The sequence below is a fragment of the Magnolia sinica genome, chromosome 3, assembly GCF_029962835.1.
Source record: "Magnolia sinica isolate HGM2019 chromosome 3, MsV1, whole genome shotgun sequence".
In the NCBI taxonomy this organism is placed as follows: domain Eukaryota; kingdom Viridiplantae; phylum Streptophyta; class Magnoliopsida; order Magnoliales; family Magnoliaceae; genus Magnolia; species Magnolia sinica.
In genome coordinates, this window is record NC_080575.1 from 108,432,960 (window position 1) to 108,505,048 (window position 72,089).

The 72,089-nt window shown below is 40.4% G+C and overlaps 5 protein-coding genes across 8 annotated transcripts; 1 reads left to right on the top strand and 4 right to left on the bottom strand.

Moving 5' to 3' along the window:
- Positions 1-505: 505 nt before the first annotated feature.
- LOC131238690 (transcription factor WER-like) lies at positions 506-1,670 on the bottom strand. The gene is made up of 3 exons (XM_058236305.1): positions 1,494-1,670; positions 1,224-1,353; positions 506-1,025 (listed from the first exon to the last, which is right to left on the bottom strand). Exons 1-3 carry the CDS (start codon positions 1,630-1,632, stop codon positions 527-529), a joined length of 768 nt encoding a protein of 255 aa, XP_058092288.1. The 5' UTR covers positions 1,633-1,670; the 3' UTR covers positions 506-526.
- Positions 1,671-14,858: 13,188 nt separating this feature from the next.
- Positions 14,859-17,681, top strand: LOC131238691 (membrane protein PM19L). The gene is made up of 3 exons (XM_058236307.1): positions 14,859-15,108; positions 16,991-17,168; positions 17,275-17,681. Exons 1-3 carry the CDS (start codon positions 14,979-14,981, stop codon positions 17,510-17,512), a joined length of 546 nt encoding a protein of 181 aa, XP_058092290.1. The 5' UTR covers positions 14,859-14,978; the 3' UTR covers positions 17,513-17,681.
- A 4,816-nt stretch (positions 17,682-22,497) lies between these two features.
- On the bottom strand, positions 22,498-26,118 carry LOC131240629 (probable folate-biopterin transporter 8, chloroplastic). 2 transcript variants are annotated; one of them, XM_058238973.1, is made up of 2 exons: positions 25,511-26,118; positions 22,498-23,958 (listed from the first exon to the last, which is right to left on the bottom strand). In XM_058238973.1, the coding sequence occupies exons 1-2, from the start codon at positions 25,998-26,000 to the stop codon at positions 22,853-22,855; spliced, it is 1,596 nt and encodes a 531-aa protein (XP_058094956.1). In that variant the 5' UTR covers positions 26,001-26,118; the 3' UTR covers positions 22,498-22,852. The 2 variants fall into 2 exon arrangements, with proteins under 2 accessions (XP_058094956.1, XP_058094957.1); XM_058238974.1 differs by having other exon boundaries at positions 22,498-23,947; positions 25,511-25,705.
- A 15,144-nt stretch (positions 26,119-41,262) lies between these two features.
- LOC131240630 (haloacid dehalogenase-like hydrolase domain-containing protein At2g33255) lies at positions 41,263-56,607 on the bottom strand. Of its 3 annotated transcripts, XM_058238977.1 has the most exons (6): positions 56,239-56,607; positions 54,812-54,854; positions 52,552-52,612; positions 51,703-51,837; positions 45,934-45,983; positions 41,813-41,878 (listed from the first exon to the last, which is right to left on the bottom strand). In XM_058238977.1, exons 1-6 carry the CDS (start codon positions 56,576-56,578, stop codon positions 41,875-41,877), a joined length of 633 nt encoding a protein of 210 aa, XP_058094960.1. In that variant the 5' UTR covers positions 56,579-56,607; the 3' UTR covers positions 41,813-41,874. The 3 variants fall into 3 exon arrangements, with proteins under 3 accessions (XP_058094958.1, XP_058094960.1, XP_058094959.1); XM_058238975.1 differs by lacking the exon at positions 45,934-45,983 and having other exon boundaries at positions 41,263-41,874; positions 51,699-51,837; positions 56,239-56,606; XM_058238976.1 differs by lacking the exons at positions 41,813-41,878; positions 45,934-45,983 and adding an exon at positions 46,020-46,708.
- A 4,711-nt stretch (positions 56,608-61,318) lies between these two features.
- On the bottom strand, positions 61,319-68,176 carry LOC131240631 (hypothetical protein At1g04090-like). Its single transcript, XM_058238978.1, has 2 exons — positions 67,795-68,176; positions 61,319-63,366 (listed from the first exon to the last, which is right to left on the bottom strand). The coding sequence occupies exons 1-2, from the start codon at positions 67,895-67,897 to the stop codon at positions 61,790-61,792; spliced, it is 1,680 nt and encodes a 559-aa protein (XP_058094961.1). The 5' UTR covers positions 67,898-68,176; the 3' UTR covers positions 61,319-61,789.
- Positions 68,177-72,089: the final 3,913 nt, after the last annotated feature.

The following is a 72,089-nucleotide window of genomic DNA, read 5'->3' on the forward strand; positions in this document are numbered from 1 at the left end:
TTAGACCATCGAAGTTATTTGTCCCATTTGGATGGTCCTGTAATCACATAATCACATTGGTATGATGATTCTAGTAGCCACTTAATGGGCAGCTAGGGTCAAAATTCCATGTGTAAATCAGACAGGTGAATCATACAATGCTCAGCTGAAAAGTTGTATTGATACTGCGTAAGGCTTGCAATCGATGTCTGTTTACTCAATTATCCATTTCTGGCATGAGAAAATCAGATTGAAGACGCGGATTATTTACCCCATTTAGGTCCTTATTCTGCGCATGTTGATCCCATGGTTTGATTATCTAGGCGCAGTTGATCTGATTGCCCACTTTGGATGGTTGATTCCCTAAACCTTTCCCAGTTTGGTAGATCCTAACTTTTAATCTGCAGCCTATTTGTCCATAGTGTCAAAACATTTGAATCTCAGAGAGAGAGAGAGAGAGAGAGAGAGAGAGAGAGCTTTTCTCCTCCTTTTCTTTTTTATAACAATATCAAGTAGGCATAGAGTGGTAACCTTCTATATTCCCTTCTTACATAGGAATATGTGGCCCCAAATATCCTGGATACAAGCACGTCCATTGATTCGGCTCTTGCGTGTTTCTTGCCACACACGTTTGGTCATAGGCCACCCCATCCACGTCATCCAAATTCCATAGACCATCCCAAAGACCATCATCTGGCAAAGAGCCCTCCCCATTGAAAATTGAGGATAAGCATTGGTCCTCAGATGCCGTCTGCGGCCAGAAGAAAACCATCTCTGGCCCACTTTGCACTGAGGACACTCCATAGTCATTCTCTTCGAATTGGGACATTATCTTTCTCATGTCAACTTGTTGAGGTTGTTCTTGATGCTCCTCCTCCTCCTCCCTTTTATTCTTCTGTGGTCGTTGTCGTTGTCGTTTTATTACATAATTTTTTCGCTTCTCGAGCCTCCGAGATGATTTTTCACTTTTCTTGAAATGAGTTCGCCAGTAGTTCTTAATCTCGTTGTCAGTCCTCCCAGGAAGGCTCCGTGCAATCGTCGACCACCTGCGCGTTATTAGTAATTCACAATCAATGTTTGAAATGGGTGTTATAAATAAGGTATCGTTCACCACAAATACCAGGCGTTAATGGTAAGTATCCGGCATTGAATCTTGTTCACAGTAATAAAATAAAATACAAAAAATCTATAATAAAAATCATATATCTAGTATCATGCATGTGACCCAATGTTAGACAACTCACCTGTTACCCCACCTTGCATGTAACTCTATGATAATGCTTTCTTCATGGGGAGTGATTTGGCCCCTCTTCAGATCTGGCCTTAGGTAATTGACCCACCTCAACCTACAGCTCTTGCCATTCCTCCTCAACCCTAACCACCCAAAAATTTAAAAATAAATAAATAAATCACTAATTAAGTAATAATAAATGTTAAAACTTTTTGACTAGACTTTTAACTCAGTCAGCTGAGTCATGAACTGAGTCAAGCGAACCATGGGCAGTGAGTTTTACCTGAAAGCCTAGGGACAGAGTTCCACCTTCCTTCCCCATGCATGCTAACATAGGCCATGAGCAGTTTGTCTTCTTCAGCAGTCCATGGTCCCTTTCTCCATCCATCTTTCACACCTCCCCACCCAAAGGACTCAGCCATTTTCTCACCCAAGGTTGGTGTTTCAGCTCTTCAGCTCTCTCCCAACTTGGATGACATGAGTGATATGATATAAATACATACATCCATACATATATATACCTTACCTCAGTTTATCAATTCCATGTCAACATCAAAACACCTATATCCCATCTTGTTGTCGATCATGGGTTGTGTCCAAAATGCCCTTCTACCTTTCTCCCTGTATTCCTTTCTTTTCTTTTCTTTTCTTTTTTTAAATTAATGGAGATTTTTTACCTTTGCGGGCCTGTTTGGGAGCGTGGATTTGGAACCCCCTAAATTCGCAACCCCCAGGATTGGAAACCCCCTGGATTGGCAATCCTCTCGGTGTGTTTGGTACCCTTGAGTGTGAATCAACTTTAATTCAAAAATACCTATACATGGTATATTCACGGGGGTTTGAATTTAATTACTAAATCAACTTTAATATCCCCAATTAGTGAGATATATAATTTTTGACACTATGGTTGTGATAAGCCCGCTAAAATATATGTTTTGTCTAAAAGTGATGAAATTCCAAGTCTTAGATGGACCGCAATCACAAGATCATGTCTGAGTGACTAACCAACGATTTTTAATCGTTGATTGATATGGACAATGTTTGGACGGTGCCGGACAATATTTGGACGGTGCTGATCTACATGAACAATATTTGGACGGTGCTGATCATCGTTAGTGGGCCATGTGCCCAGTAGAATGATAGTGTATAGTGACATACATTTATACATGCAACTATTCAAATGATTTTAGGTGTAATCCAAGCTCTCACCTTGGATTACAAACCCCCTCAAAGAGGGGATTGGAAACCCCCTAGATTGGCAATCCCCAGTTGCTTTATGCTGCCAAACAACCATGGGGATTTGAAACCCCCTCTAATCGGCTCCAATCCCCTCCAATCCAAGGTGCCAAACGATTAGCGTCTCATGTAGACCCATACGTACATACACGTGTGTATATTCATACGGACGCGGTTTTAATAGTGACGCTGACAGTAGCCAGTGGCTGCTGGTCAGTACTTTATGGCCTGACGATGATGTACCTGTTTTATCCACTCCGTCCATCCATTCTTTCAGATCATTTTATGGCTTAACTCCAACAAAGAGGCAGATCCAAATCTCAGGTGTACCACACCACAGGAAAATATTAGTCACTATTTGTCCACCGTGAAAAACCTTCTACGGTCCACTGTAACGTTTATTTGACATCCAACCTGTTGATTAGGTCATACATAACTGGATAAAGGGAAAAAACAAATATCAGCTTGATGAAAAACTTTCGTGGCCTCCAAGATGTTTTTAATGGTGGCCGTTCAATAAACACTGTTTCCCGTGATGTGGTCCACTTCAGATTTGAATCTACTCTTTATTTTTTGTCTCGTAACATAAAATGATCTGGGAAAATGGATGGACGGCGTGTATGAAACACATACATCATGGTGGGGCTCACAGAGCACCGTCCATTAGCTACCCAATCCGCCTCCTATTCATACGTACCTATTATGTATATTTTACACGGACCCGGATTGCGTCCTACCCCCGCCCGGACCGTAATCCATCGTGGGGTCCATCGTGATGTAAGTGTTTTATCCACGCCGTTCAACGATTTTTTCAGATAATTTTAATATGTGAACCATAATCCGTCCGCACGTTCGAGGATTATGGGTCACCACCATTTTATCTATGATACAAACTAACACAGGAGGTTAGCCCTATGCATATAGCAATATCGTCGTTAGCAAACGAATCCTCCGTACGAGGAATAATACATACACGAATAAAGCAGAGGTAGATGCTTGGAATAACATCTCACAAATCACATATACAGATTGGATTCTGGATTTTACACCAAAAGGATCAGATGGCGGATCCCTATCAGCAGGGAGATGTGGGACCCACAAAACGAGTAAGGACCTGATAGGTGAGCTGTGAGTGTCATTCATCCGCTAGATCTTAAAATCCATCCTGACCCACAACACCGGTGGGCCACACAACAAAGGGAACAATGGGAACAACAGGGAGGGGGAACACTCACCATAGAATCAACCTTTCAGATGGTATGCAGGGTCCCCCGTGTTATCTATTTGTCATCCAAGCCACTCATCTGGTTCCACCTAGCAGAATTAAAGAACCCACTAAGCTAAATCCATTTCCAATTTTAAGTTGGCCTACAACAAATGTATATATAGCTTTTAGTCATAATCGTCCATTTCTCCCTGCAGTGTGTTCCAACTGAATTTTATTCACTAATGATTCTTAATATTTATTATTCTCATGAGGAGCTCCACTAGATGCAAGCTTTGGATTGAATTATTACATTTTTATTGGGCCCCACTAAGTTCTGAACCTATAGTCATTCCTCTACACCTGATTCCACAGAACATCTACAGGCGAAATATCTCGCAGAGGGCATTTTGGGAATGTAAGTAATGCCCAGGAATTGTGTGACATGTCCTGTAAAACTAATCAAGTGTCCAAACGTACGACGATTGTGCGATTGACAGGATTGAGATTTTTCTCAATTAAAAAATGGGCCGGACCCTCGAGCTATGGCCACGTAAGGGTAGGGATGATGTATAGCCATCGGGACTTGGTGGCCCTTTTCAGGACACCTTGATAACCATCCGATTAAATAATTACATTTCACTTAATATAGGGAATCGAATTTAGTGGATGGTTGACGTTTTCCTGATAGGGGCAGCACACCCAATGCCTCTTCACCATCTGTTCCTATACACAGCTGTCCACCTTATACTTAGAGATTGACGCACACGATACATTGGCAAGCCGAGATACTTCATACTCTTAATATACTCTGGCAGAGTAAGAGGATATATAGATTCGGTACTCTGCATGCTGCTTCTGTACACGTGGCATATATGTATATGAATCTAGACCGTTAAAATCATGGGTCTCACTTTAGATGGGCCATAGTCCAAAACTCTTGTGGAGCTGTTGAGTAGATACCCTAACTGTCTGATTTGTTAATATGCATAGCAATAAGATACGCTGGGAATCTAGTGGTTGGATTTGGATTTTTGTCAACATTCCTAATTTGTTTATGTGATGGGGCAACCCTTGGATGTGGGTGCCCGAATTAACTATCAGATTGCATATGTCAACCGTCTGATTATAAAGGGCTATGATAATAACCGTTCATTTTCAAGGCAGAAGAACCAGGTGTGTAACACACGTGCATTGGCTATAGGCATGTGTACGGTCTTTGGTGCACGGCCAGAGTATATGAATTAATTCTCATAATCTTAAACTAAGGAAAAACGATTACAGGTTGCCATTTTCGGTTCTGGGGTATTATAATATTGCAGGTGCAACCCCTTTTGCAATGTCATGCGTGGGACACGTGGTCCTTGGACTGTTATTACGTCGGAGATTTGGAATTTTTGGACGGTGATAGCCTTGGTACGGCTAATCATGATGTTTGGTAATCCCACGTACGTGTGGAACACGTGTGCAAGATCTGAGAGTTGCATCTGGTTGGAAATAGTCATCTCTAGAAAATCCGATTTTGTATAGATTCCTACGATTTCGTTTAAATTCACGTAACTTTTGTGCATTTCACGGGCAATATCATTTCACAGTCTTTTTTAGCGATTCGATTGAGATTCAGCGTCATTTCCATGCATTTCACAGTCAATTTACTTTACTTCACGGTCATTTTCATACATTTCGCAGTCATTTTCAACAATTTCGTTTAAATTGATGGTCATTTTCATACACTTCATGGCAATTCCCTTCACTTTACCGCCATTTCCACGTATTTCACTTCATGGTCATTTCCATTCATTTCACAATCATTTTCGGCGATTCTGTTTAAATTCACGGTCATGTCCATGCACTTCATGGCCAATTCCCTTCACTTCACGGCCATGTCCATGCATTTCACGGTCAATTTACTTCACTTGATGGTCATTTCCATGCATTTTATGGTCATTTTCGACAATTTTGTTTAGATTTACGGCCATTTTCATATACTTCACATTCAATTTCCCTTCACTTCATAGTTATTTCCATGCATTTCACAGTCATTTGACCATGAAATGCAAGGGAATGACCATGAATCTGCATATAAATGACCGCGAAGTGAAGCGAATTGGCCGTGAACTATATGGAAATGAGCATGAAATGAAGGGAATTAACCGTGAAGTGCATGGAAATGGCTGTGAATCTAAACGGAATCGCTGAATTAACCGTGAAATGAATGGAAATAACCCTAAAGTTAAGCGAATTAACCATGAAATGCATGGAAATGACTATGAAGTGAAGGGAATTGACCATGAAGTGCGTGGAAATGACCGTTAATCTAAACGGAATCGCTGGAAATGACCGTAAAATGCATGGAAATGACCGTGAAGTGAAGCGAATTGACCGTGAAATGCATGGAAATGACCGTGAAGTGAAGGGAATTAACCGTGAAGTGCATGGAAATGACCGTGAATCTAAACGGATTCACCGGAAATTACCGTGAAATGCAAGGAAATGACCATGAAGTGAAGCGAATTGATCATGAAATGCGTGGAAATGACCGTGAAGTGAAGGGAATTGACCGTGAAGTGCATGAAAATGACCGTGAATCTAAACGGAATCGCCAGAAATGACCGTGAAATGCATGAAAATGATCATGAAGTGAAGCGAATTGACCGTGAATCTAAACGAAATCACCGAAAATGACCCCATGAAATGAATGGAAATGACCCTGAAGTGAAGCGAATTGACCGTGAAGTGCATGGAAATGACCATGAAGTGAACGGAATTGACCGTGAAGTGCATGGAAATGATCGTGAATCTAAACGGAATCACCGGAAATGACCATGAAATGAATGGAAATGACCCTGAAGTGAAGCGAATTGATCGTGAAATACATGAAAATGACCGTGAAGTGAAGGGAATTGATCGTGAAGTGCATGGAAATGACCATGAATCTAAACGGAATCGCCGAAAATGACCGTGAAGTGAAGCGAATTGACCGCGAAATGCATGGAAATGACCGTGAAGTGAAGGGAATTAATCGTGAAGTGCATGGAAATGACCGTGAATCCAAACGGAATTGCCGAAAATGACCGTGAAATGCATGGAAATTACCGTGAAGTCAAGCGAATTGACCATGAAATGCGTGGAAATGACGGTGAGGTGAAGCGAATTGACTGTGAAATGCGTGGAAATGACCGTAAAGTGAAGGGAATTGACCGTGAAGTGCATGAAAATGACCATGAATCTAAACAAAATCGCCGGAAATGACTGTGAAATGAATGGAAATGACCCTGAAGTGAAGCGAATTGAACGTGAAGACCGTGAAGTGAAGGTAATTGACCGTGAAATGCATGGAAATGACCTTGAATCTAAATGGAATCGCTGAAAATAATCGTGAAATGCATGGAAATGACCGTGAAGTCAAGCGAATTGACCGTGAAATGCATGGAAATGACCGTAAAGTGAAGGGAATTGACCGTGAAGTGCATGAAAATGACCGTGAATCTAAACGGAATCGCCGGAAATGACAGTGAAATGCATGGAAATGACCGTGAAGTCAAGCGAATTGACTGTGAAATGCATCGAAATGACCATGAAGTGAAGGGAATTGACCGTGAAGTACGTGGAAATGACCATAAATCTAAACGGAATCGCCGAAAATGACCATGAAATGCAAGGAAATGACTGTGAAGTGAAGCGAATTGACCGTGAAATGCGTGGAAATGACCGTGAAGTGAAGGGAATTGACCGTGAAGTGCATGGAAATGACCGTGAATCTAAAAGGAATCGCCGAAAATGACCGTGAAATGAATGGAAATGACCCTGAAGTGAAGCGAATTGAACGTAAAATGTATGGAAATGACCATGAAGTGAAGGGAATTGACCGTGAAATGCATGGAAATGACCGTGAATCTAAACAGAATCACCGAAAATGACCGTGAAATGCATGGAAATGACCCTGAAGTGAAGCGAATTGACCGTGAAATGCATGGAAATGACCGTGAAGTGAAGGGAATTGACCGTGAAGTGCATGGAAATGACCGTGAATCTAAACAGAATCGCCGGAAATGACCGTGAAATGAATGGAAATGACCCTGAAGTGAAGCGAATTGACCGTGAAATGCATAGAAATGAACATGAAGTGAAGGGAATTGACTGTGAAGTGCATGAAAATGACCGTGAATCTAAAGAAAATCGCTGCAAATGACCGTGAAATGCATGGAAATGACCATGAATGCATGGAAATGACCGTGAAGTGAAGTGAATTGACCGTAATATGCATGGAAATGACTGTGAAGTGAAGGGAATTGACCGTGATGTGCATGGAAATGACCGTGAATCTAAACGGAATCGCCGAAAATGACTGTGAAATGCATGAAAATGACTGTGAAGTGAAGTGAATTGACCTTGAAATGAGTGGAAATGACTATGAAGTGATAGGAATTGACCGTAAAGTGCATGGAAATGACCGTGAATTTAAACGAAATCGTCAAAAATGACTGTGAAATGCATGGAATTGATTGCGAAGTAAATGAAATTGACCGCAAACTGATTGAAATTGTCCGAGAAGCAAATGAAATGAATTTTCAACCATAGACTTAATGGAATCTTGGAAAATAACAAAGTTAGTTGGCTAAAGTAGCTTCACATACCCCAAAATCATATATGGTACGTCAAGTAAATAATTTTGGTTTAGAAGATATTCTTGTTAAATGAATAAAGAAAGAAATGAAAAAAAGAGAGAAAAAAATTTTATATGCTTATATATACATATTTATATAAATATGTATTAGAGAAAATTGTAGGTAGAATAAAGTTCTCCATGTAAAAATAAATAAATAAATTTACATAGACTTTTATTGACTACAATTATGGCTACGGATATAATCCGTAGCCATAGCTTGGATACATATTGAATACACTTTGATATGTATCGAAAATTGCAGAATTTTTTAGGCAAACTTGCTTAGACTGTTCTGAACATTTTTCGGTCGTATCGACCTTCAATACATACCGAAGTACATATCGAAAGACCTTTGATACATAGCCACCGGTTGCATTATGACTATGGTTATAATCCGTAGCCATAGGTTCCCGGCTTCTTCTTTTTCTTTTTCTTTTTTTCATGTTGTAATTCTTACCGCTTTTTGTGGGTCTTTTTATGAGGTATGTGTTATATCCAAACCGTCCATCTACTTGGAGAACTCGTATTATGTCTTGCGACAAAAAATAAGATAAATTTAACTATCAAGTGAACCATACTTTAAAAGACAGTGGAGGATTGGACGTCTACCATTGAAACCCTTTTAGGGTCGCAGAAGTTTTGAATCATTATGAAATTTGTTTTTCCTCTTCATCCATCTAGGTCGTCGTGACCTTATGGATAGATTGGATGGAAAATAAATGTTATGGGGGGCCTTACAAAATTTTTAAAATTTGTTTTTCCTTTTCATCCAGGTCTTTGTGACCTTATGAATAGATTGGATGGAAAATAAATGTTATGGTGGGCCCTACAAAATTTTTAACGGTGAAAATCAATTTTCCCGCTGCTCTTTGTGGTGTGGTCCAGTTGATCTTTGGGTATGATTTTTTTTTTTTTTTTGATAATGCTCCCAAATCATCTCGAAATATGGATGAACGTTGTGGATATAATAAATACATAACTGTGGGCCCATGTAACTTTGATATCTTTTGAATCGTTCGTTCAACTCGGAGTTCGAGGAGCGTCAGCGGCCGATACTACTGCGGAAGGAAAAGCAGGGGCATTTTCGACCTTTGGGAAGCCGTCCGCACGTATGGGGCTTATTCTTGCAAGGTAAAAAAGAAGTGGGCTTACTAATGTAAATTGGCCATAAATGGGTGCTACAGTCGCAAATTTCTCAATAGTCATCTCTAGAAAATCGGGTGTTTCTTCCATCATGTGGACCAGGAAGTACGAAGTAAACTGGCACGTGTGGCTGCGTGCGAAGCTAGCAAACCACGATACATGATTAGAGAACAAAAGATTGTTTTTAAGAAGTGGCGTGATCTTTTGATTTAAGGGAGATGTATTTGCTTCTGAGTCAAAAGAAAGACTCGGTTTTCGCCACTTTTATTCTACTTTCCACGTAAGATTTGGATCACTCATATATTGTTATATATTAATGAAATCAGTACGCTTTTTATCTTACTGAGAAAACTTTGTAGGGCCCACCTTGAATGTATGTAGTTTATCCATGCCGTCCATCCATTTTTCCATATCATTTTAGTGGTTGATCATAAAATTGACGCTTATCCAAATCTCAAGTGGACCACACCAGAGGAAACAGTGGAAATAATGATTTCTACCATTGAAACCTTTCTAGTGCTTACAGTGATGTTTATTTCTCATCCAACCTGTTTATAAGATCACACAGAAATGGATGAAGGGAAAACATAAATATCAGCTTGATCCATAACTTATGTGGTCCCTAAGTATTTTTCAATGGTAACCGTTCAATTCACACTAGTTCATATAGTGTGGTCCAATTGAGCTTGAATATACTTCATTTTTAGGCTCAAGCCCTAAAATTATCTGATAAAATGGATGAACGGAGTGGATAAAATACATAAATCATGGTGGGTCCCACTGAGTTTGCTTAACGTGCTGAGTTACTCAGTATTCAATCCGCTTCGTATATGTAATAATGCAGAAACATCTTCCAGTGCAAATGGTTGGTGTATGCCCCACCGTAATATGTTGATGACATCCACTCCGATCATCATAAATTCCTTCACTATTTTGTCTATGGACCCAAAAGATCAAGGCGGCCCATGACTCAGATGGGCCACACAAGAAAGAAAAGTTGGGAGGGAGACACCATCATTGATTGTGTTGGGCTCCACCCAAGTTTCAAAATGGCCTGACCTACTACATGTACGCTCATCTGGGCCAGATGTTTCATACGAATGGATATGATGGAATATATACATAATGGTGGGCCCTCTATGCGAATCATGTGTGGGCGTATCCTATAAACCGTCAATGCTAGTGCGGCTGCTAGAGTTAAGGATCGGCCTGTTTTTTGATTCATGGTTAAAGGAGGGAGTGCATGTGGATCCCGTTTGGATGGACAAGCAAATTGAATTGCGATCCTGAGTTTATAGAGCATCCAAACAGATCTTTCGTCAATGCAATCTTCATTCACCACAAGCCTATCACAACGATTGGACGATCGTAAGCGTACAATTGATGCCACGTGAAGGTTACTAGTTCTGTGGATGCCCTTGGATTGCTTTGATTCTCAAGATTGACTTAGATTGGACCATCCTAACCGTCCAACCATCGATAAGCAAAGGTAACGGTTGTACCAAAAAAGAGGCGACCGAGTAGATGGTCATGATCATTGAGTTTGTGTTATTCTTGCAAAGTAGCCCCAGAGAATGGGTTGGGCCAGATGGAGGACCGTGATTGATGATCAAAACGTCCAGTGATTGAAAACACACATTCTGCTGCTGATGTGCGGAAATCCAAACCGTTAAATAGCTGACAGCCTGTTGATTGCGGACCTATGCGGCATTTCTCTTTAACCGACGGTTTATTTATTGGGTACTGACGAAAGGTTTATGATCATTCAATCTCTAAGATTTTTAGGGGTTCCCCTATCCACGATGTGGTCCATCAAATTAACGGATTGGATCATCGAACATGTCCCTCCATGTTCAGAATCCTACAGCATTTGCGGATGAGTAGGACACTGTAAAAGCCAACGAGTTTCTAGAAGCTTTTAGCCCTACAATCTAGATTCAATGGAGAGTTGTGCTGTTCTCGCAGCCAGAGACCAACCAGAGGGCAACACGTTGATTTGTTAAGTGTAGGTTTGACTAAAGCTGTCTTCATTTTCTTCGCAGGAATGATCTTGTCCGTTGAATCATTGATCAGGCGGATATATGTCACGAGTTAGAACTGCCACCTTTTGACTTAGGTGGGCCCCACGTCTGATTAAGTTGCAAATAGTGGCCTCAGCATGCGTGGTAGGGATTTTAATATTTAGATTGCATTGGAAATGCCATGTAAGCCAATGCTACCGACTGATCGAACCCTACACATGGTATCAACTTATCTGCCGTTCATTAAGAAAAAAAAAAAAAACATTTATCTGCCGTTCACTTGGCATGCATTCTTTCCAATCCAGTCATTCAAATCATGGTTCGAAAAGAGGAGAGAAAATAGTGTCACGCTAATCAGATGACTGAGGTCCATCCAATCAGCATGGTTTTCAAGCCATGCTCTATCCATGTTGGACCCACAAGATGGTCGGGTTTAGGGATGGAAGGGGGTAATGGGCCGGGTCCGGCTGGGGTCAGCCCAGGCCAAAGTCATTTGTTAAATAAATGGGACATGCGTTCCGACCTAAATCCAACATGCGAAAGAATCATTAATACGGTAGAGCCATATATATCTTCACAGGAAACGTGGTTGATGACTATTAATCGGTCCATCCGTACACTGGCATTAGGTTGATGGCTTACCTTTTAAAAATGAATGCCAAGATAATCTTATCTGTTTTGTTGTTTCCTCGCCCCACCGAATATTTGTCTGTTAATTGTTTAATAGCTAAACTATCAGATGATAAAATTTTCTAATAAGAGTGATTTTTGAGAAAAAAATAGAATTATTAATGAGTTAAGTGTGTAAGATAATATATTTAATGTAGCAATAAAATAGCGTAATTTGAATATTTTCAATTTAAATCATTTAGTGATCATTGAAGTCCAAATGAGAGGTCGTTTGGCATCATGGATTTAGGGGGATTTGAGAGAATTTCAAATCCCCAGTGGCATTTAGGACCATAAAATAAATGGGGGTTTCAAATCTAAGGGTCTGTTTGGGCGGTGAGATTAGAAGGGATTAGGAGGGATGGGATTCATCTGGTCCTGTGCCAATTCCACTCCTTGTTTGGGAAGAATGGAAAAGCTTGGAATTACATTAAATGGAATTGCATTGGGTCCGTGCCAATTTCACTCAATGTTTAGCAAGTTGTGTAGGTCCCACCATGATGTGTGGGCTATATCCACACCATCCACCCATTTATCGAGATTATTTTAAAGCATGGGCCAAAAATTCAGGAAAATCTAAAGCTCAAGTGGACCCCACCATAGAAAGCAACAGAGATTGAATACTTACCGTTGAAAACTTCTTTGGGGCCACATAAGTTTTAGATCTACCTCATTTTTAGGCCCATGCCATAAAATGAGGTTACAAAACAAATGAACGGTTTAGATATAACACATATGTGTTATTCTCAGTAATTTTAAATGATGGTGGGTATATTCATTCAATATACCACCGTATTATCAACAAAGCATGGCATTAATTTTATCCCATGATATTAGGGGATAATCCCTGCCATGTATAATAATTATGTTATTTGAATCCCATCTCACCTAATCCCTTCTAATCCCATTGCCCAAACAGACCCTAAGGGATTTCAAATCCCTTGAGGGGGTTTGAAATCAAGGTGAGACCTTGGATTATATCTAAAATCATTCTCATAATTGCATGTGTAATATATGTATCACTAGACTATTAATCTATCGGACACATGACCCATAATGATATGCTAAAATAATTAGATTATCAATTGCATCACTATAATTACTTTAATACGATGATTAGTGTCATCCAAACATTGTCCATGTAAAACAACGGTTAAAAATCGTTGGTTAGTCACTCAGATGTGATCTTGTACTTGTGGCCTATTCAAGATTTGAAATTTTATTATATTTTTGGCAAAGTATATATTTCAGTAGGCTTATTATAACTATTGAATTAAAAATTACATAAGTTCTCTAACTATAGATATTATAATTGATTTAGTAATTAAATTCAAACTCCTGCAAATATATCATCATGAATAGCTACTTTTGGATTAAAGTTGATTCTCAATTAGGGTGCCAAATAGAATAAAAGGATTTTAAATCCAGGGGTTCCAAATCCACACTCTCAAACACGCCTTAATAGAAGTCAAACAACCATATAAAATTCACTACAGTGGAAGTTGAAACGGTTGAAAGCTTGAAGTATGTAATGGTTGAGATTCAATTAGATTTCGCTATTAAATCTGAATTTAGCCTAAATATAATTTAAATTTATTTTTGTAAATTCTAATCAATTTAATTAATTTAACCTATTTTAAGATCTAACTCTGCATTTAGGTATTTGAAGTGAAACAACTCTCGGATCTAACATGCTCCATTGAGAGCCTTAGACTTCACCTATGGCAGTTTTCTAGCTGCACGGTACTAGCTCGTTAAATTCTCACCGTTGCTTCTTTTACCGTCTTCTATCATATGAGAGTTAAGGTAACTAGCCAGGTCTGCATTAGGTCCGATGATTGGACGATGGGAAAAAACAAATATCAATATGATTGAAAACTTCTGTGGCTCCGGAGAATATTTCAATGGTTGTGTTCAATACCCACAGTTTCCTACGATGTGGCCCACTTGAATTTTGATTTGCCTTATCTTTAGATGGACGGATTAGATGACCTACATCACTTATTTTTAGATGGACGGAGTTGATGACATACATCACGCGGCCGACAGGGTTACAGGGAAGTCATGTAATCCCATGTTAGTCGTAACATGCCACGTGGTACCATATTCATGAGCCACGTGTAAGTTGATTTTCCACGCGTTGAGCTATGTTCTCCCCAGCCTTCTGAAAATACACTCACGCGAGTGCCCTATTTTGTACTCGCAGACCACACGCGCTAATGTGGCATAATTTGGAATAATCAAAGCCGTTCATCCAGCTTGCCATACTATATTGATATCGCGACCTCAAATGGTAAGTATTTATCCAAAATAAACTCCCTATAAAAGAAAGATTTTCTAACGGTCTACATTCGACATATATTTTACAGCCTCTCATATAATAAAAATACAATGAATTTTACAAACGGGCACAATAACATGGACCCACCTGATTGGAGGATTCGATATTTCCCACGTGTTCTAAATCAGCACATGCAATCCGCGAGTACAGAGAAAATGTGCTCGTGCGAGTGCATTCGCCACACATATCCATCCTTGGGTTTGCGGGAGGCAGCGGCATGGGAAACGTAAAAGGGAGCCGGACGCGTGCACTACCGCGTGTAAGCGTATGCTTCGGAGCTCCTAACAAGGCCTACCCGAAGTGACGCGTGTCATCTTCCAGGACCTTCTGTTTCCTACATGAGGCATGCATTCTGGTTGGGAAATAAAAGAGGCGAAGGTAGGCGAAGGTAGAAAATAGAGAGAAAAAGGTCCAGTCAATTAACTACGGATATACTAGCATTTTAAAACTCTGTTTGTAGAAGCTCTCGCGTGAGAAGAGAAGGAATGGCACAGACGGTTGGTAGGAATATAGCAGGCCCACTGCTGTTTTTGAACTTGATCATGTATGTAATGGTGGTGGGCCTTGCTAGTTGGAATCTCAACAAGTTCATCAACGGCCAAACTCACTACCCTGGTATACCATTCTAACCACTTTCTTCATTGCCCTGCTTTGTTGGGTCCCACCACTTGCTTAAGCTAAGTATCTGTTTATGCGTCATATGCACCTGTGCACCGGCTGTTGCACTTGAGTCTTTGGTGAAAGGAAGAAAATAGCCATATTTTTTGTTCTCGTGTGTGTGTGTAGACACGCACGTGAACTGGTTCTTTTAGATTACCCTAAAGCCCAAAAGTTAGCCTGTTTTAAGATGCTTGTAGGCCATAGCAAAGCGAGAGGTAATTTCCTTCTTTGATAGGCCACTAAACTTTTAGATTACCCTAGGTTTTTGAGTCATAGAGGTTACTTATCTAGTGGATTGTTTCGATTGCATATACACGTCGAGAAAAGAGTTTTCACATTAGTGCTCACAAGTTCTATGCGGTCGAGCTCATGGGAGCTTCCCATGAGGTCGAGCTTTGTGGGCCCCACCGTGATGCGTGTCAAACATCAACACCGTCAGTCAGATGCACCATTCCATGGTGAGCCTCGGTATTAAAAATCAAGTGACTTTTGTGAGCCACGTCACGTACAAAAGTTGAGAGGGGTTACCCTCCCATTAAAACATTCATGATCATTTGTTGGGCCCACCAAGGGCTGGTTCACAAATCCAGCCCATCCATTATGTGTGTCCCACTTGGATGAGGGGTCGGACCAAGTTTCGCATGCATCCAAATTTTAGATGAGCCCCACCAAATGCTTTTATATGTTTTAGGCATGTCTTCACATGATTTTAGATGGTATGGCCCACCTAAGTTCTGTATACGGCTGATATTTGGGATATCCCATCGAAGGGGACCCATCAAATGCACGGTGTTGATGTTCGACAGGCATCACGGTGGGGCCCACACAGCTCGACCTCATGGGAAGTTCCCATGAGCTCGACCCATAGAATAGATAGATAGATAGATAGATAGATAGAGAGAGAGAGAGGACTGCTCACCTGGGCACATCCGTATATGAGTACCCGTGTGCATCTTTGCAGGTGTCCACGGCAAATAATCTGAACGGTCCATGTAATGTGGCATCCCTTGAAACCCTACCAGCCTAATTTTTAACCTGATCTAAAACTCTTCTAGCAAAGAGATGCAGATCAAGGGAGGAAACTCTCCTTTGGCCATGGCCCACGGCCCACCAGGGTTGTATTGGGCTGAAAGTTGGGCTAGTGAGGTTTCAAGGGGTACTGCATCACGTGGACTGTTCCGATTCTATGCTCATGACGTGTGTGCACGCCACGTAAGGTGGTGCGCAGGTGAGCAGACTGTTCAGATTCTATGCCCATGACGTGTGTGCACCCCACGTAAGGTGGTGCGCAGGTGAGCAAGCCCGCACGCGGTGAGCCTCATGGTACCATTTCCGTGTGTGTGTGTTGTATGTATATTTCAAAGGCTTAGTCCAATAGTCACGCTGATCATCTGAAAGGATTGAAAGGATTATCGTAGCCATTGATTTGGATTGCATACACACAGATTTATCAAAAAAGTGCTCACGAGTTCCCCTAACAATCCAGGTGATATATATATATATATATATATATATAGTCCAATAGTCATGCTGAAAGGATGATCGTGGCCATTGATTTGGCGAGTTAAATACGCGAGCGTAGAAAATTTTCTTCTTAATGGGCCACACTCCACTTAGACATGGTGTAGATCAGAATATGTTGGATGCAAGTTTATACCATGGACCATATGAGGTAGCACCTGAGAACGAACTGAAAGGTCCCAATCGATCGTCTGACCATGGCTACATGTTGGTTCCACACGTAAGTGTTCCTAAGACGTAACACATGTAAAACGAAATACAAGGGCCATATGAGGGCCATATGACTTCTTTTCTTATATGTATTGTATTTCTTCAGGTGTTGCAGGCAATGGTGCGACCACTTATTTCCTGATATTTGCAATCTTGGCGGGCGTTATCGGCATCGCATCGAAATTCGCGGGTGCTAACCACATCCGGGCATGGAGGAACGATAGCCTCGCTGCCGCGGCCTCATCAGCCCTTGTTGCATGGGCTGTAACAGCCTTGGCATTTGGGTACGTATGACAATCTTATATCTTTGCAAAACGAACAGTGTTTAATTCACTGGTCATTACATTTCAACGGCTGTTAATGTTTGTTGGTATGCTTGTGGTGGAGCAGATTGGCGTGCAAGGAGATAGGCATAGGTGGGTACAGAGGGTGGAGGCTGAGAGTGTTAGAAGCCTTCGTAATCATACTAAACTTCACCCAGCTGCTTTACGTACTGCTGCTTCATGCAGGGATTTTCAGCAGCAAGTACGGGCCAGGTTACCGTGACACGGACTATGGGGTTGGAAGCGCAGCTGGTGTGGACCCAGCCCAAAAGGGTGGTGCTGGTTTAGGTGGTACTAGGGTTTGAACCGTTAGTAGCACCTTTGACGAACTCATGATATTTGTTTTGTTTTGTATTTGTAGGTTGGTTTTGTGATGTAGAGGTTCAGTACATAATCTAGCACTTGTGTTGAACTCGTTGTAACAGTTGTTTTCTTCTTCTTCTTTTATTTGATTTGCTAGTGTTTATTTTGTAATCTGTAAAATGGGGGTTCTTGATACTCGTCCTAGCATTAGTACTACATGTGGTGAATTCCTCTTTGGAGCCCAGTGGAAATGGGCCTGGTTAGGGCATGGGAAGATGTGTTGGCCTTGGATTTCACCTTCAGGGCCGGGTGACTCGGGGCTGGATCGACCCACATAGCGTTTTGGACGATCAAAACGATTTTAATGGTGGGACTTTTAACATCTGGTTTGTTTTTTCATGGTATGTTGAATCGGCCTGATTCTTTGGGGCCACCGTGTTTGGCAGACCTGATGAACGAGTGGATCTCGTCGACGTTAGCCGGTTGTTTCCACAAAAGGAATGCAGACGTCTCGGTTGAGCTATGCTTCTTGAGCGGAGCCCATCCCAGCCTGGTTCTTGTTTGTGGGGATGCTTCTCAATGTTGCACTTGGGAATTTACAACATGTTACACCACATGTTGCACATGAATGGCACATGAAAACTATTGGGAAATTTCCAAAATCATGTGAAGCGCGCTATGCGCATCTACAACTTCACTGTCCACAGCCATGTCACTCCCAAGCTCTCTTTTAATTTTTTCTAATCTAATCTCAAAAAAGTTTATAAACCACAATAAAATAAAAAATAAAAATAAAAGGATCTCATTTTTATAAAACCTTAAAAATATTTCATTCTTCCAAGATACAGTAAGACTGTTTGATCTTTCTTGTAGCAATATTTACGAATGAACCACCTTAAGAACTCAACTAACAAAGTCATTGTCTGTGAGTACTCGGTGTGTTATGAACTTGGCTTATGGTTAAAAAGAAAAGAGCCTTTGTTTTATTATAGAGGAGATCGATTGATTTTCTGATGATCTGAACCCTGGATTTAGAAAGGTCCAATCCGATTTATGTAAATGGAGGGAATAAATCATTGCACCTGAAGTCATCAAAAATTAAAATGTCATAAAAATATTTATGACAATTGCCTCATTAATCCATACGTCTCAGATAGTCAGATAAAATATCTCACTGTTTGAAGTAGTGAATGATTATCTATTATTGGACCATTGGCATTAATCAGTATCATTTTCTTGCAACGGACGAATCTGACGATGTTTGGAAAACTTATATAAGTGTGTCTTCTCACCTCTCGTACCAATGATGCCACTAATGATGCACGTGCAAAAACACACCATCCCAAGCTCTCTTTTCCTATTTTTCAAGATCTTAAGAATATATATAAACTACATAAAGATTCCATCTTTAAACGATATGAGATAAAAGTAAAATTCAATTTTCAAAATTAATTTTTGGTGAAATTTTCATTTTCAAAATTTAAGCCTATTTATTTGAGTTAATTACGATGAGAGATATTCTCAACAAAAATACACGTGTAGCGCACAAGTAGTATTGATAATGTAGGGTAGTGAAAGTGGGCCAGTTACGCCACAGATCCATGATATCTGCAAACATAATACGCGTGGGGTGCATGGGCGACGCGAGGCATGTGCTACTCATTACATGTGAGTTCAGCGGCACATGCGTCAGCACAAATGGCTGACTGAGGCACACGTGGCGAATGTTACATGCAATTAAAAAGTACGTAAAATGAGGTATCAAAATGGATGGATGGTGTGGATGTAAGGCACATACATCACAGTGAGCCCACGGTTAGGGATCCCACCCAAACCGCGTCTGGATTTCGGACGTGAATTGCCAACCCCCCGCAGGTAAGCTACCGTGGTCTGAAGCTATGTGGCCCACAGAGATTTGCGTGATAAATTCACTCCGTCTATAAAATATTAAACGTCACAGTAGGGTAGGAATCCAAGAAGCTGGTATATCCATAACTCAAGTGGGCAACACCACAAAAAACAGAGAGCGGAAACGTCCGCCGTTGAAAATTTCATGGAGCCGACCCTGATTTTTACGTGGACGATGGATGAGCTGTACAACCAGCTTCGTGCATCGAACCTGCACTGACTGCTGATGCGTGGCAGCGTTTCATAATTTTGTATCCAAGTAGGCCATCAGATCAGGTTGGCAAGTGGAATAGACGCAATACATGTGAGATTTATCAGATCAGGTATCCACTAGTGGAAGGCCCACCTGATGAACGGATTGGGGGTGATTCGTCCAACCACATCAGCTTTGGACTAGAATTCTTGGCCCATCTAATAGATGAGCTTGGCCCACCAAAGTAGAATGAACAAGGCTAGTTGAGTCCTCTCTATTATGAATAGATGTGCTTAGAAAGGTGTAATTCAAGATTACAAATCCAGAATGGCCCACTTATAAACCCCAACGGTTGGACAGTTCCAAGGACCTTATCACATTCACGGACTGTTAATCAAACCTGTTAATCAAGTCTCACTACCGAAGATGAAGTGAAGATTTAAAAATAGCTGGGTCCAATGCTCAGGTGGGCCACGCCCACATGAACTTAGAGGTTTTCAGGGGCATTTATACATTGTTCCCATTTGTCTAGCCCACTGGAGTTTCTTAACATGCTGATCTTTCATGTTCAGTTGAAATAAGGGTTCTCATCTGATGGACGGGGTCAATTTACATAGAAAACATTGTGGGCCCCACCTAATTTAAACAGCCAGTCCTGGAAGTATAATTAAGGGGATATTCGGACGTTATCCCTTATTAATATCTAATTAGGACCTGTTCCTACATTTAGAATTTGCATGCATGGAATGTGATTGAAGATCAGTCGTTTAATTTTCTTGGATCTCCCATGCCCAGATATTCAACGGTGTTAAACCTAGGGCATACTAAATATCTGTGCGCAGGATCCTTCTATAGAATATTGAGGCATGTGTACAGTGATCAAAGCCTTGGGATGATTTAGGCCACTCCCCAAAGTTTGTAGAATTCAAATGATCATAGCCATTCATTATATGGGCCGATCCACTCATTAAGTGGGCCATAACCTGACACTAACATCCGACCCATGAAAAGTCAGTCACATGGAATGGACAGTCCAGATGGATGATGTGACCATCTCCTCCAAGTCCAAAAGCTCCGATTACATTAACAGCAATGTGGCACCCCCTTGTACATGTACGATCCGTCATCAAGAGATCCAGCCCGTTGATCCTAACCCCACAATGGACAAATGATGTTTGGAATTTAAAAAAAAAAAATACAAAAACAAAAAGATCCGAAATCAAACAATTGCAACCGGTCTTACGAGTAGAACACGAACGGTCCTAAATAAATGCACGGGATCACGCCATCTGTGCTGTAAATAGGACTGATGATCTGGGCCATGCTAGGCCTGACATGGATTCAGGCATTTGCTTGGCTAGACATGAACATGGGTGGATGGTTTTCTGACGTGGCAACTTGGACCGACTAGCCCAGTCCTGGGTTGGTGAGTGACTCGTCCGAGTCAAGGATATTAGGGAGGGTGACTCCGTGATACTGAACCGGATCAGACTCGACCGAGTCTGAGTTGACTTAGCCGGACCCATTTGTAGCTAGGTTTATCCCCATAAAAATAAAGTATACCTATCTTTACCATTCTTTGTGGGAGATAAACACAAGAGCGTGCATAAGGCCGTTTGCCAGGAAAACGGAAGTGGCGGTATTTATGATTTATTAGCCATTCATCAAGTGGGTTGATCACACCATGGACTAATAATCGTGCGATTCCAATCCATCAGTAATTTGCAATTTGAAACAGATGTTTGATAGTGCCATTTGTGAGGAGACGGTCCACTCAGGTTCCTGACTCAACTCAATTACTAGTCTTTGTCAGCCAAACGTTTGTAGAGTTACAAAAGATTCCCTTTTAATGAATGCGGAAAAGACCCATATCAATAATTATAATTTCACATATGGACAAATCTTCAATATCTTCTTCATTCGCAATGAAATATTTTCTTGGCTTACTCCAAAAAAGTCTTGTTTTTTTTGGAAGATCTTTCTCATTGTCTATTTACTGCATAGTTCTACTCTGCAAGTAGTCGGAATCACGAATCATTCTTTAATATGCGTTGTTCCAATACTTCTATGTCAGCATTAGTTATTTGTTCTAATTTGATATAAATTCATATTTTTTGGGAACTGGTTAGAATGTGATCGAATCTATTAATATAAGTTTTGGTTTAGTTTTAGGTCTCTTTGATAGAAAGCTACAGTGGATTGGCTTCACCTTGTAAAATACCTAAATGCCCTTTATTTTATTTTAAAACCCTTCCAATGTCTTTTAATTATTCATAGTTTAGCTATCAAAAATTTATTTGTCATACAAAACTTTGCCCCTGCCTTCTAGTTCTAAATGAAGTTTCCATGCAACTGGCGAGGTGTGTCGTGTAGGAACGCTGTCCAGAAAAGGGCTGAGCCTGCCCAAACACAGGTCGTTTGTGACCTGGGTTTTAAAATCCAGACCAAAACTGGCCAGAAACCCAGTTAAACCAAGGTGGACAACCATTTTCTTAACAAAAATGCAGTGCCATACATGAGGGTTGGACCCAAAAACCCCAACCTGGAAAACAAACAAACAAACACAAGTGCCAAAACCATTTTGTTTTTTAAATCCTTGTTTGTTTGAGTTTAACTAGACTCTCAGGTTAATATTCCAAATTCATATCAACTATTAAGAACCTCACTAATACACCAAAAGCCCTAGGACTGATGGAACGCATTAATTTAGGCTATTAAACCCTTGGGATCGTAATATCGACATTGAAAGAGATTCTACTTGGGCTATTAAACCCTAGAGATTCTACTTAGGCTATTAAACCCTTAGGATCGTAATATCAACATTGAAAGAGATTCTACTAACCAAAGATAATGATGCAAATTGAAAATGAAATCCAAAGACGGGGAGAATCAAACTATCTTTTGAATCGTTGAGATGGCCGATATGAATATATACATACTCAAAACCATTGGTGGAAGTGTTCTGATACAACAAATTGAATTACATCTTCCCATCAATCATGGGAATCTTTACAGGAATTCATCAATAGCAGGCAGATGAATAGTCGAGAGAATCACATTCCGAAGCCCGATCTGCATTGAAACCAAGAGAGTGAGTTCCTGTTTGGAGTAGTTCAAATGCCCATCGGGAACAGACAGGACTTGAATAGCCTTCGGCACACCACCGCTTCCAGCTTCCATGCATCCATTTCATTCTCCATGCAGGGCTTATACTGAAATGAACAAGAGCAGCGTTTTCAATTCACTTCTCTTCATTGCCAGCAGGCAAAAGCACCATTCTTCTCCTCCTTTGACTTTTCTTCCTTCCTTTCCTTACTGTTTGTGAAATGGGTATCTGAGAAATCCATCCCAAAGGTACCAAAGCTGCTACAAACTGCAATAGAATCCCGACAGACAAGTTCGAATAGTCCTCAGATGATATGCCGATCAGATATGCCACCCCAACACCTAAAAACCCACTGAATATTGAAGATAAACACAGAGCTGAAGCTAAGAATGCAATGAGTGATCCTTCGCACCCCCGTGGGCATACATTCGCAAACAGCACCAAGAAGGGCAAGATCTTAAATTGAGCGACCGCTTCTGCTAAAGCCGACACGCATAGGACATAAGCCTCGTTAGAAATTCCAAGTCTGAGATTGATCTGTTTTACCAAGAAGAGATCTGCCAGAATAGAGATAGCATACGTGATCTGGACACCACAAATCAGTTTCCGCATGGGAATCCTTTTCAAGGTTCGATTGTAAAAGACGGTTGCAGATAAAACCATCAATTGTCCAATCACTTTAGATAGCCCAATGATCGAAGGCTTGAGCTTTAGGCACTGCATTTGGTAACAGTATGTGGTTCCTGATAGCATTGGAACAACCGCAATGGAGGCTATAACCCAAGAAAGAGGACGGAAAATGTGGTCTTCATTGACGGCTGTGATCAGGTTGGAGAACTGTTTGCTTAGGTTTTCCGATATGGATTTCTGCACGAGATGATGAGATGGGCGTCGGGGTGCATCAATCATGTTCTCTCTTGTAGTTAAGGAAGCCGCAAGTTGGAATGAAAGTAGGAGAGAAAACACAAGAAACAATATTTTGGGTTGTTGGGTTTTCTGTAAGAAGAGTCCTCCAGACAAGTTGCCTAAGATCCCACCTGCTGCTAGTGCCATGAATGCATAGGATTGGAGCTCGCCCACTTTGTGTTTTTTACCAAATTCAGCTATGAGAGCGTCACTTGCAACTTCTGTGAAGGATGCGCCGAGGTTGCTCAGCAAAATGCATGCCATTTGAGTCGGAAGAGTTACACCCGTGATTGGAATCAAAGCCAGTGTCCCCCATGACAGAACCTGCAAAAGTACTGCAGATATCGATCAAAATTAGCTCAACAAGCCTCTTTGGACTTCAACCATCTTGAAGTTTTAAGCCCTTCAAAGACCCAGAATCATAGATTTCATTCGCATAATTCAGCATTAGTTTTACTAGTAGCCCATTGAGAAGTTGCAAGATACGGACACTTCATGGATGCCATTCAATCAGCCCAACAGAGCACTTTTAGAGGATGATTAGAAACAATCGGAGATTGTTCAAAATTCTCCCATAGAAGATGATTCATCAGCTCATCATAAAAGGGAATTATTTGATAATGTGGCAGCATAAGACACTTGATACACATGCACATAGAAATCGCACACGTTCTGTGGATGAGCTCAAACTAAACAAACTAAATTTTGGAACCCATTGTCAATAATTCAGTCCCAAAATCAAAGGAGTTGAACAACCCTAACATCTGATTGATGGACACTTGTTTCTTGAAATAGGATCTATGCTAATAATCCAATAAATGTCTGCCAATCTAATAGTCAGATAAATAATCTTGATTTTTCATTCATAATACATCTAATTTGGATAGTTCAATTTGATTAATTCTTTGCCATGTGTGTAATTTCCAAGAATTTTCAGCATGCCTGCATATCATTTGTCACACTACCAGAGTAAAGTTCTCTCAAACAAAATAAGAAAGAAATGTTTTTTTTTTTCTCAAACTAATCAAGAAAGAAATGCTAATTGAAAAGGGAAAAAAAAAAACATGATTGGATTAGAAAGAAGTGTTTTTTTCTCAAACTAATCAAGAAAGAAATGTTAATTAAAAAGGGGGGGAAAACATGATTGGATTAGTAAGATTCCTTTTCCAATAATAGCTGATCTTCTTAATATACATTAAGAATAGAAACCTGTTAACAAACATCCACAAATTCAGTAATTGACGATAAAAACCCAAAAAAGGCAACGATTGTCCAAATGGAACTACAGATTAAAACCCATCAATAAAAACCTTTTTTTTAAAATGTGGAGACAGGAATTAAAATTATAAAAAAAAAAAAAAAATCACCACGAATTTTATAAATATTACAAATAAGAAGACCACCATTATTATTCAAGATGGTAAGAAACCTAAACATATCAAAAACAACAAACAGAAGTCCAAGTGACAATTCAACACTAACACAAACCAGAGAGGTATATTTCAGTAAATTCACACACAACCCAATCAATAAAACACACATACAAACAAATCCAAATTCAATGAGATAGTGACCTAACTCATTGGGAAATAACATTGACCCAGATATGATTTCCATTCAAACACAACCCTTTCACATTCTATACAGATAAAGAAACATCAGAAGCAAACAAAGAACATAAAATCAACGCCATCATGGCCTTGTCCCAGCTATCTGGGTCAGATATCATATAAGAAATAAGGATTTTCATGATTGCTCGGCAAAAGTTCAATGACTGGCTGGCAACCGACATCCCTATCCTACCTGAGCTTGGATGTCATGTAGCTGGAGGAATTTCCAAAAATAATTCCCAAAATAAAAAAAATAATAATGAAAAAGACAACCAACCTCCAAAGGATATGTAAGGGAGTCTATGAGCAGCTCCAATGTAAATGGCATCAGACAGGACACCAAACAGAGGCTTAGCTACCATGGGCAGATTAGCAGTGTACTGCACCAGCTGCAGTGTGGAAGGGTGGAGGTTAAGACCTTGGGCCATGTGGAAGTTGAGAGCCAGCCAAGGGAAGCATCTGAACCCTTGGATCCAATACCCAAAACCACACAAGACCAACACCTTTGAATTACCCAGATGGAGAAAATGGCTGTTGTTGGTGGAGGGAATAGGAGGAGAGGTTTTGGAGGTGGGAATTGGGTCTAAGAGAGGTTTTATGAGATGGGTGTTTGATTTTATGGAATTGTAGGTGTTGGGGGATGAGATTTTTGGGTTTTGGTGGGAATTGGAGATGGAAGAGAGGAAAAGAGATGGCGGTGGTCTTGGTGTGATTGGAAAGATGGGGCGCTTCGGTTTTAGAGCGGGCTTTGTTATGGAGATAATCATGGTTAGTGTTTGATTAAGGGTTGAGATTATATTGGATTAGGGAGGAAGAGGAGGGTGAGAGACTAGCTTGGAATGTCAAATGCAGAGAAAGAGAGAGAGAGAGTGTGTGGAGCTTTTTAAACTATAAATTCCGATGTACCAACGTGTGTGAGAAGGAGAGAGGGCATTCCCATTCCAGGGAGGACGCGGAGTTCCTGCCAAAGCAATTCGCAGGGAATTCTGGCGCAGGGATGCTGGGCGGGGTCCACCATGATGTTTTTGAGAAATCCACCCCGTCCATACGTTTTTCGAGATCATTTTAGGAATTCCTACCAAAATATACGTGTATCAAAAACTCAAGTGGACCACAAGAGAGGAAACAGTGGGGATTCAATGAGAACCGTTGAAACATTCGTATGGCCATGAAAAGTTTTGTATAAGTCTTAACTTTTTTGTTTTTTCAGTTCATCCCAGCGTTAATGACCTTATTAACGGTTTGGATGGCGTATAAACATCAACGTGGAGTCCAGGAAGGTTTCAACGTTGGGCATTTCTTTCCCCAAATTTCCCTCTTGTGTGGCCCATTTGAGTTTTGGATACACCTCATTTTTGGTTGAATCACCTAAAATGAGCTCGCAAAACCGATGGTCGGACGGGGTAGATTTCTCACAAATATCACGGTTGGCACCACCTAGCATCCCTTTGCAGGAACTTCCTTCCAAAGGCTGATTTGGCGTCCAGGGTTTCAGTGATCTAGATCGTTGATCTGTTGGCCTGATTTGGTGGTTAAGATCTTAGGGGAGATATTGAAGGTACAGCTGGGCCCCATGGAATCCACTGAAAAGCAAGTGGTGTTTATGATTCATTGATCCAGACCATTGGCCTGTTGGATGGCACGTAGGTGGACCATGCCTCAAAGGTCTTCCAGATTGGAAGATGTTAGCCGGCCATGTTGGGCTTTTTTCAGTTCAGCTGGCCATTGCTGTATTTTTTTGACCGTTTATTTTCAGGCCACAAAATGAAAGCTTAGGATCGTCCCATTGAAATTATTTTTAGCACACCCTCCATCCATGATGGGGCCCAACAGACCAATGGTCTGGATCACTGAACTATGCTCTCCACTTGCATAAAATGAAACTTGCCTGTATATATAAATATGAGAACGGAAATGAGAGTGTTTGCCTGTTTGGTATTCCCAAGAGAGGAGAGAGCACTCCACAGGACACTCTTTGGCTGGATACGGTGACTTGGAAATGTTAAAAATATCTGTTTCTCTCTCTTGTTTGCTAATGAGTTTACTTTGTGGAGCCCACCAGAGTACCGATCAACCTAATTTTTAGGCACGATTGAGAACAGGGGGGTTTTATATGATGGACGGAGTGGATTGGCCCAACATTATGGTAGGTCCCCAAACAAGTACAAACATCACAGATTAACCGTCCTCCGAGAAATCATGGATGATCATCTTTTGGAAATCGGACTGCGTACTTACTCCGTATGCTTTTATCGTACTGAGTAAACTCAGTAGGGCCCACTTTGAATGTATGTGATTTATCCACGCCGTCTATCCGTTTTTCCAGATGATTTTATCGGTTGATCCGAAAATTAAAGCATATCAAAAGCTCAAGTGGACCAATGCAGAGGAAATAGTGGGAATAATGATTTCGACCGTTCAAACCTTTCTAGGGCTCACTGTAACGTTTATTTGTCGTCCAACCTGTTCATAGAGTAAAAAAGACATGGATGAAGGGGAAAAAAAAAAAGGAAAAAAGTTAAGCTTATCAAAAACTTATGTTGCCCCCAAAAGAATTTTTCAACGGTAGATGTTCAATTCACACTATTTCCTTTGGTGTGGTCCACTTAACCTTTGGATATGCTTCATTTTTGTAGTAAATAACTAAAATTATCTGATAAAGCGGATAGACAGAATGGATAAAACAAATAAATCATATTGTATCCTATAGAGCTCACTTAGTATGCTTAGTGTACTGAGTTACTGGTACGCAATCCGCTTCCCATCTTTTGTGAGGGAGACTTTTCCTTTTCTTTTGGACGCGGATTGGGTGGATCTCGGGAACCATAGTCTCGGTGGATCCATAACTGTGGGGCCTACTGTGATGTATGTGTTTTATATCAAAGCTGTTCATCCGTTTTTACAGTTCATTTTAGGACTTGAAGCTAAAAATAAAGAAGGTCGAACTATGAGGTGGCCCACACTACAGGAAACATGTGGTGATTAAACGTTCACGATTAAAAACTTCATAATGCCTTCTATATTGTTTATTTGACATCCAACCCGTTGGTAAGATCACACAGACATGGATGAAAGGAAAGAAAAAATATCAGAGTTTGATCCAAAAAATTTATGGCACAAAGAAGTTTTTAATTGTAGGCGTTCAATCAAAACTGTTTCTTGTGGTGTGGTTCACCTGAGATGCAGATTTGTTTCAATTTTGGGATCATGCTCTCAAATGAGTTGGAAAAACGGATGGACGGCGTGGATGTAAAACACAAGTATCACGTTGGGCATCACAGTCACGGACCCACGGAACGTGGGTCATTTGATTTTGTAGAGTACCATGTACGTCCTCTAACCGATACACGCAAGGGAGCGGATTGCCTGAGGCCCCGGCACGGTGCCCGGGGCTTTGTGGGGTCCACAGATATGTATGTGACAAATCCACTCCGTCCATCTGTTTTTAAAGGCCACAATAGTGCGAGATTCTTAATAAAAAGGAAGATATAAAACTCAAGTGGGCCACACCAACAAAACATTGGTAATAGAAACGTTCACAGTCGAAACCTTCCAGTAGGTACCATGATATTTATCTGCCATCTAAACCCTTCGTAGAATTATTACCAATAAGATAAACAATAGGAAATTGTTGTATTAGATATCTTAAATCTAATCCGATACAGAGTCTATCAATGTCATCGACTGATTGTTCAATGTCACCTTCGATGACATCGAATGGTGATAGATTCATTGAATGTTTTCGGGATTTCTTTTGTTGGTCGCTAGATATATTGGTGTCAATTTTCAATGACATCGAAGGTGGGTCGAGTAATTAAAAATTTCCGCAAAATCCATGTTTAGTCGCTGGACTCTTTTAGTGTTTCTTCAATGACATGGAAGGTTTACGCAAATTCTGCAAATTTTGTTTCCTATTCCAGTTCCACTTGTTTCTAAGTCTATAAATAAGGGTGGATACAGGACTAGGAAGTATTCTAAGGGAATTTCTAAGGCATTCTAGGGTTTCTAAAAGGGTTTTAGGGTTTAAGGGGTGGAGAAAAGAAGAGGTTTGAGGATTGCTCAAGTCGGGTAAGTCCTCTATCTTTGTAATTTGTGCTTTCATAGTGGAATAATTTTCTGTCATTTTGTATCGTGGTTTTTTCCAGCAAGGGTTTTTCACGTTAAATATCTATATTTCTTATGATTGCTTGGTGCTCTTGGATTGCTATTTTAGATTTATATCCGTGTGATTCCACAGACCAAATCCCAATAAGTGGTATCAAAGCAATCGTTAGGGCACAGATCTGAATCTGTAGGATTAGCATCAATGAGAAACGCTAAGTTTGATATTAAGAAGTACTCAGGCAAAAATAATTTTGAACTATGGAAGATTAAAATTATTAGTTTATTAACTAAGCAAGGCGAAGCTAAGGCTCTTAAGGAGTAGAAAACAACTATGAAAGATAAAGAATGAGTGACTCTTGATAGTAATACTTTAGCCTCCATCCATTTGTGTCTCACAGTTGAGGTTTTCTACAATATCATAAGGCAAAAAACTGCGGCTAAGTTATGGGCGACGTTAGAGGATGTTAATGCGAACAAATTATCTGAAAATCACCTACACTTGAAGCTACAGTGGTATAATTTCAGGATAGTAGATGGTGGAGATCTGGAGGTCCACATCAGCAACTTTAATAAATTGGTGTGCAAATTACTGGATATACAGAAAGTAATCAAAGATAAGGAACAAGCATGTATGTTGTTGAATTCTCTTATAGCATCGTATGGGTCATTCAAGGACACGATATGCGCCACAAATAAAATCCTAAGTGTTAACACCGTTATCTCAGCCTTTCAAGGAAAGACTATGAGAAAGCTTAAAGGCAACATGGATGCATCTTCCGATGCACTAATTACGAGGGGCAGGAATTTTGAACAAAGTATAGGATCTTTAAGCTCTAAATCCAAATCTAAAGGCAAGGGCAAATGTAAGTTAAAGTGCTAGAACTGTAGGATGGAAGGACACATAAAGAATAATTGTGTATATCATAAATCTAAGAGAGAAGAATCTAACGCTTCATACAGGGAGACCAATGCTGCCATATCAGATGGAACGAGTGGATGTGATGGTGATGTCTTGACTGTGTCTACAATCAGTCGCCTATACAATGATTGTGGGGGGGAGTGGATTCTAAACACAGGGGCATCCTTTCACATGACTCCTCATCGGAGTTGGTTCACCAGCTACAGGGACTGCAATGGTAGATAGGTGTTTATGGACAATGACAGTGCATGCAATGTTGTAGCCGTTGGTACAGTGCACATCAAGATGTTTGATGGGGTGGAGCGTACCTTGACTGATGTCAGGTACGTTCCTGATTTGAATAAGAATTTGATTTCTCTTAGTGTACTTGAGGCAAAAGGATGCAAGCTCACGAGTATTGATGGTGCCTTTAAATTATCTATGGGGGTATATGTTATCATAAAAGCGCAATGACTCGGTAATCTTTACAGGTTGATAGGGAGCACTTCAACAAGTGGAGCTGCAGTGGCTGTAGTAGATTAAACCTCTGCACGTGTGTGGCATGCTGGGCATAGCCACATGACCTGGCGGGGTATGAAGGCTGAGACGCACGGACGGAGATACAGAACAAGTGGAGCAGCCACCTGTGAAAAAAATCACACAGTATAATTGCAGGATATCGGCGAGGTACATGAACGACTCTTATATCGCATATACTCTCGTTATAGACGAGGAGGATCCGTCTACTTTTCAGATGGCTCAAGGTGAGTCTAATGCTGAGAAGTGGAAAGTGACTATGAACAATGTGATGGACTCGTTGTATCAAATCGACACATGGGAGCTGGTGGAGCTTCCAGTGGGCCGGAAAGTGGTTGGATGCAGGTGGATCTTCAATGGGATACAACATAAATACAGAGCGGGGCTGGTAGCATAGGGTTCTGCTCAAAGAGAATGGATCGACTTCTCAGATATATTCGCGCCGACGGTATGACAGGTGTCTATAAGATTCGTATCGACACTGGTTGGCCAATGCGATCTCGAGCTGAAAAGGATGGATGTGGAGTCTGCATTTCTGTACAGGAAATTGAAAGAGCAAATCTACATAAAGCAACCAGAGCGGTTCGATGTTTAAAGGGGCTGAAAAAAAAGTTTACAGGAAGTCATGATACGACCTGTCGCTTAGGCAGTGAAATAAAATTTGATTCCTTCATTATGAGTAAGGAATTATATGTTGATGACATATAGATCGCCCATGATGTCATGTCTGAAATCAACGTACTAAGGACACGATTAAGTGGGACATTCGAGATGAAGGATTGAGGGGCTGCAAAGATAGTTCTCGACAGTGATATTCATAGAGACTGGAAAGAGGAGTAGGCTTTGGTTATCTCAGACAAAATACCTTGAGTAGGTATTGATCAAGTATACGATGGATTAGGCAAAGCCGGTGAGCGTTCCTTACGCGGCTCACTTCAAGTTTTCTTCAAAACATGTTCCAAAATAGATGAGGAAAAGCAGAATATGTCTCATAGGCCTTATTTGAATACGATTGACAGTGCATGTCATGGTCTATATTAGATCGATTATTTCATAGGCTATAGGTATTGTGAGCAAATATCACGGCTAGCAACATGGGATGACGATATGGTTACTTCGATACATACGAGGTAAAGAAAACTACGTCTTATTTTTGGAAAAGACAGGAGTAAAGATATTAGGGCATATGGGTTCAAATTCGGCAGACATGCTCACCAAGATCGTTCCTTCAGATAAGTTCAAGTTCTGTACAAATTCTCTGGATTTGGCCATGGCGTAAAAGAAGGATGGAGTGTGCACGAGAAACATTAACCGAAAGCTATGATGAGATGCAGAGATAAGAGGGGAGGTCAAGAAGCCACACGGGTGAAGATTGATGACATGATGGAGATTGTTGTATTAGATGTCTTAAATCTAGTATAATACAGAGTCTATAGATGCCATTGACTGACTATTCGATGTCACCTTCGATGACATCGAATAACGACCGATTCATCAAATGTTTTGGGAATTTCTTCTGTTGGTCGCTAACATATTGGTGTCAATTTTCGATGACATCGAAGTCGAGTCGAGTAATCGAGAATTTTCACAAAATCCATGTTTACTCGCTGAACTCTTTTAGCGTCTCTTCGACGACATCGAAGGTGTTTCGATGACATCAAAGATTCACACAAATTCGTTTGCGGAAAAGTAGATTCTGCGAATTTTGTTTCTTATTCCGGTTACACTTGTTTTTAAGTCTATAAATAGGGGTGTATATGAGACTAGGAAGTATTCTAAGGAAATTTCTAAGGCATTCTAGGGTTTTTAAAAGGATTTTAGGGTTTCAAAAGGTGGAGAAAATGAGAGGTTTAAGGATTGCTTAAGCCAAGTAAGTCCTCTATCTTTGTAATCTATGCTTTCATGATGAAATTTTTTGTCACTTTGTGCTGTAATTTTTTCCCGCAAAGATTTTTCACTTTTAATCTCTATATTTCTTGTGATTGCTTGGTACTCTTGGATTAGATTACTATTCTAGATCCATGTCGGTGTGTGATTCTACATACCAAATCCTAACTAAATATCATCCCAATATAAAAAATCTTTCACTACCAGGCGTTCAATCCCAACTATTTCGTATGGCATGGCTAACATGAGTTTTATGTGTCTGATTTTTAAGAATCCGGTACTACTGTAGTCTCTTAAAACAGATGGGCGAAGTTGAACGGACATCTCTATGGGCTCCACACAGCTCTGCACGGTATATTTCTGTACTCGGGCTCACACGCAATCCGCTGCTTAGACCCAGGTAGATGTAATTGGGTGTTGCCTTGATTATGGGGGCCACGTTGATGTATGTGCTGTATATCAAAACCGTCCATCAGTTTTCTAGCTCATTTGAGGGCATGATCCCGAAAACAAAGCATATCCAAATTTGACCAGTGGACCTGCACGAAAGCTAAAATATAAATATCAGCTTGATCTAAAACTTCCGTGGGCTACAAGATTTTTTTAATGTTGCCCATTCAATTCCAACTGTGTGGGCCACTTGATATTTGGATCTGCTCCATTAGTGGGATCATGCCCTAAAACGTCCTTGAAAACTGACGCACCGCATGGATTCAAAAAACTGATGGACGGCGTGGATATACAATACTACATACATCAGTGTTTATCTTGTTACGGTGGGGAACGGATTGGCGAACTCCCCCTTACACCAGCCAATGGCTGGTGGTCGGTGCTCTGCGGGCCCACCATGATGTATGTGTTTCATCCAAGCCGTCCATCTATTTTTAACCCAATCTGAAATAGACCACATTACAGGAAACCTTGTTGAATGAGCGTCAACCATTAAAAACATTTTGGGGGCCACAAAAGTTTTGGATCGAGATGATTTTTGTTTTTCCCCTTCATCTAAGCCTGTATGACCTAATAGACAGATTGGATGTCAAATAAACAGTACAGTAGGCCTTAGGAGGATTTTAATGATGAATATTCAATCACTATTGTTTTCATGTGGTGTGGTCCAACTGAAATATATACGCCTCTCATTTTTGGAATAACTCCCTAAAATGATCATTAAAAATGGATGAACATAATAGATGAAATACATACATCATGGTGGGCCCACAGAGCCCCGACCACCAGCTACGGGGCTGATGTCAGGGAGAGTAGCCAATCCGTTTCCGTTACGGTGTATGTGTAATCACCTCCCGCATGTATAGGAGCGGTGTTGCAGGCGCATTGCTCCGACACCCTGCTGTCGAAAGCTAAGCGGGGCGTGTCGAGATGTTTGTGAGAAATCCACTCCGTCCATCCGTTTTTCCAGCTCATCTGAAAACAAAATTCTAAAAAGAAGTTGGATCCAAAACTCAAGTGGGTCACACCACGGGAAAAAAAAGAGGGGAGGGAAATGCATCGTTATAACCTTCCTGTGGCCTACCTTAATGTTTATGTGCCATCAAAACCGTTCATAAGGTCATTCCCACTTTGATGAACTAAAAACATAAAAAATTTGTCCTGATACAAAACTTCTGTGCCCCGGAAGCGGATTGGCTGGTGTACCACACAGGAGCTATATACCTGATGTAGGTACGTGTCGTGCGAAGACGAGCCCGGACGCTCCTCGAGCTCCGAGTTGAACTAACGGTTCAAAGGAGATCAAAGTTACATGGGCCCACAGTGATGTATTTATTATATCTACACCGTTCATCTATTTTTAGAGATCATTCTAAAGCATTATCCAAAAAATGAATCATATCCAAAAATCATTTGGACCACACCACAAATAGTAGCAGAGATAATGATTTTCACCGTTAAACAATTCATAGGGGCCACCATAACGTTTATTTTCCATCCAATCTATTCATAAGGCCAAAAAGACCTAAATTAAGAGGGAAAAAACAAATTTCATATTGATATAAAATTTCTGCGACCCTAAAAAGGTTTCAATGGTAGACGTTCAATCCCCCGCTGCTTTTACACTAGCCAATCCGCTTCCCTGTGCCCTTATGAATGTTTCAACAGCAGTCATGGATCTTCTTCATTTTTGGTATCGCGTCCAAACATGAGCTCAAAAAATAGATGAACCGGGTGAATTTCTCACAAATATCACCGTTGGCCCCACCTAGTTTCGGACCTCGGGAACTTCCTGCTGTCTATCCGCGCCCAATCCGGACGGTCCAAATCATGGGCCCGATGAGATTGACCATGCCCAGGAATCATCAATCTCACCACGGAATCGTTGGTGATCAAATGGATGATTAGAAGGAGAATGGCTAGCGTGAGAAATCAGATGGCAAGGAAAGTCCGGTCAGTCTTTAACTTTCGTCCAACGCTCCATCTATAGGGCCCCATGATTTCCATAATATGCACATGAACGCGCGTAGGATTAGCCACCACAATTTGAAATCGGATTGCATACTGAGTTACTCAGTACGCTCTTATTGTACCGAGTAAACTCTGTTGGGCCCACCATGAATGCATGTGGTTTATCCACGCCGTCCATTTGTTTTTCCAGATCATTTTAAGGGTTGTACCCAAAATTGATGCATATGCAAAGCTCAAGCGGACCATACCACACAAAAAAGTAAAAGGATTGATTTCCACTGTTGAAAACTTTCTAAGGGCCCCGGTGATGTTTATTTTTCATCCAACCTGTTCATAAGATCAGACGGACATCGATGAAGGGAAAACACAAATATCAACTTGATATAAGACTTCATTGTCCTTAATAATTTTTCAACGGCAGATGTTCAATTCACACTGTTTCCGGTGGTGTGCTCCACTTGAGGATTGGATACACTCCAACTTTTTTTTATAAAGCCCTAAAATTATCTGTTAAAAGAGATGGAAAGAGCGGATAAAATGCATTAACGACAGTTGGGCCCACCGAGTAAAGCGCACTGAGTTACTCAGTACGCAATCCGCTTCCCCACTATTTAGTAATTCGCAAGAAACGCACAGTTTGTCAGCCCCATTGCAAACACGGGAAGTCAGCGATCGTACCGCCCCCAGTTTCTCGTAAAATGCACGCGAGATGCACGTGATATTATCACCCATCACGCATGGGCAGAAGCTTCTAGAGAAAACCCGACTCGATTTTGTTATTCGTGGAAAACATCTATAAGATCTGGACCGATCATCAGGAAGTCCCTACATTTGGTAGGCCATATGCCAACATTCACATTGATTAGACTATCCCAACCTTTGAATTGGAAGACTCTTTCCAATTGAATTCTCTTAGAGCAATTTTTTTTTCCCTCTTGCTCCGGTGGTAGACTCTCTATGGAGTATTAACATAGGTATCCATAGGTGTGAAATTCCACTACGGCGTGGGTGTGTAGGGGTGTGTGTGCGTGTGTAAAAAAAAAAAAAAAAATTTAAAAAATCTATTTTTTCTTTCCCCGTAACGCCTCTGACTGATGGTTTTCAAGTCGATTCAAATTTTGTTTTGTGGCCCACCCCAGATATGCTTAATTGCTTAGATTATGATTGGTTCTGATGGGAGCGGATTGGATACTGAACGCTTCAGTAGCCAAAACGCTACTGAAGTGATGTGGCAAAACGGCATTGGTTAGATACCAACGGCATGTTCCCTTGGTATAAATGCTACTCCGTTAGATCCGTTAACGGATTTTTCTCCCTTTCCGCCGTGCTCCACTCGGCCATGAAATCGGATGGTCATTCTGAGAAAATTCAGTTGGGCCCACTGTGAATTTATGTGATTTATCCACACTTTCCATCTGTCTTTCCATCTAATTTTAGGCGTTGAGCCCAAAATTGAAGCTTGTAAAAATCTCAAGTGGATCATACCACAGGAAACAGTGGAAATACCGTTGAAACCTTTCCAGCCCCACAGCGATGTTTATTTTTCATCCAAACTGTTCAAAGGATCCAAAAACATGGATGAAGGTAAAAAAAGAGTTTACTTATGCAATCCGCTTCCCTTGGCCACTCACCGTTAGACTCCACATTGCATTTTTTTCTGAACGCGGATTTCTTCCTGCGCTGGGAATCCAGGCCCACTGTGATGTTTGTAAGAAATTCTCCCCTTTCATCAGTTTTTTTTAGTTAATTTAAAGATATGATGCGAAAAATGAACCGTATCCAAAGCTCAAGTGGGCCGTACTAAAGGAAAATGTGGTTATGGAAATTCCTACTGTTAAAAGCTACCTGGGCTCGACAGTGATGTTTACAATCCATCTATACCGTTAATAACTTCATTCCTACTGGGATGAACTGAATAAAAAATATTAGCATTATTCAAAACTTCTGTGGCCCACGGATATTTCAACCATGAACGTTCAATTATCACTTTTTTGGCCCACTTAAGCTCTAGAAACCGTTCATTTTTGGTTTCAAGTCTGACTTGAACTCAAAAAACAGATGGACGGATATGATTTCTCACAAACATCATGGTGGGCCCCACCTGGTTCCTAGCGCAAGAACTTCTTGGAATGTCTTTTGGCAGGAAATCCACGTCCGTGCGTGGCCGAGTGCGTTCACGGCCTAAACGGAAAAACATCCGCTAACGGATCTCCGTTGACAGAGTATTTATTGAAAGGAAACAGCCGCTTGGCATCCAGCAATGGCGTTTTGCCACATCACTTCAGTAGCGTTTTGGCTACTGAAGCGTTCAGTATCCAATCCGCTCCCGGTTCTGATCTTATGCTTGTTTGCCACGTGGACCACAAGCAAGTCACAGGGATTGGAAGAGGTGTATACCTTGAGACTTTGGTTTGTAATTGTTAAAGTGAACCTGTTAACCAATGATCCAGATTGTTGACCTTATGGGGTCCACCTTCGATGGGGGGATTTAATGGAATTCGTTCTCATTAAATGATCCTAACCCTTTGATGAATTTACTTTCAACGAATGGTATGAAGAAAACCAATCATAAAGATTTTTGAGAACCCCCTAATAAGTATCGCCTTTTAGGACCATCAGATGAATGTTCTGGATCACTAATATGTGGGCCTCACCATTATAAAGGATCGAGGAACATGTTAGTCATCCACGCACCATGTCATTTTGGGACGCGGTTTCGGTGAATCCCACCTTGATGTATACATATTATATCCACGTCGTCCATCCGTTTTGTCAGATTATTCTAGGCACGAAACCAAAAATGAAGCAGATCTAAATCTCAGGTGGACCACACCACAGGAAACAATGGTCAAAGACCATTAAAAACTTCTTGTGGGCCAAAAAAAGTTTTGAATCAAGCTGGTATTTGTGTTTTCCCTTCATCCATGTCTTTGTGATCTTATTAACAGGTTGGATGCAAAATAAACGTTAACTTAGGCCCTAGGAAGTTTCTAATGGTGGGCGTTCAATCACCACTGCTCCTGTGGTGTAGTCCACCTGAGATTTGGATCTAATGCGTTTTTGGTACCATGAACTAAGAAGATCAGGAAAAACGGATGGACGGCGTGGATATAAGACATATACATCATGGTGGCCCCACAGTAAGGGATCCACCGAAGCCGCGACCATGCGCATTTTAGATTCTGAACGGGAAACGGCCCGCACATCGCGAGATGAAATAAAACGTGTCACCGACGAACTCTCTCAAATCTAGAAAATACTGTGAGAGGGTCACATGTGAATTGAGTCCACCACCTCTAGAAATGACACGTGTACAAGATTCTGACCGTTCATACTCACAGAGCAGCTGTGGATAGGCCATAGTCCAAAAGTCCTTACCATCCAACCAGAGGCCCACAAATGGGTGGTCATTCAAATAATTTTAAAAAAAAAAAAGAAGAAGAAGAAGAAGAAGAAGAAGAAGCAATGACTAACGGTCCACATTCAAATAAAAAAGTCTCCATGTAGACAATGACGCAGCTTTTTTTCTTTTTTTTTTTCTTGTAATGGAAGGTATTTTGGTCATTCAAAATTCACGGGTCTCTTTGCTCGCATCTATAGCATTATGGTAGCACGAATGCATACACGTTTTGAACGTGTCTCTCTACCCACTTGTATTCACATTCCTTTATGAAAATATAATTTTCTTACAACTCAAGAAAACAATACTTTGCATGCATTAAAATTTTATGCAACTCCATCGGCACGGGAATGTTCATCTGGTGGACCGTCTTAGGCTGGCAGCCATCCATTTAGTGGGCTAGCAAAAGGTACGGTCGGATCAATGGTCTCCATTCAATCGGCAAAACTCAAAGCAAGTGATCAATCACTTCAATTTCCAGCCCATGTTCCAACAGTTGAACCGTCCCTATCAGAGCACATGTTTTCCATGCCGTTAATCACACATAACCTACTACCTTTTTTATAACGCGAAGAAAGGCATTGGATTCATCTTTGGATGCGGGAAGGTAGGCTAGCTGCTTTGGCTTTTATAGTTTGGGAAAAAAAGAAAAGGTGATGATGATGGGGCCCATTACTGGGGACATTTTCAGAAGTGTGCGTCTGTAGCCTTCCCATGTGTTAGAATGTTGAGTTGTCGACACAAAAACCTGTATTTAATCACAGTTTAGCTGTGGTTTAATCGCAATGATGATGATGAATGTCATTCATCTTCTCTTTGACTCTTTAAGCTTTTCTTGGACAAAAGCTGGCAGAGTATTAACTGAGATGACGTGGACACCGACACCGACACCGACACCGACAATACAGACTAGTCCAGATGGTGAACCGCTCCATCGATGGGTCATACAGTTACAAAACCAGATTGAAACAAGCCGAGTAGCATGGGCTTATTTACTTAAAAAGACTTGCTGACGTTAAACCATAAAATTAAAAATTAAAAAAACTCACCTCAACCATATGTTTTGTCAGCTTTGCAGTGCCCACATTTAGTAGGCCCAATGACTAAACAGCTTGGATTAACCAGAAACGCCACATCCGCCCTGATTTTCTGCCTGTGGATGGTCATACTCTGGTAAATAATCAAAGCTTTTCTCATTTCTCCTTTTGTTGGTAGGCAGGTTTTGTCGCCAGCCCAAGTTTCTTCTACATATTCCATTGTTTGCATTTCAGGTTTAGGAGTTAGGACAGTCCGCCCCTCAGCTGTAGGTACTGAAAATGGCATTTATTTTCCCACCACCTATTTTGTTAACGAGATCATCAAAAAGCAATGCAACCTTCGACAGCAGAAAACCAATCAGTGGGTAGACGGAAAGCTAAAAACTAGGTTATGGTTGGATGCAACAAGGAGTCTAGTAAAGTGGAAATAACTGATTTGTAATTACCTAACTCAGAATCAATATAGAGAGAGAGAGAGGGTTCAGGCACCAAATTGCATTTTGTATTACTTTCAAGTAGGACTCTTCAACACAGGGATGTGGCTAGATTTTATTCCAGTTCATTCATTTCCTCTACTTGGTTAAACTAGCCGTTTGCAGTTCAATTTGCTCCTGCATCCAAATGCAGCTTAAACATGAAAAGGATGAACTATGTATTAAACAGTGCACACGCATTTTGATGTTCCCATATTTTTCTCACAAAGAGAAGGATTGAGACTGGGGTTATGAAAGTAATCTAGTATTTTTGGAAACAATTGGACAGTAGAGGAAGTCCCATGCCGCTACACATCAACTTCTCATGCCCTAAATTCCCAGCTCAAACTGTAGTTTTACTAGTTTTGGTAACAAGAGGGGCCCCGTTTTAAACCACAGGAGTTTTCATACTAACAATGAATGTTTTGATACTCAAATCAAAAGAAATTCTGTGACCGAAGGAACAAATTCCACAACACAAACTAATCTGAGGTAAGTAAACATACCGAATGAATGCATTCTACCAAAGAATGCGAAAAAGCCACTGATTGTAGCTAGGAGTGTCCTGGTTCTTATCACATTAAGCATGTCAGTTCGTCTGCCTGAAGGCACTGCTTCCCACATGCACCTCTTCCGCAGCACATGTGCCAAGCTGGCCAGTTTGTTGAATATCTGAGAAAGTGCATAAGACCGTCCCCACTCTTGGAGATGTGCAAAAACAAGGACAGTCCACTCATCAGCCTCACCACCCATGCATACTTAACGTGGACTGTTTGGCAATCAAGGCTCACCACCCATGCATGCTTAACGTGGACTGTTTGGCAATCAAGGCTCACCACCCATGCATGCTTAACGTGGACTGTTTGGCAATCTAGGCTCACCACCCATGCATACTGAATGTGGACTGTTTGGCAGGTTCTTTTAGACCATCCATCGTTTTTGTATAGGGGCAGCCTGGCAGATGGGTGGAGCAGCCTGGTTTCCATGTGTGTTCATTTTCACAGTGGACACCATGTTATGCATCCCTCGTATTCCCGTGCACCTGCCATGTTAGTTCGTGTGCTGATATGTAAAGGTACATGTGGAGCTAGCAAACCTGCTTTCTTTACATGATAACTAGGAGACCTCTCCTCTTTTTTCCTTTTTTCTTTTTTGAAGGGAACTAGGAGACCTCATTAAGCATAGCTTTCTGTTACCAATCCTAAATAAAATGGAAGGAGCTCTCCGACAGCGTTCCATAATGCCCAGAACGCAAATGACATGGAAGCATCGTAAAGCAGAACAGTAAATGGGTTTTTAGTTAAATGTATAGGATAGACACCTAGCAGGAAAAAAATAATAATAATTTAAGAACATGTACACCCTCAGGTGTTTTAGAAACTGTCCTCAATGAAGCTTCCACCACTACATGTTCAACTGCACATCACTGTACCCACAAATACAACATAGTAGCTGGTAAAAACTGGCCCAGTTGAACCCAAACAGTCCCTTTGGGAGTAATTACCTTGTTATTTATCTTCTCTCAAATCTGTTTCACGAACATGGAGAAAATCCTGCACGTGAATCTTTGACTGCTACAACTGTACTTAAACATGGTGCGCCGTCTACAAATGTGTAGGCCCCCTTAATCAAGATAGGTGGGTGCCCGAACTACTGAGTGTTGAATTTTCGGGATCATTACACCAGGCACTTGCCCTTGTGTACTCTTCTAAGCAATTTGGGATTATGGCATCAGCTCAAAGTTTGCTTCCAATAGCGGATGAACTTCTCTAAGTGAAGACACTTTGAAATCTGGTTTTAGATCAGTATCTGAAAGTTCAGGTGAGTCATACCTCCCTGTTTCATCAAGAAGGCATGTGAAGGCTCCTGCTCGTTTCCCACAAGCTACCTGAGGTAATACCAAATCCACATGTTACTTGAGCAGTGATAAACAATGCAACATTGACATTAAACATGCTTTTATCTGCAAGATGTGTAATGAAATTTTATTTTATTTTTTTGGAACGATTATGCGTAAATGATTATTAAAGAAAGCATGAATGTGAGTACTTGGGATAGTGCTCTCAAATAGAGTATCACCAAGCCTACATGCACCTCTACATGCGGCTGCACCATAGTATTAAAAGAAGGTTATGTATCATCCAGTTAACAAGGAAATTGGCACCCTGCTATGCGATATGGGGGGTGAACCGGTCCATTATGAAAAAAGAAAATGGATGTATTGGCCCATATTGGCACCATTATACAGCCATAAAGGGCCCATTTTGAACATTTTTATTTTCATTTTCTCTTATTTTTCCACTTCATTTCAACCATGAAGGAAGCTTAGAAACTAATTTTAAACTAGATCTAGGCCTATTTCGAGTGCCTCTGATGTCGTATGTGATCACTATGTACCACTCAAATTGAAAGGGAAATTTTATGATATAGCTATAAGACCACTTGGGATAGAATGTTGGGCAGTTAAAGAACAACATGTTCATAGGATGGGTGTAGTTGAAATGAGGATGTTGAGATGGATGAGTGGCAAGATGAGGAAGGGTAATATTAGACATGAATGCATTAGACGGAACTTATGAGTAGCACCAATAGGTAATAAGATGAGGGAAAGTAGAATTAGATGGTTTGGCCATGTGCAATGGAGACCAAGATTTGTGCCAATTGGGAGTGCAGTGGTACATGTTGAAGCCTCTTAAAGGGAAAGGGGAAGGCCCAAAAGGACATGGATGGCGGTAGTAAGTAAAGAGTTGATGACCTATGGTGTAATTGAAGGTCTGGCCCTGGATAGAATGGAATGGCAGAATATGATTCATGTAGCCGACCACAATTAATTGGGATAAGGCTTGGATGATGATGATGATGTAGGCCTATTTCGAGGATCAAAACACAAAATTTGAGTAGGATTCAATGAATCAAATTAGAGGACCATTTCGGGCAATACCAAAAGAATGGCCCGTACACCACCAATTCATGGTCAATTTGTGTAACGATTAGATTTAGGGCCTATCTAGTCAACTTTCAGAAGGTTAAGTTGACACTACCCAACAACAACATTCTTACCAAAGAATGGCCCATTGCAACATCAAGAAGAAGATACATATTTGAGCTCATGGTTTTTAGAAATTCACCAGTAACTCTCCAGATTTTTCACCAAAAAAAGGCACAAGGCAGTATCAGCCCATATGGGGGTTGGATCGTGCCAGCAACACCATTACGTAATACTTTGTGTTGCACATGAAACCTCTGCATGTATGTAGAACATCGAAGTCGGCTTCAATGCACAAGCCCCTAAAAATGACTAACAAAACAAAGGAACTTTTTGTTCAAGTAAATTAGACTTATCTCGATTGATAAGACCCATGCCTTGCTAAATTAATGCTCGAGCAGGTAGCCCAACAAACCCATTTCTTTCTTGTTTGCACTGCCTTTTCTTCTCTTGTATAATTCTCAATATTTAAGAAAAGCAAGTTCCAATTCATATAATCCATAGGGGCTGTTTGGTAGCAAAAAAAGTTAAGTCTCGACCAGGCTTTAACAGGTCAAGACCTTATCCATGCATTTGTTAAACGTTGCGCTTTATAAAACCGAAGAAAAACAAATGTAGCCTAGCCTCTGTTTTGACCATTTGAAAGGTATTCATCATTCCTATGAATGAATGCCATGGACCTGCTTATCTTTTGTTATAATACATCAATTTGCAAGACAAATAAGCCAATGCATTGCCTGTGCCACACGTGAGAAGTTGTACATGCGCCACATGTGCCACACATGCCACCATACATCTTTCCTACATGTGACATTGTACATCTCCAAGCACCCTGCATGTGCCACATGAACCACTAGACATTTTCAAGCACCACAAATGTCCCACATTAGCCAAGTTAGAAGTGTGCGCGTGCCAAGGTTTTAAAAAGCTGCTACGTAATGGCCTTCTTGGGCATTATAGTGCCCCTCCCAAGGTTATGGCTCTAGCTTGGCTAGTGGATAGGAATAAGGCGATCACAATTCATGGTGCTCCCAAATGTCTGTGTGATGTATATTAAAAATGAGGTGTCAGTTGCTCATCTATTCATCCATTGCCCTTTTGCCAAAGAAGTATGGGAGAGCTTCTTTGATCTGTTCAATGTGTCCTGATTGTTGTTGGGTTCAATTGAGAGGAGCCTTTTACTTGGCATGGGGGAGAAGTGAGTAAGAAAGGGAGGACAATATGGAGACTTTCTATGTTGGCAAGCATCCAGTCATTATGGGGGGAGAGGAATAATCGATGTTTTAGGAACCTTAGTGGGCAGGTTTCGGAAGTTTTTAGCAGGGCTAAATTGAATTTAATGGGCAGGGTCTGAGCCTTGAAGGTTTTGGGCAAGAGTTTATTTTTCCCCTCTGTTGGTTTGAGTTCTATTTTGCTTTGGGTTTCGGCCTTTCTTAATAAAATCATCACCTTTCAACAACAAAAAATAAAAATAAAAAAAATACAGCCCTTATGTAACATTAATGGTGGGAGCTTCTACATGTTACAGGACTGTAATGTCCGTTATAGGGCCGATACATGTTTTTTTATTACACACGCACTCATACCCCACACACACACTCATGCACTCGCACCACAGTGGGATTTCACCACAATGGATACTCGAAACCATGACCTCGTGTTGAAACTCTTAAAAAATAAAAAAAGGTTGTAATAGCCATTACGGCCAGCATCGTAGCACTAATGGCGGTGGCCATTACAGCCACCGTTACCATTATTGAATACCTTGGCGCATGCACCACATGCGATGACTAACCCTTCCTCATCCCAAGTGCTCGAAAAATAACACCAATCCGCATTAGTTCGGGTCAGCTAAACCAGTCAACCTAGTCTCGGTCAGCTTGACCCGGATAGCTTGACTAGAAAAGAACTTTCTTTCTTCCAAACAGGCCCATGAAGTGATCTTAACTCATCCATATGGACTTGAGGATGAACAACAAATAAATTATTCAACCCCATGGTCATCCTTTCCAAACAAAACCAACATGCTTTCAAAAGAAAACTTTTTTGGCATTGTTGGTTTCTCCAACACAACACCTAGAGTAGCTGAAAGGCCCAAAACTAACATGTACCATGTTAACTTTGCCTTCTTCTTTTTTAATAACTATGTTGATTTTTCTCCAACTGAACTCCACAGTGGCTTGTCCAAGTCCCTCGTCAAATCATGTCCAGAGGAGCTAAAATCCAATCCATGTGTTTTTCAAACATTGATAACTGTTATAACATGCGGTGACTAGACCCAGCTTTTGACACTAGTCATGCCATGCTCGATTGGACATGACACATTACTCTTGACTCGTGTCCGACAAATAATTTCTGGATCACCACAAAGCCAACTCCTTTAACAATATTTATGTTCAAAACATCTTAATTAGAACAAATTACATCAACAAAATCCCATACGATTCAATTGACTTCTAAAGATTAAGATTTTGTCATAATAAAAGCCCATCCTCCCGTGCTTGAACTTTTGAGTATTCTCCATTTAGTATCTGGTGTGCGTCATGGAAAAGGATGGCTGTAGTTTGTATTCATGGTGACTCATCTATCCATGTAGCATGAATGTAACTCATTTCAGATCATACAAATTGTGCAGCCAATCATGGATGGGGTGGAGCCTGAAATTTTGACGTCGAAGGATCCTCACCGTCTAATCTGCAGCCATTAATTGGATGACTAAAAGATGCAAATTCAGATGGTTAAAATTGTTCACAACATTTCTGCTGACTCTCCATCCATGACAGGGCCCACAATTTGGACAGTTGGGATTGCCGTACATGTATGCCACATGTGGGGTGGAGATGACCCACAGCCATTAAGAAAATAATGGTAAACTCAGTCTAGAATGTAGAATATTGACAAGGAGTATCGACCCAATTAATCTGGAAGAACAATAACAGTCGCTGAAGTGGCCATACCCACAATTGAGGATAATGGAAGCTGAGCCTTTGAATACTCCTCCCCTTTTCTAAAGGCAAGATAAAAAATCATTTCAAAAAAAAATATATCAAAGAAAGAAAGATTTACAACCTATGATACACACTCTCAAATTGAATAGAAGACCAACAGACACCCAACCTAGGTAGGGAATCTGCCTTGAAATTTGTTGATTCTGTACAGCAAGAGCTTCACACAAACAAACCTGATTTCTTCCAATCGGCAAAGAACCACAGAGAGACACCCAACAAGGTGACTCATATAAGGAAATTCAGTCTCCTTCAACCAATATAAGGCAATCTAATTATAAGGGCAGCTGCTTGATTGCTACTCAAAGTGCACGAACCTTGGCTTCAATAGAATCCACTCTCTAATTGGACCTGAATAAATGTGAATGGTCTTAGCCTATTCCATCCCTTACGGCTCCTCCCACCCCCATTATCCCCAAACTTCCCAAGGAATTGTCCAGCATTCAAAATGTCAACAAGATTGGCCAATTTCTTGTTTTCCCACGTGTCATACAATATCTTCCTTGAAGACACCACCTTTTAGAAGATATTGATGATAAACATCGTTGATATTGGCTGATATAACCACAATATCTGTGATATTCCAGATATTTCATGCAATGTCTGCGACATTTCTTCTGTATTTTCTTCAAATGACCTCATTCTTGACAATATCCTCCCTAGGCATCCCATAAATCCATTTCAACATCCTCTGCTTATGCTTCTTCTCAATTCCCCACAATCTGACCTATATATAGCATAGACAGCCAATAAGGAGAGGAAAATATAGGTCCCAAAATATGTAGCACCTATAACCAAAACTAAGGATTTATCTATGATCCTATGAAACACCTTTACAGAAACATTGGTGTATACCATTAGGTGATAAAGGAGCTCAAATTATAATAAACATTCAAAACTAGTTTTGCTAAAAAAACAAAGGTTATGTGACATAAGTAGCAGCAGAAATTAGAAGAAAATCAAGTAACTGAAAAAAATAGTGGAAGCAAAGAAATGACAGAAGTCCATGCACAGTAGGAGCTCACACCATTTAGCTGTCCGCGAGACTTGCCAAACCAGATTGACTACTTCATACAGAAACAAGTATTGGCTTAAACACAACCACGCAACCTTGTATGTAACAATTGGCATACAACAGAACAAAAACGTTTATAATCAATCCAAGTCCTTTTAGGGCCTCCTTCATTCTCTTTTGAAGCCGGCGCACCAAAAGAGCTATCTCCAATCTTTGTTGCACAGGGTATTACAAAGGGGCTAAAATAATGGTGAGAATAAAGGAATTTTTTTATCTTATATCCCTATCTAAGTGAACAAGCTTTCTTATCCCTTTCTCACCAGCTCAATCCAAGTACTTTTAGGGCCTCCTTCCATTCTCTTTTAAAGCCATCGTCTCCAACCTTCCTTGAATATGATATTACAAAGGGGCTTAAATAATGGTGAGAGAGAAGATTATTTTTGGATTTCATATTCCTATTACCTAAGGTCCTATCCACAGTAAGTGAAACAAACCTTCATATCCCCTCTCACCACCTTAATCCAAGTCCTTTTAGAACTTCTCCTCATCCCCTTAAAGGCACTCCTCTCACCACTTTGACCCAACTACCCAAGTCAAGGACTCCCTCCCTCCCTCTCTCCCTCTCTCGTGTGTGAGTGTTGGGGAAGGCAAACGACAATTGAGCTGCATGCTTCATGCTGAATTAATTCAACGCATTAGTCTGGTTAGAATGGCTGTGGGCAAGGAGAAGTTCAGGGATGATGCTATTATGTAGGTCGTTACGACATTGCTACATTCTTCCATGGCGCACAGGGCAGATGATACAACATTGGGGTACATACTACAAATATGGTTTTACCATTAGTCCTATAAACTAAATCAGAGGACTGTGTACTCACTCTCCTCTAGTATATTTTCTTTGTTAAATTTCTGGACATATGTTATATAGGCAGCTAACCCCAATTAGTTGGAACAAGGATTAGATGATGACAGCGATGATGATGATTTGATTTCTAGAACGCCTTTCGAAATCATCCATTCCTAGGCCACAATTAAAGGAGAGGAACTCAAATTTTATCATTGTGCTTACTAAAAACTTTTTTAGGATGAAGTGTTTATAATCTAGAATGAAGCATCGAAACTAAATGTGGAGTTTAACCCCACCATGTGCAAGGTTGTGGTGGCACGGGAGACCAAGTTGTGGGCTAAGGAGGACTGGTGGGAGGTGCTTTCTTGGTCTCAATGGCTCTTAGGTGTATACCAACCGGATCTCAGTGGTGTTTCATGGCTGTGTATGGGCCAAATCAAGCAGCTAGGAGATGAGTTATTGGCAGAGCCTAACTCAGTTGATAGGTTTGACCTCCCGCGTTGCATAGGGGGTGACTTCAATGTGACAAGGTTCACCTGTGAAAAACCTAGCGGTGGAAGTATTACGCACATCATGAAAGACTTCTCAGAATGGGTTATTTCACACGAGTTGTTCGACCTCCCAATGGCCAATGGGAAAAATACCTGGTCAAACGAGAAAAATCGAATATTGATGTCCAGATTTGATGGGTTTTTAGTATCGTCTGGGTGGATCAACAAATTTCTGTTGGTTTACATGCGCACTGCCGAAACCGGTGTTCAATATTGCCTTATTTTCCTGGCTGTCGAGGGGGGAGAATTGGGGCCCAAAACTGTTTTGATTTGACTAATGCGGCTAGAGGTGGAAGGTTTCTCCAAGCTGGTGTGAGAATGGTAGCTATCTTTGATGTGGAGGGATACTCTAGTTTCAGGTCGAGCCAAAAACTTAAGGGGCCATTTGGATGCCTGCAAGTTGTGTAAAATCCAAGAAAGTTACAGATAATTTTGTTACAGGTGGTGCTTGGAGGAAAGTTACCTGTAACTTTCTTACAGGCAAAAGATGCAAAAATAAAATAAAATAAAATAAAAAATACTTACAGGGGAAGAAGCTGTGTTTCAATTTTCTAGTTACAGGGGACTTTCAAATGGGTTAACATATTCTTTTTTGAATCTGAAAAAGCAAGGCGAAATGCAAGCATCTCTCTCTCTCTAAATTAGCCGGCAAAACTGATGGATGATGTGGATCGAGCATACAACAGATGACAGTGGACCCTACTGTCACAGCCTCACCAAATCAGGCCACCCCATTTTCAATGGACACAGATGGCCTGTGAAAGGAAGCTAGATGGGGCCCACCGTGATGTTTGTGAGAAACCCACCGCGTTCATTCGTTTTTCAAGATCATGTTAGGACATGGGCCTAAAAATGAGGCAGATCCAAAATTCAAGTGGGCCACGCAACAGGAAAAAGTCAATAGGGAAATGCCTACAATTGAAATCTCCCTAGGGTCCACCATCAAATGGTTCATATTTGTCGGATGGGAAGTGATGCTTGCATGATAGTCCATTTTAATTGTCTTTGACTGATATGGAGATGAATTTGTTTGTGAGGCATTGTATCATCCTTGACCAAATGATGTACTTTCTCCTTGGATTTTCAGTTTTACAAGTGGGACCTGTGGCTCAATTGTCTAGATTGTTAAACTGGGGGGCTGCATGATGAATGGGGGATGATGACCAAAAATATCCACTGTGAAATGATTTTAGCCATCCAACCTTGGACTTTTTCTAGTTGAATGTCGAATGCCCTTTCTTTTTTTCTTCTTTTTTTAACTGTTTATGCCACCAACCAATTACTAGAATTGTCTGGCCAAGATCCTTATGGCAAGAACCCGCATGTTTGGGAGAAATGGCAGGCATCGTGGGTGTGCTCCCCATAGTCGCGAGTTCGATTCCCCTCCCGAGGATTACCCGATGCACGTGATTTGCTGGTGATTGCATGCTTCCACAGGGAATAGTCTCACCTCAAAATGGGGCAGGGCACCCTGACGTCATTTATAAAAATAAAAAATTTTATAAAAATAAAAAATAAAAAAAGGATCCTTGTGGCAAGGTCCATTAAGTGAGGGAGGGGGCCCATCAGACCAATGGTCCATTAAGTGAGGAAGGATGTTGGCTAAAGAAAAAGAAGAAGGCATCATCTATGGGTTCAAAGTCGATAAGATAAGCCCCCCGATCTCCCATCTCTAGCTTGTCGATGATATAATCCTCTTTTGACGTAGCTGCAGTCATGGTGGAAAGCTTAGAATGATCATTTTATGCTTTGAAGTAGTCTCGAGCCTTAAACTCAACATTGCCAATAGTAAAATGTTGGGTGTGTGGATGCCTATGGAGGTTGAGCGGATGGTTGGGATTTTTATTGTAGGGTGGGCTCTTTCCCATCCACTTACCTGGAGTTGCCCCTTTGCATAGGGAAACCGGCAAAGCATTTTGACGTAGTAGTAGAACGATTCGGAAGGAGATTGTCAAAGTGGAAGAGTATATACCTATCCTTTGGCAGTTGGATTACTCTCATCAAGGCGGCTTTGCCGAACATGCCTTTGTACTTCCTGTCCCTTTTCAGACGCACGAAATATCTTGGCTAGGCTAGAAAAGTCGAGACATGACTTCTCGTGGCAAGGATCGGGCGATAGGAGAAAAAATTCCATTTATAGGGGGGTATTAAGGATTTAAAGAAGGTGAACTTGACTCTTTTGGGTAATTGGCTATGGAGATTTGGGTCTGAAGAGGAGTCCTTGTGGAGAAAGGCTATTGTAAACAAGTATGGATGCCTAGGAGGAGCATGGTTGGTCAAAGATTCTTCTTTCTATAGAGCTTTCGAGATTTGGAATGAGATATCAAGTTTGAAGGCAAAGATTAGTGAGGGGGTTGGCTTCTCTCTTGGTAATGGGGAAATAATACAATTTTGGGAAGACACGGATCAGGGAGATCACCTTCAAGTATGTGTTCCCAAGATCGGCATGTCTCTCACCAAAGGAAAGTGTTCCAGTCTCCAAATGCTTTTATGTCAACAATAATGTTGTCATCCAGTCCATTCCTTGTCAGAGAAACCTGACAAATGAGGAACTAGAGGACTTTGTGGTGCTCATGGATCGCCTTCATCACTGTTATTTGATGAGAAATGATCAGGACAAGGTGGTCTAGTTGAAGGATAGGTCGGGTCGCTTTTTGGTCCAGTCCTCTATGATATGCTCCAGTCACCGCCAGGGAATGAGCCTACTGGGTACTCGGCTCACGTGTGGCACTATGGTGCTTCCACAAAAGTGGCAACTTTCAGTTGGTTCATCAGAAGGAAGAGGGTGCTGACCATTGACAACCTCCAAGGGAGATCAGTGGTACTCCCTAATGTGTGTGATGTGTATTGCAGATGCGAAATCATTTGATCATCTTTTTATTCATTGCATGACCACACGAGAGGTGTGGAGTGGCTTCCTTGTGATATTTGAAATGTCATGGTCATGGATGATGTCAGGTTCAATTGGAGATCTCTTTTTTGCTTGGCACAGTGTGGGACTTAGGAGACAAGTAAGCGCTATTTGGAGGTGGTTTTGTTGGCCACCCTCTGGGTAATTTAGGGGGGAAATAAATGTGAGATGTTTTCAAAATGAATCTAGATTGGAGGTGGAGGTTTAGCTTTTTGTTGTGGACTTGGGATTGTGTATAAAATCAATTGAGGATGGTAATTTTTCCTTTATTTTGCTTCGGTTGTAGCTTTTGTGCCACCTTGGTGCTTCTTTTAATAAAAGAGTAACATTTCAAAAAAAAAAAATAGTAATAAAATACAAGCATGTTAATGCATTATTTAAAAGAAAAGCAACTCACATCATCTTTGAGGCTATCACCAATCATGATGATTTCATCGGGCTGAACATCCCAAGTTGAACAAATGTGCAGTAATGGAGCTGGGTCTGGTTTATAAGGGCGGAACTCCCGGCTAAGTGCTGGACTGAACTCCAGCTGCAGAAATAGGAAAAGGTAATGACAGTTGTGAGAAACAGTTGCTTAGAATAACCTTCACAAAAAGTAAAGCATGGTGAAACCAACATGATAGAACACATAGTGACTGTCAAAAGGAATTATTATTTTTTTTGAGTATTAAAAAGTTTAGAAGCATATGCAACAAAAAGACTGTAACAACTAGATATAAAAATAATAATAATAATAATAATAATAATAATAATAATAAATAATAAATAAATAAATAAAATAAAATAAAAAAATCCACAGTAAGAGTATTTAGATGCAAAATAGATCAAAATAGGAAAATGTCGCATGAACCCCGTCACATGCCAAATTACAAGTGAATATAGCATAATGGATAAGCATGCTGCATGCAGGGCACTTTCGTTATAAGTTTCAATGGACAAGCATACTGCTTACATGGTTCTTTCATATTAAGTTTGTGACGAATTAAAAGTATTATGACATCCGGGTAGTCTTTCAGATCTGAAATCAGGACTTGGGAAAAAATGCAGTATCTATGTAGATATCACTATAGTCTTCAAAACATTGGAAAAACGAAATGAAATGTCGTCTTAAGAAATCTTAGATGAACCCAAAAATCTCAAGTCTGAAAATACACTTGTGAACAACTGGCTATCAGTAGTGAAGTGGCATAGCTTTAAAGATTTCAATACAAAAGTTGAAAGTTTTCCCACAGTGACAACTTACCCCAAACCGTAAATGGAACAAATCAACGGCCCCCTTGACATTTCGAGTAATTAAACCCCTTCTGCAAAAGCATCACGAAAGTACTAACTTTAGCCCCTGAGATATGACCATAGCAACAATCTTTAAGGATGGAATAGGAAAGGCAACTTCTTCTTTTTTCGTATTTGAATTACATGGAATGAAAAGGAACATAAACAGCTAATTTGAAACATTCAAGTCTTCCCTTTTCACATGGGCATAATAAATCGACTTATTTGCATGGCTTTATGCTGATGCATGGTAGTGTCACATCAGAATTCAATACATGGAGCAACTGGCATTATCATGGCACACCATGTCTATAAGAAGAAATATAGTGTATGGTGCACTGGGGTAGACTTGCTGTAACTTAGCCATTTACTGGCATGCAACCAATTGCATGGTTAGCTGGCTTCCACACCTCATGTTATAGTCCAAATCGTTTGCCAAACAGGAAGGTTTATAGCAAGTGAAAAATGATGCTAACATGCAAGCACATTTCAAATGGTCCAAGTTGTAGGTCAGGTTGGTTCAGGTGTCTATATGCATCCTTGGGCCTGTGGTGATGAGAGGTGTTTTCTTCATTAGAACCAACAGGGAAATGCAGACCCATCAACGAATTAAAGCTATATGCCAGGTTCCTAGGGATATCCAAAGGTTGAAAGGTAAGACGCATGAATGCATAACCTTTGACATTAAAAAAAAATAAAATCATAAAATACATGCGCTGTATAACCGTTCAGGTTTTATTTTTTAGTGCACTAGTTATGATGTTCATAAAAACCAGTGCCGAATGACAGCTACAAGGTTTATCAAAATTTCGAGAACTAAAATGAAGATCTGTAAGTATTACATTACTTGCAAGAGATCCAAGGTTTGCGGTCTGCATATTGGTTAGCAGGAGCAGCTAGAAATGGCACCCCAGTTTAGAGATTCAGGTACCAAGGAACCGAGACTCTAAAGTAGGGTCATCCAAGCTAGAAATTTCTTTAATCATAAATTTCATTTATTACTGATGTTTGGCTAAAAGGAAAACAAAAAATGCATTCCAAGTATTTATTTATTTATTTTGAAAGCTGCTTTCCAAATTTTTATTTTATTGAGAGGTAACAGTACCAGGGATTGAACCCTGGATCACTCACACACACTACACTATATCTACCAGCTCATCTAAAGAGCAGGAGAAGAATGAAGAATGAGGAGGAGAAATGCATGTTTCTTCAACCATGAATAGTAGAGGCACATAGTGCCTTCAATCTCTCACGCTGTGAATCTCTTTGTTGTGCAAGTCTTGTCTCAATTAGAAGCAAGAAGTACAACAGATTTGTGGCCTCCACAAGGTGATTCGATTAGATATGATCTTAACCATGTAAGAAAACACTAAAAGGGGACTTTCCCTAAATCTTGTCAGAACCATGTGGCCCTTCCATAAATAGGCCATAATTCACTCAAATGATGCCAGATCACATGATCTTGGGCTCATTGAAAGCTAACTCAATAGGCTTTTAAACGGTCCCATTTCCTGTCATTTGACATCGCATTCAGTGCCCAAAAAGTGCCAGACAAAATAAGTGATGAGAATGCTAAAAGGAAACTTAACTAGTCACTGACAAACTACTACTATGGAAAATAGCCCCAATTATATGGACCGCATGTGCCGACAAAACAATCAGACCATGATTTGTGGCACACAGACCAATCCAACCACCTTGTGGGGGCCACAATCAACCAGTCCACCTTGTGGGCCCACGATCAATATGAGCACCATGCAGGGCCCATAAATGAAACAAACCACAATCACAGCCCACAAAACTGTCCAGGGAGATTGTGGGGTTCATATAACTGATTTGACAGATCGTGGGGCCTACCCCTAGGGTGCATCAGCATCTCCAACATTATTGTCATGGTAGATGCAAGTTAATAGGAATGGAATAAATGGATGGAAATTATAGGAATCAACATGATACAAAACAGTTGATGATTCGATGCTCTATGGTGACTCATAAAAGATCAGTTAGGGGAGTACCGTTTTTATAGATAACCACAGAGTTCAACTAATATTAATTGAGTTTGTCCAAAAAAGAAACTTATATGAGGCTTCTCGCAAACAGAAACAAACTAGGACGTTCTACAGGAGAAGTATAAAGACAGAGACCACAAGCAACATGAGTTGTTTTTATAAAGCCAGAGACAATGATAAGGAGAATAGGAAGAATGTAGTTAGTGTGAGGAAATCTTTTACCTTATTTTTCTAGAATCAAGAAATCCACAGAGTTCGTTTGCTCCTGCATTATTTTTGCCCTTTCGTCAAGCCATACAACAATGGAAGTTAACACACAACAAATTTTAGTTCATTTCTTACAGCAGAAAATTAGGGGCCATGATTAGAGGATTAACTATCCCCTTCCAAAGCACCAAAATTTCTTGACTGTTAGAATCCATCTATTAATCTTTACTAACAAAAAGTTGAACGTTGTAGGCTTGAAGCCCTTTGTTGTTCAGAGAAAAAATTATTTTATGAAAAGAATCAAAAGAAAAGAAGGAAATGATACTGTAAGCACAGCTTCCAGGCAAGAAACAAATCAAGCAATGCCTATGTCAAAGACCGGAAAAAGAAAAAAGGAAGCACGCAAACAATAATGTAAGCACAGCTCCAGGCCAGAAACAAATCAAACAATGCCTATATCAAAGACCAGGAAGAGAAAAAAAAAAAAAAAAGGAAGCATGCATTGTATCCAACAGACAACAAGAACATCCATCACAGTAAGGAAAACCCATAACTCTAGAAATAGAAGTTGGATAAAGAAAATCAATTCGTAACCCAAATCCAACTTTTTCTAGAGTAATATTATTATTATTTTTATTTTTATTTTTTATTTTGACAAGATCACAAATCAACTTAACATGTAACACCAGATTTTATGAAATAATGAAAATGATCTAAAAATCAAACGCCATTTCTCACAAACACCCAAGATCCAAGATCACCTATTTTGATAAAACTAACAATTTCCAAGTAATCTCATCAAAGCAAAGAACCCAACTCCAATTTCCATCATCTCACAAGAATCCAATTCACAAAATGCCTCAAACACCAAAACCAATTTCTTCATAGCCTCAGAAATACAAAATATCCAATTCCAATTCCTACAAAAGAAACCTCACAAATTAACAAAAACTCACTGCCCAATTCACAAAATTCCATAAAATCCTAAATTCATTTCACAGTAACTTCAAAATTTAAAATAATAAAAATAATAATACATAAATAAATCATAACGAAATGCATTGAGAAAATCAATCCCTACTTCTCAAAAATCCTCAAAAGAAAAAAAGTATTTTTTTTTTTAAAAAAAAAAACTCCTATTACTCAAAAATATCATAACTTAACAAATAAGACCAACAAACCCAATTCACAAAATGCCTAAAAAAACACACAACAACAACAAAATCAGCAACTCGTCAGGAACCTCACAAAAGAAAAAAAGAAAAAAAAAACCACTACAACCCTTCACTAACCACTTCACAAAAAGCTTCAAAAAGCAAAAGCCCATTTCATAGAAACCTCAAATACTTCAAGGAAAAGGAAGAAGAAAAACAAAACCCTACTACAAACAGATACAAAAAAGTTTTTTAAATTTTTAAAGAAAGAAAGAAAAGAACACCGACCTGGCATGATTTGGAGGCGATCAAGGCCTTGTCGCTCGAAATCAGTGATGATCTCATAAGCCTTCTGCTGTTTATCAGGGGTCCACGTCTCGATGTGGTGCAAGATATCGATACCTGAAGGGCTCTTGGCTCTTATGGCAGCGTAACCTTCTTCTCCCAAAACGGCTCTGTACATTGCCGCGAAGTCTATAACAGGAACCGTTAGGGTTCCGTCCATGTCGAATACCACTCCTCTCAATCGAGCCTTCCCTGACATCCTCCTGCCGCTGCTGCTAAAATGCGCCATGAGTGGCCTAGAATGGAACAGTAACGAGGCCCTTGAGAGGACCACCAGTGGCATGATGAAGTAGAGGGAAGCGGATTAGCTGGTGTACCTCACAGCAGCTGTATAGCTGGTGTATTGACGTCAGCAAATTCTGTGGGTCTGATCATGAGGTATGTGTTATATCCAAACCGCCCGTCCATTTGGCGAGCTCGTATTAAGGCGAAAATAAGACAGATCTAACTATTAAGGGACCACACTGCAAAAAGCAGTGAGGTATTGGACGTCTATCATTGAAACCCTTTTTGAAACTCTTTTTGAGGCTGCAGAAGTTTTGGATTAATATGAAATTTATTTTTCTTCTTAATTAAGGTTTTTGCAACCTTATTAACAGATTAGATGGAAAATAAACATTATGGTGAGCCCTATGAATTTTTTAATGGTGAAAATCATTATCTCCACTGCTATTGTGTGGTCCAAATGACCTTTGGATATAATTCATTTTTTAAATAATGTTCTAGGATGATCTCTAAGTACATCACTTTGGGCAATGTAACTTTGATCTCCTTTGAACCGTTCGTATAACTAGGGGAGGAGTGTCAGTGCTCGTCTTCGCAGGACACGTACCTACAGCAGCAATACAGGTGGTGCGTGTTACACCAGCCAATCCGCTTCAAGTAGAGGACCTTCTGCATGTTTGTCATTTACCCTTTTTATGACGACAAAAGCTTTGATACTCGGGTATACTGTGATGGTTGATACGCAGGTACAGATTAAATAATGTACAAGCGGAATCAAATTTAATTAAAATTTAACCTTCTAAGTATTGGTTTTCACCCTGATTTGATTCTCTAAATTGGACGATTTGTGGTCATATGATGGGCGGTTTAGATGAAAAATTAGATGACATTACGGTTTCAACTAACAAATGTGCGTTGATATGAGGTATTGTCTCTGCTTAATCTGTCTTTTCTTTGTCAATGATCAAGAGATGGTGGGTCCCGAAATTTGAACGGTTTGGATTTGAATGAATATGTCTAATATAAACTTCTGAGTTCCTGCATATGAACTATCCTGTTCCGCTTGAGCATCCAAGGCCTGTTAACGTCCTAATCCGACAGCCGGTTAACGTTTTTCTCCTTAAAATATCTTTCTACTTATTCCGACAGCCGGTTAGCGTTTTTCTCCTTAAAATATCTTTCTACTTATTCCGACAGCCGGTTAATGTCCGAGAAAAACTTTGATACTCTGGCAGAGTGCGATGGATGATACGCGGGCACTTGGAATTTGCGTTCGTGGAATACAATTACTTAAAATTAAACCGTCTAACTATGGATCCTCTTTAGATGTATCATGAAGTAAAATGTATGCTTATTTAATTATGTATAAGATTGTGGACATTTATTGGATGGTTAAAACTGAAAGTATGCAACCATCGTAAGTTGACAAACACCGAGGATTTCTATACCCATTGATTTTTGAAATTCTCAGTCAATCCACGCAACTTCTGTAGAAATTCAAAGTACCTGCACATCAAGTGTCGCCGGGTGACAGAGTAACAAGAAACCCGTCAATATCAGACGCTGTTTGGCTAGTGACCCAACAACCACCGGCTAGCTGATGTCAAAGCTCTGGGACCCCACCATGATGTATATATTTTATCCAATCTGTCCGTCCATTTTGAAAGATCATTTTATTAATTGGTTAAAAATGGAGGCTGATCCAAATCTCAGGTAGACCACAAAACAAGAAACAGTATGAATTGAACACTTACCATTGAAAAAGTTTTGTGGGGCACAGAAGTTTTAGATCAAACTTATATATTTTTTTTCCCTTCATCCAGATGTTTTGAACCCTATCAACGGGTTGGATGTCAAATAAACATTACAGTTGGCTCTAAGAAGTTTTTAATAGTGGACGTTCAATCAACACGGTTATCCCGTGGAGTGGTCCACTTGTGATTTGGATCTGCCTCGTTTTTAGCTTCAGGCTCTAAAATAATCTGGTAAAATGGATGAACGGCTTGGATAAACCCACAAGGCTTTGACACCAGCTTAGCTAGCGGGTGGTGGGGTCACTTGCCAAACCGCATCCCTCACATCTGACGATTAAGAAAGAGGACCGATAAGTCGGTAACGTTGTACGGTTGAGCCAGTTAGAAAAAATGAGGTTGATGGGGAAGCGGATTGGGTGAGACCCCGGACTCACCCAAGACGGCACAGCGATTACCCTGGGGCTAGCTTGATGTATATATTTTGCATCTACATCGTCTACCCGTTTTTATAGAATATTAGAGGGCATTATCCCAAAAACTAAGGACATCCATTTATCGGGTGGACCATATCATAGGAGAGAATGGTGATTGACCATTAATAAGTTACAAAAGTTTTAGATCAAGCTGATATTTGCTTTTTTACCTTCATCCAAGCTTACATGACCTTATCACCAAATTGTCATAAGTTTTTAATGGTAGGCATTTAATAACCATAGTTTTTAATGGCATAGTCCACCTGATAATTAGATATGCTTTACTTTTTAGGATAAATTATCTGAAAAACAGATGGACAATGTAGATGTATAATACATATATCAAGGTGGACCCCATGGAAGGGCCTCACCATCTTGGGTGAGGAGGGTCTCAGCTTGGTAGAAAGGTGATTGTAGAGCCCACCATGATGAATGATGAATTTTATTTTTATACTAAGTTGCCTATCTATTTTGCCAGCTCATTTTAGTGGGAGAGCTGGAAAATGAAGAGATGTAAATTTCAGGTGAACCGCATTATAGGAAATAATGGTGATGAGATGTACACCATTAAAATCTTAAAAGGACTATAAAAGTTTTGATCAAAGTTAATGTTTTTGTTTTCCCTTGAGGCTACAAAAGTATCGGATCAAGCGATGAATGTTTGTGTTTCCATTCATCGGAATCTTAGTAACCTTATAGAGTCGTTGGATGGCAAATAAATATTATGATGGATCTTAGGAAGTTATAATTAGTGGTGGCATGCAATCGCCACTGTTTCCTGTTGTGTGGTCCACTTGAAATTTAGATCCGTTCACGCCTTAAAATGAGCTGGCAAAAGGGATAGACAACATGGACATGGATATAAAACGCACACATCACAGATCCACTAACATGGGTGGTTCCGGATCCACCGAATCCACATCCACGTTAAACTACCAGCAGCAGGGGCCACTCATTGGCAAAGCGTTGAACCTGGACCGTTCATGTGGTAGGAATATGTTAGACTCGTGATAGCTAAAAAGAGAAGGTCCAGTTGGATTAGTGGGCCTCGCTCGTTGAATGAGGACCGCTGCAACTTTTTCTTTTTTTTCTTTCTCCCTTCTAACCAACCATTGTTCGAACTCACCACTGGACAATTAGGTTCATCCAATTGGTGAGGCTTCTCGATCGTGGAATTATTAGGCCCACCAAATCAACGGTCTAGATCGTGCTAAATTTATGTGAGTGGGCTCCATGGATAAGGTCCAAATCCTGATGACCCACCTAGATGCCACGTCAGCACTCAGCAGTGGGAAAAAGCTCGAGGAGAGCCTCGGACCTCAGCCAATGCATGCTGAGGTGCAGTCCCCAGCTTGTACAGACCATGGTTCAGCGATCTAGACCGATGATCTGATGACCACACTGTGATGGGGGACTCCCCGAGAAAGCTCCAATACCGCAGATCGCAGCCCTTTGATCAGTAGCCGAGAGAGGGTTTGATAAAAATAAACAGATCAGCGGCCCTTTTGAGTTTTACCATGCATGATTACCAACCCCCTCGTTCCACACCTTAGCACAGGGACGCGGATTGCGTACCGAGTAAACTCTGTGGGGTCCACCATGATTTGCATATTTTATCCACTCCGTCCATCCATTTTAACAGATAATTTGAGAACTCTATACCAAAAACGAAGTATATCCAAATCTCAAGTGGACCTCACCACGGGAAACAGTGTGAATTGAAATTCTACCATCGAAAATATCTTGGGGGCCACAGAAGTTTTGCATGAATCTGTTATTTGTGTTTTCCCTTCATCCATGTCTGTGTGATCTTATGAACAGGTTGGATGACAAATAAACGTCACTGTGGCCCCTACCAAGGTTTCAACGGTGGAAGTCATTATTCCCACTTTTTCCTGTAGTGTGGTTCAATTGAGCTTTGGGCTTGCTTCGATTTCCTGCTCAACCAATAAAATGATCTGGAAAAACGGATGGACGGCATGGATAACCCACACACATTCACAGTAGTCCCAACTGAGTATACTCAGTACGATAAAAGCGTACACAATCCGATTTCTTAGCACAGATGCTACTCTACATGAGTTCAATAGCTATTTGAGGGTGGCAATGGGCCTTGGCCTGGCCTGATGCACCAGCCCAGTATTCGTTCTCAGCCCCTTTCTATTCCCACTATCACAACAGACGATGCTGCCTCTAGACAATTTATTTATATTTAGGAAATGCTAATGTGTAGGTAAGAGAGACATAGAATTCACTTAAAATATCATATCATTTATGTTAGGATGGTTGTTATTGTTGGTTTTGATTGTTGTTTTTAAAAGGAGTTCAGAGTTGCAATAATGTCTCAGGTACAATTTATGAGTGCATGCATCTCAGCAGCGATGATTTCATCACTGCATAATTTGGGAGTTTAAAAAGGAGCTGAAATTTTCAAATTTTCAAGATCATACATATGCTCAAGTTCATTACATTTCTGCAATACAAGAAAAACACTTCACCCAAAACAACATTACCCATGAAACCTGTTTAAGTTACACCAGAAAATCTCATTCAGGATCCTCTAAAGGAAAATAACACAACCTGATAGGTATAAATTTCACCCACAAATCAAACATTGGTTTCACTACAACTTACAATGAAATCTAGAGAATTACCACTACAAATTGTGAGTTTGTTGCCTAAATCATTGACAATCCTTGCATTTGATGCTAGTAATATCTGAAACTGATGGCAAAACTACTACTTTTTCTCTCAATCAATGCTTACAACCAACAGATTTTACACTATTTTTATGAATCTTTATATTGAAAGACTTGTGATAATATATGGTTGCATGACCAACTTCAAATCCCCACCTTTTCCTACCTGCGTAGTATACAGAATACCTAGATGCTTCAAACTAGTACAGTATCCGTATATTATATCCATGTACCATACCCAAGTACTGAGCGTATTTGAATGTTGTATCTATATTGGTATCCGGGTATGATCGGCAACACGTGGAACATAAGAATATATCCTATGCAGAGGGATGAAAGAAACCTAACATCTTTCGTCTCCCTCCCAATTGTTCTTCTCCTTCGGTCCCGTTGGTCCTTCCTCCCCAGACAGCTCGATTGGGAATTTATTGAATATCCTCTCTATTGAGTACCTGACCAAAAACGGCAGAACGCTGATTAACTTTTCTACTTCCGATCTTGAACTATACACAATTGTCGGGCCCCACTCTCTCATATATTGTAACCAAGACGGCTCTGTAATTTTCCCCTCCCCAAGATACTCCGCTGCAATGATCTGATACTTGATGCTCGAATCCACAGAGAGATCACTCCGAGCAGCGTCATTCCTAATGCCTATCCCGAGCTTCTGAGACCCTTGTAGGTAGTCCCCAGGGTGTGGGAAACTTGCATGGCCACTTTTAGATGAATAAACAATCGCTTTGTTCCCTTCAATGTACTCCAAATCACAAGCGTTCACCCACTCGCCACCACTGTGCTGTGAGAAATATACACTCCAGAGCTCGCCACTGAAGTTGCTCACTCGAAGCGTGAAATGCTCCCAATCACCAACATGCTGTCCAATCTTGCTGAATTTCAAATTCAAAAACCCGACCTTGAGGGTAGCTGGACCATTGAATGGGCAAAAGACCCACATCGCGATATCAGTGAAGGTTCCTCCTAAAGCCGGTTTCACGTGAACATAGAGTTCCGCACTATCTATATTTCCCTGCTTGACATAATTCTCCTGGTCATCATTTGGCAAGTCTATCCAATACTCTCCATCATTTTTTCCGCCACCAGGCAAGTTTGAGCCCGAGCTATCAATAGCCTCTCCAGTCAGCTTGCCTCTTTTGTATAGCAGAGCTCCATTTTTGAAAAACCATGGCACCGATGAGGGCAAATAAGCCTCATCAGGGTGGAAGAAGACTGTCGGCCCATAGTTTTTTATGAGTGCATGGATCTGGTCCAAATTCGGCATTGCATGGAGAGAAGAATCAAGGTTCTTCAGGCACGATATGCTGAGCTCATCCCCAGAGCTCCGGTCGGAACTGCAGAAAAATGTCCCAAGAGACAGGCCTTTGCACCACATCCCTCGATGGCATGGCCTTGTGTTCCAGACCCAAAAAGAAAACTTGGATGATGTAATTATCAAATCGTATGTCTCGCACGTATCTGTGAGATCAGCTCGGACACACCTCACTTCTTCAATTGAAGGCGCGTCAGGTTTGTTAGTGACCACACAACCCATAGCTTTGTAACCCTCTGGTGGGCATGGTAACCAGAAATAACCACATCCATCATGGTTATCTTCGGCCCAGTCATCCGTACTCCAGATAAGGGTATAGTCAAGGGGTTTTTGGAGAGCTGGCAAGTTTTTGGTTTCTGTTTTGGAAGCACCAATATCTCTAGCAACAATAACAAAGCCTTGAAGAGGTTGGTCGTTTGGTTGGACATAGTGACCAAGACTGAAAAACCCATCTGGTATCCCAGAGGGTTTGTAAAACGAAGCACCTTCCGTCTTCTCCTTCAATAGGTGGCAGCTCCAAACATGCTCAAACTTGGTGATCTGAACAACCTCTATTTCTCCTATACATATTCTTCCCTGGGCAAAACCCTTACCTGTGGAGGAAAAAAAAAAAAAGTCACTGAAATTAACCAGAAGGTACATGAAGAAGGACAGGATTCTAACATCACAATGGAACAATGGGGAGAATGTCATAGACAGAGAGTACAGTTAAATTCCAAATAGCAGGTCCCTCACTGTATATTTTTATTTAATTTTGTTAAAATATCCCTATAAAAGTCAAAGTTTTTAAACCTTCTAAACAAATAAAAGACAGGCACAAAAATTTGGAGCCACTTTGGAAGATGATGTTCGGTGCAATTGAATACTGACAATATATGAAATGCATTGCTTTTCTAATCAAATTGCACCGTGGAAAGCTCCCCAACTATTGTGGCAATTTTCGCCCACCCAAAAGAACATCAACGTTTCAAAGATTTATATGCACAGTCACGTGGCTGAACGCATGGGATTTGTAACTTATCAAGAAATGGCAGGTTTTTGAAATTCATAAAAATGTTTGTGCCACGAAGGGTTTTTCATTAAATCACTGTTTCAAGAAGCCAAGATATGGAAAGCACCTATGTGACAAGAACAGTCCAATTGGCCAGTCTGCTAAGATGCATCAATGAGTCACATTTATTCATTTGAATCATCCTCGCATTTTTGCATTAATATATACTATTTACATGGGTATCCCCATTTATCTTAGACAAACTTTTCTTTATATAATTCTTTTACAAAATAATGTCCCAGAAAGGATGTACCATTCAATACCATATAATTACAAGTGTCACAATGACACATCCAACAAGTCAACTTGAGATATAAATTTCTTGTAGTTAGTGATAAGATCAACCTAATCTGCATAAATCTGCCACCCAAAACATGAATTTTTCCAGGCTTTGCAATTTTGTCCACATAACTCTCTCTTTTCTTTTTCTTTTTTTTTTTTTCTTTTTAGAGAGAGAGAGAGAGAGAGATTTCATCTGCATTACTTTTCAACTACTGAGCACAAATTTCCAATAGCGTGGCTGTTGTAGTTTGAAATCCATTTTTCCCTTCAAGATACCCAATTTTGGCCGTGACCTTTTCTTCAAGACCAGTTAAGACTGCAGATTCTAATTCAATAACCATCTGCATTACTTTTCAACTACTGAGCACAAATTTCCAATAGCGTGTCTGTTGTAGTTTGAAATCCATTTTTCCCTTCAAGATACCCAATTTTGGCTGTGACCTTTTCTTCAAGACCAGTTAAGGCTGCAGATTCTAATTCAATAAAATAGTCCAATAGGTGCCATCTGTCACCCCTTTGGCCCTATCTCTTTTTTGACTAGTCAAACTTAATGGAGCGACTCCCTCTTTCAGGCTTCTCTATGCACAGAGTTTATTCCTTTGAAATTTCTTCACCAACTGGAGCACTACATGGAAATAAACACCCGAGAACTTTGGCCTTTACTCTTGATCGTCGTCGTCGTCATCGTCGTCATCCAAACCCTATCCCAACTAATAGGGGTCAACTATATGAATCTTGTTCCGCCATACACTCTATCAGGGACAATTACCCCAGTTAAACCATGGGTCATCAAACCTTTTCTTACTACCCTCCACCCATGCCCTTTTGGGCCTTCCCCTTTACTCTCAATAAAAAACACAAATAAAAGTATAAATATAAATAACATAGAGGCTCAAGAACTATGCAAGCATCCACACTGCCTAGACGTATCTCTATGGCAAAACAGACTTACAGTTCGACTGATATCATCACATTTTACACCGACAGGTGACATAGTGACAACTTAGTATCACCAACAAAGAGGCACTCTCTAAGCCATATCCCTCAAAATCACTGACAAAGTTATGTTCATTTTGACCACCACTGAACAAAACAAACTCTGAAAGAAAAAGATAAAATAAAATAAAATCACCACCCTTTGTTAATCATTTAGAAACACCCATGTCCACATGCAGATGAGTGTTGTTTTTTAAACGCAAAATTGGGAACACCTCAACAGAAATCTGAGCAGTAACACAAATTAGTTGTCTTATCCACCCATAAAAGATTATGTATATTCTACTTCCATACAGCTTCCTGATTTTCTTTGGATGCATCTCTACAACCGTCCCATCATAATTAGTCCCAAGTTCATCAAGAAAATTGCAGAAACTTTCAGGACTAGATAGTATATGAAATTTCAGACACTTACTTGAAATAATTCGGACATCCCTAAAGGTCCAAACTACGAAGTGACGGAAATAAAGTCCAGAATGTTTTCATGGTGATGATAATGCCAAAGGATCAAGTTGGATCATCATCTTATGTTTGATCAGACATTATCATCATCCATAACGAAGCCATTTTTCAGCTCTCAGATCATGTCCTGTTCTGTAGGATTCAGAAATGCCAAACACTTGAAGATTTTGGACAATGGCGGAGAAAATTATACAATTTTACAAAAAGAAAAAGGCAGAAGGTTATTCTCCTTCTCAGAAAAGGGAAGAAGAGGCTAAGACATATGTCATCGAGATCAATAATCAGGAAACTCATATTCAGAAGTATGAGATCAACCCAGATGCTACAGGTGCTTGATGTCATGTCATATAAATCCTAATTCTTCAACTTGGAAGCTTAAGCACCAAATGAATTTTGAAGGTGACTGTATCTAAGAATTCAAAAGGTACCCTCCATATGAAGAAAGAACACGCTAAGAGGAAACAAATTTCATGACCCATTTGTACCATTAGATAGTTCTTTCAATTTCGAAAACAAAGACTAATTGGGAAGCAAGCAAAAACTGAATTATATATATCAGCAGATAGTAGTTATCTACAATTTAAAATATCTAGTAAAAGAGGAAGAAGAAGAAGATAACAAGACAATCAGAATAAAACGTACAACCAGCCTACATTTTCACTGACCTATCTCTTAGAAGGAATGAAAATCTTATTTGAAGATGACAAGAAAATACATCCAGTGTCGGGGAAGGACTGAAGGAGTTCCCAATGGGAAAAGAAGATCTTAGAGATGCCACTTTTGGCCAAAACATTGGCCAAAATGTTCAGCTCCATGGTCATGTGGGTAGCCACATTTGGCCAAAACATGGCAAATCTCATAAAAGATAAAGGAGATCTTCTCAGCCAGGAATAACCAATGATTGGCCCAACCTATGACATTGAAGGAGTCACCTTCTGCAATAACCAGACCAGAGCAACTTGTTCTGAAAACCACCTTTCACTAAGAGCTAAAGCCTCCGCTCTCATAGAATCCCCCTAAATATGCCGCCAATCCGACATACAAAAATTAGAATTAAGACTAACTAAAATGGAATTACAAAAAATTCCAGATATCAAACAGAACCCAAAAAAAACAAAAAAAAAAACAAAAAATATCCAAAACCCATCTACAAGAACAATATACCTCTGATACATAAATATCAATCAACAGATAAAAAATGGAATTACGAAAAATTCCAGAAACCAGACAGAACCAATAAAAAATCCATAACCCATCTACAAGCACAATATACCAATCAACAGATAACAGCAATTTGGGCGGGGGGGGGGGGGGGGTGTTGGATAAACACCTAAAAATGTTTTAATTTTTCTCATTTTAGTTAACATAGCTATGTATTAGAGATCAACATGACCTCTAATGCACAGTTACTGTTAAAATGAGATGAACTCAGTTTTAGGCATCCACCAAACAGGGCATAAGAATTCAAAGTGAGTATCCACCAAAGATGACCAAACCCAACATCACCAGTTCTGCATGCAAGCCTTTTCCTCAATAAAAGAACAGAAGCACACAGACTAACTCTCCCCTGAGAATTCAAAGTAAGATATCCACCCGAAAGCTGAGAAACCCATAACCCATTTTAGCATGGGAATCAAAATCCACAATCTGATACACCCCTTAAAAAATAAAGAATAAGAGAATCAAACCTACATATGAAACTGAAAGAAATACAATAATCAAAAAGGCACGAACGCATAACAATTTCTACCAGAAATAGCCATAAACTTCTAGAGATAAACGCCATCTCGGATTTTCAGGCAATAATCCTACAATTCAGACAAAATATTAAAAACCCACATCCAATTTCCATTTTATATACAGAAAAGAATGACCACTTAACAAAAAAATGAAAGAGCAAAAAAAAAAAAAAAAAAAACCACAAACTAGATTTTCAAAACAGGCCTCTATAAATTCCGACACATCCAAGAAATTTAAAAACCAACAAAAATTAAAAATAAAAAGTCAACCCAGAAAACCTAACTTACAAAACAGACATCAATGAATTCCTTTTCCAGGCCTAACGACCAAATTCAAAAGGAAAAAAAAAAAAAAAATTTGTCAAAAAGGAAAAGGAAAGAAAGAAAAAACCAATCAAAAGAACCAACACCCACATTAAAAATTCAAACCAGACCCCGCAATCAGAACCGTTGAAACCCAAATCAAAATGCAAATTATCGAAAATCGATACCTTCTGGCCACTGGGGGATCGGAGAAGGCAGTGAAAAGGGCTCTGGCTCGGGCGACACAACATCGTAGGCTCTGTTCCAACAGAAGCACTTGCAATCGAACATCTTCTCACCCCCCCTTCGACTCGGAAAAGATCACAGCCCTCCAAAACCCTTCCAAATTCAAAGCCTTTCCGTTGTTGGGTCGTCCCAACCTCTGTTCAAATTCAAAGCATATTCCGAGAATTTCTAATCGGATATTTTGAATGGGGGCTCTGTCTCTCTCGTCCTGCAGCCGTTTGGAAGGTCTTGCGGACTTTTCAAAGGGTCCTGTGGGGCATTTTGGGAAGACGGAAAGCAGGAGTCCTCTTTCCCTCCCCATCTTGCCGCTTGGAAGGATTTTGTCGACTTTTCAATGGTCTTGTAGGGGTATTTTGGGAAGGACGGAAACCATGAGTCGTTTGTGTTAGGTGCGCAGACGAGCGCAGACGCTCCTCGGGCTCCGAGTTGTACGAACGGTTCAGAGGAGATCAAAATTACATAGGCCAAAATGATGTATTTATTATATCCATACCGTTCGTCCATTTTTCAAGGTCATTTTAAAGCGTGATTCCAAAAATGAAACATATACAAATCTCAAATGGACCACACCACTAATAGCAGCGGGAATAGTGATTTTCACCTTTTTAGTAGGGCCCACCGTAACTTTTATTTTCCATACAGATTAAAAAAATAAAAAATATCATATTGATCCAAAACTTACAAAGCCAAATGAATGAACGGTTTGGATATAATAGATCGAACCTGGTGACGTCAACACATCAGCTATATCACTGGTGTGTGGTACATCAGCCAATCCGCTTCGAGAGCGCTTCCCTGCCTCGCGCCACTTTGCGCTGGGACTTACTTTTAACGTGGGGAAACGTGCGTTAAGTCCACGCCATCCATAAGGTACAGCACCCTTATCTTGGGGGAGCCGATTGGGTGAGACACCGGATCCAACAAGGTGTGTGGGATCCCTGACTGTGGGGCCCACTGTAATCTATGTGACTACATTCATGACGTTCATCTGTATTGAAAGCTAATTTTAGGCATGATCAAAAAAATAAAGCAAGTGAACCATCATGCAGGAAACAGTGGTAATCTTCTATTAAAAACTTTCTGTTTAGCTACAAAAGTTTTAGATTAAGCTGATATTTATGTGATCTCTTTATTTAGATCTTTGTAACCTTATCAACAGGTTGGATGGCAAAGAAATATTCCAGTGGCCTTCACGGAGATTTTAATGTTAAGTTTCATTTGCTATTGTTACATGTGATCTGATTTACATAAGATTTGGATCCATTGTATTTTTGCAATCATGCCTTAAAATAATTTTTTTAAATGGTTGGACAGTCTTAGATTTCAGGGCGTGCTTGATTTCCAAGAGCTTGAGTAAATACCCAAGAAATGGGTAATTATTATCATTTCCTCCGTTTGAATATCCAGGGAAACTTCTGTACTGGGAAACAGTTTAAATAGTTATTTAAAATTTTTAAACCTCAAGGTAATGTATATGGTATATCAATTCCATTCATATGTTTTAACACAATATTTTGATGCATAAGCCAAAAAATGAGGATGAGCTAAAACTCAGGTGACCCACACCAAAATAAACAGTAGCCTCACAAAGTTTTTAACGGTAAGTATTTGATTCCTGTTTTCGTATGGTGTGGTCCACTTGAGTCCCACAGCCAGAATCCTACCCACCTAAATGGATTCAGATCTCACCTAATCAGCTCCCTTTTCTTCAAAATAGCAAATTAAGTGAGACCCGCCTCTCCGGACAAGCTGCGGCCCTTACCCACGTGGATGTATGTATCCTATAATTTTGTTGTCCATACGTTTTTCCATATTATTTAAAAATTGGAAAGACCCAACTAATAATAGGTCAATCATATTTTAATAAACAATAGTAATTAAACACCTTATCATTAAAAACTTCTTAAAGCCTATCTTCTTATTTACATACATACTTATTTAAAGTGTACCTTCTTATTTACCTAGTGTTTAATTTCCACCGAATCTATTTATAAGGTCACATAAGCATGGAAGAAGGGAAGTTAAAATATTTTTTTTTTTTAAAAACTAATATTAACTTGATTCAAAAAATATGGCACATTAATAATTAATCACTACAGTTTCCTATGGTACGATCCACTTGATAATTTAAAATGCTTTATTTTTAAAATAAGACTATAAAGTGATATGAAAAAGTAGCCACATAGCATAGATACGGGATAAATAAATCAAAATGCCACCGAGATGAATGCCTCACCGTCTCGGTTGAATCTCGGGTCTCGCCTAATCCGCACCTTTTCTTGGGTTTAAACCCAAAGAATCAGGTTCATTCAACAACCATGTGGTCCATCTAAAAAAATTATAACTACAACATCTAAATTCGCATGGTCTGATCCACCTGAGTTTTCAAATACAGTGATTCTGGGGGGAATGCGCGATTTTATCCTGATGATACACAGAAAAGAATGGCTTGTATAGCACTATAAACATCATGGTAGGCGTTCAGTCCATCTGTTTCCCGTGATGTGGCCAACCTTAGAATTGGATTATAATGAATTTTGGGTTCAGTGGCTAAAATGAGCTAATGTAACTGATGGACGGAGTGGATCTTGTTAAAATTTAACCCAGCTGACTCTCTATTTGAGAAAGTGACCTCGTACTCTCGATTGTGGGTAGCAGGACAGTATTCGCCTTTTGATGCATCAGGACTATACGATCCCTATCTTCTCCCGTGGGCGCCCTCCAGGACTATACTCTGTCACACGTGAAAACTGGCGCACGTGATCCCTCCTACACGAGCCGTGAGTGGCCCGCCCGTTGACTGGGCAGCAAACCACTTACTAATTAAATCTGCACCGTTCAAGTTGTTCATCCGGGAAGCGCACCGTGTAGATGCCCTGGCCCATAATCAGATCAGTCCACACTCATCTGGAAGGCTACACATGCATTTTGAACGTGGACGGTCAGCCCTTTCTGCAAGTATCCATGATTTTCGATGTGGCCCACCTGAGGAGTAAGTAGATCGGCTTGGTTTGGGCTAGGCCATCTACGCATTGGAGCCAGACCCTAATGGACGACCTGGGTATCACACGCGTGGCTCTGGAAAGCACGTGCGGCTGAGAGTAGATGAGCAGGGGGACAAGAAGGGAGTCTTACGTTGGATACTTCCGACATTGCACGAGTATTGTATAATTTCTCGCCGAGTTTTTCGCTGTTTTTTCTCCCTATCGCGCGAAATTAAAGCATTAGGACTTATTAGGTATTATGAAAAGATGTTAGGGTGGTTCTGACCGTCGCAGTTCGGTACAACTAGATAGGAAACGGATCCGCAACTCACCCTGCCACAATGGCCCTGCCACAATGGCTAGTGTTCGGTGCTCTGTGGGCCCCACCATGATTTTTTTTTGTTTCATCCATGCCGTCCAACCATTCTTCCAGATCATTTTAAATTATGATCCCAAAAATGAGGTTGATCCAAATATCGAGTGGACGGCACAGTGTTGATTGAACGCTTACCATTAAAAACTTCTTGGGGTCCACAAAAGTTTTAAATCAAGATGATATATATTTTTTCCCTTCATTCAAGTCTTATGACCTACATAACAGTTTAGATGTCAAATAACCATTACAATGGAGTGGACATTCAATCACTAGTATTTTCCTATGGTGTGGTTCACCTGAGATTTATATAAAACTTTGGAATCAACCCTAAAATTATTTTTCAAAATGGATGGACGGTGTGGATAAAACACATACATCATGGTGGGGTGCACATAGCACCGACCACTAGCCACAAGGCTGGGGGCAGCGTCACTAGCGAAACCGCGTCCAACTAGATACTACACCAAAAGGAAGCAAATTGGCTGGTGTACCACACACCACCGACCTAGCTAGTGGGTTGACGTCACCAAGTTATGTGGGTCCCATCATGGGGAATCTATTATATCCCAGCCGTCCTTCCATTCGGCGAGCTCGTCTTAAAAGGCTTGAGCCGGAATATATGATAGATCCAAAGATCAGATGGACTACACAGTCTACACTGCAAAAAGTAGTAGGGGATTTATCGCCTACTGTTTGAAACCCTTTCCGGGTCACAGATGTTTTGGATTAAATACTTTTCATTAGGTATTTGTGACCTTATAAATAGATTGGATGGAAAATAAACGTTACGGTGAGCCCTATGAATATTTTAACGGTGAGAATCATTATTCCACGGCTATTTGTGGTGTGATCTACTTAAGCTTTGGAAATAAATCAT

Coding starts and splice junctions, on each gene's coding strand:
- LOC131238690 (XM_058236305.1), bottom strand. CDS start 1,632: ATGGCTGAGTCCTTTGGGTGGGGAGGTGTGAAAGATGGATGGAGAAAG. Junction 1,354..1,493: donor CTCTGTCCCTAGGCTTTCAG/GTAAAACTCACT, acceptor TTGGGTGGTTAG/GGTTGAGGAGGAATGGCAAG. Junction 1,026..1,223: donor CATGCAAGGTGGGGTAACAG/GTGAGTTGTCTA, acceptor AATAACGCGCAG/GTGGTCGACGATTGCACGGA.
- LOC131238691 (XM_058236307.1), top strand. CDS start 14,979: ATGGCACAGACGGTTGGTAGGAATATAGCAGGCCCACTGCTGTTTTTG. Junction 15,109..16,990: donor CGGCCAAACTCACTACCCTG/GTATACCATTCT, acceptor GTATTTCTTCAG/GTGTTGCAGGCAATGGTGCG. Junction 17,169..17,274: donor GTAACAGCCTTGGCATTTGG/GTACGTATGACA, acceptor GTGGTGGAGCAG/ATTGGCGTGCAAGGAGATAG.
- LOC131240629 (XM_058238973.1), bottom strand. CDS start 26,000: ATGATTATCTCCATAACAAAGCCCGCTCTAAAACCGAAGCGCCCCATC. Junction 23,959..25,510: donor CCCTTACATATCCTTTGGAG/GTTGGTTGTCTT, acceptor CGATATCTGCAG/TACTTTTGCAGGTTCTGTCA.
- LOC131240630 (XM_058238975.1), bottom strand. CDS start 56,578: ATGCCACTGGTGGTCCTCTCAAGGGCCTCGTTACTGTTCCATTCTAGG. Junction 54,855..56,238: donor TCGCCTCCAAATCATGCCAG/GTCGGTGTTCTT, acceptor AAAATAATGCAG/GAGCAAACGAACTCTGTGGA. Junction 41,875..51,698: donor TAGCCTCAAAGATGATGTGA/GTTGCTTTTCTT, acceptor TACCTCAGGTAG/CTTGTGGGAAACGAGCAGGA.
- LOC131240631 (XM_058238978.1), bottom strand. CDS start 67,897: ATGTTCGATTGCAAGTGCTTCTGTTGGAACAGAGCCTACGATGTTGTG. Junction 63,367..67,794: donor GATCCCCCAGTGGCCAGAAG/GTATCGATTTTC, acceptor TTTCCTCCACAG/GTAAGGGTTTTGCCCAGGGA.